The sequence below is a fragment of the Lissotriton helveticus genome, chromosome 6, assembly GCF_964261635.1.
Source record: "Lissotriton helveticus chromosome 6, aLisHel1.1, whole genome shotgun sequence".
Classification (NCBI taxonomy): Eukaryota; Metazoa; Chordata; class Amphibia; order Caudata; family Salamandridae; genus Lissotriton; species Lissotriton helveticus.
The window spans coordinates 249,615,568-249,687,656 of NC_136067.1; positions in this window are offsets into that span (position 1 = coordinate 249,615,568).

The window sequence follows — 72,089 nt, forward strand, 5'->3', positions numbered from 1 at the left end:
TCCCAGGCTGGCCACACGGAGCATGACAGGTGCCCTAACCAACCAACCTACGACATCAACCAACAGGAGAGGGACCTAGTGGTAAACCTGACCCCTGACCCGCTCACTGACATACAGAAGGAGGTACTGAACAAAGGCTTGGGTTTTGTCCCAACTAACAAACCAGACATATTCAAACTCAATACCGAAGTGCAAGAATTCATCAGGAAAGTGAAACTACAAGTCTTTTTCCAAGACAAACAGACTCCGGAAGTAACAACGGATACTGGCTTGAGACCAAGATCAACATTCACTCCTCCTGACTCAATGCTACCTATCGAAGTACTAACTTTTGAAAAGGCAATCATGAGCGAATTAAGAAAAATAGCACCCTCAAATCCTAGTACATTTCACAATACAAGTACAATGGAGCAAATAGCAATTAAGGAGTTGGCAAACAATCAGGATATCATAATAAAACCAGCCGACAAAGGGGGTGCGATAGTGCTACAGACTGCCACTGCCTATGATACAGAATGTATGAGACTCCTAGCTGACAGAAGGAATTATACTATTTTGCCCACTGACCCCACAGAATCCATCCGCATCAAAATAGGCGGAATGATTGAGGAAGGTCTAGCACATGATTGGCTCAGCAAAAAAGAAGCGGAGTTCCTGGTACAAAAAACACCACGAATCCCATATTTCTATTTTATCCCCAAGATACACAAAAACATAGAACAACCACCAGGACGACCTATCGTCTCTGGGATTGGCTCAATCCTAGAGCCCCTCTCGAAGTTCGCAGATGCCTTCCTACGTCCCCTGGTGCAGGCAACTAACACTTACCTAAAAGACACCAAAGCGGTCCTCCAATTGTTGAGAGACCTACCATTTGACCCCACAACTCAGCTACTGCTCAGTCTAGACGTGGAGAGTCTTTATACGAGTCTGCCACATGATGAGACACTTGCCATCATTGAAGAGATACTATTTACCATGCCATGGCAATACCAAACACCTAGAGGTTTGGTTCTTGAGTGCATTTCAATAGCACTTCAGCTGAACTTCTTCAAATACAATTCCACCATATACCTACAGAGCCATGGGACCAGCATGGGCAGTACTTTTGCCCCGAGCTTAGCTGGTCTCTACGTTCACCACTTGGAGTCGAACAAAATTCTAAATGAACACAATCCCTTCAGACAAAACATCAATATTTGGAGGCGATACATAGACGACATCCTAGTCGTATGGCAAGAAGACCTACAGTCAGTGACATATTTTGTGGACTGGTTGAATACTCAGAATCCTTTTCTAAAATTCACAAGTTCCGTGTCAAATAAATCATTGATATTCCTTGACTTTAATATTCACGCTGAGGGAGGTCTGTTAAAAACAACCACTCATTTTAAACCAACAGCCAGGAAGTGTTTGCTCAGATTTGACAGCTTTCACCCAAGACATCTAAGGGAGAACCTACCGTATGGTCAATTTTTACATCTCCGACGCAACTGCAGTGAAGTGACCGACTATAAGATACAAGCACAGGACCTAAAGAACAAACTCAAGCAGAGATGTTACCCAGAACGGATTATAAACTCAGCTATGAAGAGAGCAAAAAATAACTGCTGGGAAGCCCTACTGGAGGATAGAACCCCAAAAAACCCTGACAAAAGACGACCCGTATGTGTCACCACATACAACACCGTCTCTAATGAAGTAGCCAAAATAGTGAACAAAAATTGGGGTATCCTCACATGTGGTAACCTGGATTTGGAGAACACGATGTTTGCTCACAGAAGGGGCAAGAACCTAAAAGACATACTAGTCCACACACGCCCCCGTGAAACTCAGGAATTTACCAGACCCTATAGTGGTGTACAAGGCCACTTCCCATGTGGTACTTGCAGCAGTTGCCACTTGACAAATAAAAGCAAAAAACTGACATTCAGCAATGGAACGAGCTGGGAACAGAGAAGAATGATTAACTGCAATTCCAAGAATGTCATATACCTCATTACCTGCCCCTGTGGCTTGGAGTACGTGGGCATGACCACTAGGGCTATCAAAACATGCATGAACGAGCACAAGAGCAATGTACGCTGCAAAAAAACAACAACTAAAATGGCTATCCACTACCTGAATGCCCAACACTGTGTCAATGACCTACATTGGACCGTGAAAGAACAGTTGAAACCTGAAGGGGATTTGTTCTAAAAAGAACAACGTTGGGTGTTTCGCCTGGGAACAAATCTACATGGCCTAAACGATGATATACCGTGGGGCCAACTGTCCAACTAAACAGTATGGTCGAATGAGGGCCATTAGTACATTGACACACTAGAAACATGATAAACAATATGTACAGAGAACACCAAGGAGGTACCGAATCCTCTCAGAGTAACAATCGCTAACATACAAAATGATACACTCCATGGATATGTGTACACCATCCTGTCATTGTTTTTTATAAAAAAAACATAAAAGTGACCTTTCTCGTGAAATTAGACTTAATAAACAGCACTTCAGCGGGCACCATGTGCCAATGTGACAAACTCCCCCTTTTTTTCATTGGAGAAGAGAAGTTGCTTTTTTCAGTCTATAGCGCCCGGGATCCACGCATACGCACAGAGGTATTTGACCACCAAATAAAGTACAAGCCCCAAGAAATATACAAGCAAGCAGGAGGATTTCACTATTGAATTACACACCACAGCGGGCATGTTTTCACTGATTATTAGAGGGTTATGATAATAGCTGTCAGCGATTACAGTATTAACATCCAGATCGCTTAGAAAAGAGTAGTGTTTTAGCGTTACGTCCATTGTGCGCATGCGCGAAGGAAGCTACCGTTATGCTCAGAGGCAGCGCATGCCCAGTAAAAACCTCTCCACCAAATACAGGATAGCTTGAGAACTAACACAGTGTAGGCACTACAAGCGGCGGAAAACCCATACAAGGGCACGTAATTATTTCCGCTTCTAGCTACCTATTTAGTAATTAACTCACACTTAACCTAGCGTAGTGAGTATAAATACGAGGCACTCGGGACTCTTTTTCCCATACCAGCGGAGCCACGTCTGGGATGACATGGACTAGAACTCCCATTGAGTTCATGATTATTTCCGCAGAGTGCTTTAAACCTAAAACCTTAAGTAAGTAAAACAGGATTTTCTCTACAGCAATAGCTACAGCATATGTCTCTTTAGATTGCAGATTGGCAAATCCCCCACCTCAGACGTAAATGAGGCTCATGATGCTAAAAGCATAACAAAGACAAGTATGCCTACATTTATACCTATAATATGTGTTCTATCTTCCTTCCCATGTTCTCCCACGAAGCTTCACTAGAGTGTGTGTTTTATGTTATATGTCTGTGTGTCTAGTATGTTCTTTTTTTACAAGGGTATTTCTTCACTGTGAGTTTAACCCCAATAACATTTGTTCTAGGTGATTGCACCAGCTAACATTATTTTTCCTGAGGCCATCATTTGATTTTTCCTCATTTCTTCCCAGGTAGTGCGATTCGCCAAAACTTGAGCTATACCGCTGTAGGTACATTGTAGCCTATAGAACACACACATATATTTATTTTAGTGTTTCTTGATTTTGTAAATACAATACTATTTGCATAGAGATACGTGAGTAAGGTGGGGAAGTTGTGCACCCTGTCCTGAAGAAGGAGCTCTGCCTCCAAAACATGTCGACGCACACATGAGGTGATGTACATAATCACGACATCAACACCTCGCACTTCACTTCTTTTACTAGCACCAGCTCGGGGACCAAATAAAAAGTTTTTTCAGTGTCCCACGAGCCAGGTACTTTTTAATTTTTTCACGTAACCCACCATTCACTCACTTAAAGAAAAACTTCACATGCACCATACATAGTCTACGTAAAGTGCTCCCACGTAGTCGTAGGTCGCAGCACGCCGCATCCCGTAGAGGGGTGCAAAGACCCCGATGATGAAGCATGACACCAAGGGTCCTTTTGGTGTGTGAGGGGTATTTTAAATAACACATAGTGCTCCCCGCCATCGTGAGGAACACTTTCACTTACGCAACCAGGTGGATTCTTCTTGTTTTGAAAATTAGCATTGGGAGTACGAATCCAACCATTATGCTCTCTCTCCCTTCCTCTGTTTGTTTAGCATAAATACTTTACACATTGCCTCTAAAATCAGCCTGACTGTTTTTGTGCTATGCTACCATAAGGCTAAGCACAAGTAAATATAGTGACTTTTTGTGGTTCACCCAGACAAGGATTGTGGTTGTCGCTTGAGAAGGATTCTCACCCTCCTCAACTCATAACACAATTTCTTACACCTCATATCCCACCTTTGTTTTTTTAAATCAAAATCTTTCAAGTTCTCGCACCAGACACATTTCCTTTGCCACTGCTGTGGAAGAATCATTCTCGTCCACCACTTCATAAAGGTAATGCAATGGGTGTGCCTGGTTCGTCCAACGCTTAAAAGCAGTTAAACCATAGCCACGGTATACATTGATGACACCATCCCTGCCTCTTTATCAAAGAAAATCAGCCCAGTGAAGGATTCATGGTTAAACTTCATCACTGCCTCTCTAAAGCAAGGTGAGTTTCCACCTCTGTAAAAACAAATCACATAAATCCTTTCATAAAAAAATAAAACATGGAGCAACATGTCTGATCCAAATAAATCAAATCAAATCAAAATAGGCTTTATTCGATATTTACATTGAATATCATAAAAGCATTCAAAATATTGGTTAAAAGAAAATCTTCTTACATTTATAACGTTTATAACACTTAATTATCAAAGAAAAACAAAATATAAAATTTTTAAATATAAACATTTTCATGAGAATTAATCTTAAGAAGAACACAGTATTTAGAAACAGACCAATGTACAATAGGATCTTTAGCTGTTTACCGAATCAGGTTGTACATGCTAACGAATTTCTAAATTTAAGTAATAATTTAAAAAAATATTCCATTTTACATATGACATCCTTGTCCTCTAGCTCTTGTAGGCGTTCAAAGGCGTCTCTACAGGACCTTAGACCCCATTTTTTCAACAATGGTCTCAATAAAGATTTCCTAGGGGTGGTATAATAAGTACAAAATAATATGGAGTGAATGTTTGATTGAACAGAAGTATGATCACAAGGGCATAGGCTCAAATTTCGCGACCAATCGTTACATATCGGGAAAGTTATTAGGCGAAAAAAGGAACCCAACCTAAATCTTGTAAGCAACATTCTTGTGAAACAGGAATAGTCACTGGAAAGATATAGTTGTAACCCTTTATTCACAGTGATCCTTTGATAGGCCTGGATTGATTTATTTAATTTCTGGGTCGCCCACCTTTTGGCTTCTAGGTGGTCCAGTAGGGTCTTTCTCAGTTCTTTTCTTGAGATATTTTCCAGTGTCGTTGGGTCAGTATAATACTCAGGGCGATCTATCTCTTGGAACATCTTTTTAACATATGTTAGCCATTTCATATGTTTTACCCCCTCCAGATTAAGAATATCCATTATTATATCACGGTTTAGAGCAGTTTCGGTAGTGGTCCAAATTTTATGCCATAGAAGCGGTGGCTCAACTTTTACTAGATCAATGATAAACGGTAGGCCTAGCTCTATATGCATCATATAGACTGATGTGGCTTTCGACGTCGCTAACAGGTATCTTAGGAAGTTGTTTTCTGCCACTTGGATTGATGAGATGTCATTTTCAATACCCCAGAGGCCGGCCCCATAGATAGCTGTAGAAACACACTTGGCTTTATAGATCATGATGAGTTGTTTAACTGGCCTCCCTCCTATTTTACTTGCAAAGTCACGTATACCTCCAATTGCTCTGACAAAAGCAAGTTTCCTAGCTTTGACAGCGGGCTGCCATAATACCTTCCTGTTTATGTTTATACCAAGGTACGTGAAATTGTCAACTATCTCCAGTTTTTGATCCTTAATAAAAATAGGGCATGGAATTCTCTTTCTGCCCTTACTGCAAGCCATAGAAAAGGTCTTCCCAATGTTGACTTTCAAGCCCCTTTCCTGCATATAGTTGGTAAATGCAGCAACAGCACGTTGTAGCCCCAATCTTGTTTGTGAGATGATAGCCGCATCATCGGCATACAGCAAGATTGGGATGGCTTGGCCTCCCACCTTAGGGTAGTCACATTCAATGTTTTTTAAATGCTCACCGATGGCATTTATATAGAGTGAGAAAAGCAGGGGAGCTAAGATGCAACCCTGCCTAACCCCTCTATTGATGGTAAACCTTGGTGAGCATTCTCCCTTCAAGCCAAACCGCACCCTGGCACCAGCATCTTTATACAGTTTCATTATGAAGGCAAGAATTGATGTATCCATCCCTAAATGGTCAAGAGTTTCCCATAGTTGGTCATGGACCACACAGTCAAAAGCAGAGCTTAAATCTATGTATGTTATGTAGAGACTTCCCCTCTTAATCACCACATATTTCGACATAATGAGATGTAAGTTCAAGCTCTGCTCGACTGTACCCCTTCCCGTTCGGAAACCATATTGCAATCTTGAGAGTATGTTCTCCTCTTCTATCCACTTTTGCAAGCGTTTCAGGATGATTCGCCCCGCGATCTTCATGGTAGAATCGAGCAAGGAGATAGGCCGATAGCATGATGGTAGGTGCCTATCTCCTTTTTTATATATGGGTATCACTATTGCTTCAGCCCAGGTTGGAATTTGGCCAGATGCATTCGCTGAATTCAAAACAGCGGTTAATATTGGTGCCCACATATATATCTCGGTCTTAAAAACGTCTGCAGGGATGGCATCCGGACCAGGTGCCTTCCCGGATGGACACTACCTTATTGCTTCGATCACCTCTTCATGTGAAAACACAACGTTAGCAATACTTTTGCTCCTGGAGGGAAATGTTAAATGTGGAGACAGGATGGAATCCAATGGGGTGCCATTTACAAGACTAGGTTTACTGTATAATTCTTGAAAATGGGCAGCCCAGGTATCACCATCAATTGCAAGGTCCAGGTGTCTCTTAGGTGTTTTTATCCATGGGAGTGGGGTGTTTAAGAATTTCCAGAAAGCTGAAGAGTCCCTATTTTCACTTGTTAACAAGAGAGTCTGCCAAGCTTCCTTCTTCAGAGTATTTTTCCTGTTTTTGATGGCAAGATGGTATTGAAGTCTAGCTTGACGTATCTCCATAACTTGTTTAGGTGTTATATGGAGAACTTTCTTCAGAGATTTTAGGGCTCTTGTGCACTCGTTATCGAAGCACCCTTTTGGGGTAATAGGGCCTTGCTTGAACTGTCTTGTGAGGAGCATTTTGAGACTCTCTTGAATTTTCAAGAAGGCTTCCAGGATTGATTGAGGGTGTTCATTTATGGACAAGCAAGTGTGTATCTCCTCCCTTCGCAGCTTAAGTAAATTTTTAAGGAGATTAGCTGGATTAATTTTATCCCATTTGATGGTATAACCATTAAGTGTACCTAATCTAATGGGTTGTTCATAGTTAAGACCAGGATTTTCGTGGCTAGGGCTGGGAGAAGGTAACACAATAACTAAAGCAAGAGGATAGTGATCACCAAAAAGGTGGTCCAAAGTATCCCAACAAGATATGAAAGAGAGATGCATCTTCGAAAAGAGGATGAAATCGATGGTGGAATTTATTGCTCTTCCATGGAATGTCGGTTTAAATGGTTTCAAGGGGAATGATAAGACATTTGAAAAATCTAAGTTAAACGATGCCATGAAATTATTTAATAGTTCCCCTGTGTTTGTATGCACAAAGTGATCGGGCATTTTGTCCTCTGATTCCTTATCGTTTGGAGGAGAAAAATCACACACCCCCCTGGAATTGTTTTGGCAGATATGACAGTTAAAATCACCCATGAGTGCTGTCACACATTCCCCGCCCCGCATTTCTTTGATCGAAATAATAGAATGAGACAAATCATCTAATGTTTTCTCCAGACGATCTAAGGGGATGTTATTATACAAATTAATGATTAAGAGACTCAAAGCTAAGCCCAAGTCCATAACTATGATTTGGTAGAAATCCCCTAGTACACATTTCCGTATCCTGTGTCCCACGGCTACACTTACATATATACAGAGTCCCCCCCGGTGTCTGCCCTGGTTGCTCTCTATTGCTGCTGAATGAAAAGTTTGGAAGCCCAATAAATGTATCGGGGTAAGCACCCAAGTTTCCTGAAAGCACAGGACAGAATAGGAGTTAACTACCTCCAGCCATGCTGGTTGAGTAATTTTTGAAGATATCCCCGCCAAGTTCCAACTAAGAATGTGTAACTTGGAGGATAGATCTTGCGTTACCATACAAGTAGTCAAAGGTTTTACTTTAATACACTGGTCAATTGGGGGGAAACGATGTACTGGGGGCTGTATATTTATTCCATTTACCAGGTCTTCTGATATCTTGGTATTTTTCGGGCAGCTCTTCATGGATGGTGTATTTGTAAATGTAAATGTAAATGTATTGGACTTGTAAAGCGCACGGCTGCCCGTAAGCGTCCCGGCGCTTGCTTAGGGAACCCGTCCTGGTATTCCCCTTGTGAGAAACCCCGGCAGGGTGTCCACAAGTTGAAAGCCAGGCATCCCGCCGCGAGGGGCCGTAGTGGAGATTAAGCAAGCTATTGCCCAGAGTCGCAGAGTGTGACCCCATGAGTTGAGTAGGCACCAGAGCGAGAATTGTCGAGTCCGTGGAATTTTTGAGCCCGAGACCCGCCGAGGCGGGGAATCGAACCCTGGTCCACGGTCGATCTCAGCTTCCGGGTCTGCCGCCTCTAACCACTGAGCCACGCTTCTCCACATTTGAGAGTATACTAGCATTATCCTCCCCCTCCACCCTTTGGTTCTTCTCGAAAGGGAGTCAATCTATATCCTCCAAGGCATAGAGCGGTTCGTAGTAATTATTACAAGGGAAATTCCAAGTTGGAGTTATTGGCGGGAAAAAATTACCATAACAAGGTTGGTCATATCTAGGAGTTGAATAGGTTTTATTTCTCCACGACCTGCCATTTTGGAAGTGTGGATTGAAGGTGGTACAAATTTCACCCCTATTTCCCTGTCCTGGATTTTGGAAATTTCGCAGTGGTCTTTGATGGTATTGAGTTGTGCGGTTCTCGTAATGATGTATGGAGCGATATGGTTTTGGGGGCATTAAGGCTTCTGGGTAGAAATATAATAAGGATTTGGGTGAAATCGGGCCTTTATTGGTAACAGTGAACCAGTCCAATATGTGGTTTGTGACTCTAGGATCTTTAAAAGTAATTATAATTACATCGCCCTCAATGTCTTTGGGGCGTAAGCCCACCCAGCTAGTTCTCCTCACCATGATAATATCACCGTTTAGGTGTGATGGCAATGGCCTATTATTTTTTAGCCAATAAATGACCTTATTTTTGAGACTAACAGGGTCTTCATATCTTACTTCAGATGGTAAAGGTGGAACGCCTGTTAGAATAATAACATTGTGAGAAGCTGCTGGAGGTAGATCCACATGTCTCTCACCCAGTGATCTCTTATGTTTCTGGGCAAAGATTTTCGTATCCCGCGTGGATTTGGTATTCCCCATTCTTGCCGAATCCATGAGAGATTTAATTTGAGCTGACTGTGCTTGAGGATCTGCGGGCAATTTGGATGAAACCTTAGAAACTTTGTTTCTTCCGCGCAAAGCAGCTGTGGGAGTTGGTATGGTAGGGATTTTAGATACTTTTACAGTTATATCAGGGTTGGACGTTTTTACCTCTTTTGTAACGTTCTCTTTCTCTTTAAGAGTCGGTTGGGAATTTGCCATATCATTACTAATTAAAGTGTTTGGGGTAAGGCATCCTATGAGGGTATCCAATTCAGTTCCTAGTTTCCTTACTCTCTCCACTATTGGCATGAGTAAAGCTTTCATAAGGTGCTCCATCGCATCTACAAAGTCTTTCATAGTTGGAGGAACCTGAGCAATCAGTGTATTACTAAGGACATTGGGTGCGCCTTCAGCTATTTTATGTAGTTCTTTCATTAATAAGTCCTTTTGGGGCATAATTTTGTGGATAATTGTATCAACCTGGCATAAGCTTTTTTTCCTTCGCTTTTTTGGTGGAGATCTAAGTACGACCTTTTTCCTTTTCACCGAGTTAGTGCCTCTCAGCTTTTTAGGGGCTTTACTTTTAAAAGTAAATAAGTCACATTGTCCTCGCTGTCCCGCCTCTGAAGATTTAGGTGTCTCCATGATACATGAGCTTTCGTGAATGTTAGGAGGCTTAGGGGTATCAAGGTCAATGAGATCAATAATTAAATTACTGCTAGGAAGGGGTTGCTCCAGTTGGTGGCTGGTGGAAATCTGATCTTTGGGAGACGAGCTAGACTGAAAAATTAAAGGAACATTGTCCGTATTGAATAGGTCATCATCAGAAGTATCCCGAGTTAGGTGATCCAACTGGACAACTGGGATAGCTTTAATAACAGTATCCCAGGCTGTGTTTTTAAGATGCTCAATTGATAGCCGTCGAGCTGCACGGCGCTCTGCCAGAGCCAGCTCTCTATCAACTTCCACCTTGGCTTTTATAAAATATTTATCCAGTGGGCCCAGAATAGAAGAACCTACCCTGGAAGGTATACCGTCCTCAATGGGTGTAGACATACCCGGCTGGTAATCCCGATCTAACAATATGTTGAAATGAAATCTCGTAACTTACTGGTAAATGACAGGGGAGTGGCCAAGCCTAGCCTTGTCTGGCCGCTTCGCCCCGGGCTGCGACCCGGGCGCGTCCCACGGACCCAGCTGGTGATGGTGGATGCTGGTCCTCGCAGTCCCGGGGCCGCGCCTCTCGCCTCCTCTGCGGCCAGGCAGTTGGTCTCCTTCCCCCACTGAAAAGCAACAGGCTGGAATAAGTCTTGTCAGCTACTCCTGTAGCGACGTGGAAACAGCACAGGGCAAAAGAAACCTCACGGCGAGCGGCACCCGCGTAGCGGGGGCCGCGAGGAGTGAAGAACATTTTTGGTGGGGGCGTGGCACTGGGAGGGGGCGCGGCTCACACGGGAAGAGGACCCAGCTGGTGATGGTGGATGATGGTCCTCGCAGTCCCGGGGCCGCGCCTCTCGCCTCCTCTGCGGCCAGGCAGTTGGTCTCCTTCCCCCACTGAAATGCAACAGGCTGGAATAAGTCTTGTCAGCTACTCCTGTAGCGATGTGGAAACAGCACAGGGCAAAAGAAACCTCACGGCGAGCGGCACCCCAAATACCAACAGACCCTTCCCTAAGATAACATGGGCATTTGCTAAGCTCATGTTCAGCCCCTGGGCCATGTTGGTTCTCAATAACAAATGCTCACTGTTACCCAACCTAATGGTAGTGATGTTATCAACATCAGACAAATGAAAGTCTGAGTGGCCCTGCAAGGATTTAATCTTGTGACCATGAGGGTAAACACTGATCCCTGGTGTGGAGACCTCAGTCTATTGAGGCATCTAACCCGGAAATCCACCTTCCCGGAAATCCACCTACTCTAGACAAACTCCTAGAAACTGATGACTAAACAAAGGACAACAAACTCATCTCTAAAAACAAATTATTAGATACTACCAGTCAGGTTGTTGGGCCAGGCCACAGCCCAGAAATCACTATTCTTGAGTTAGAGGATGATACCCTCAACAGATCAGACAACAGAAAGTCATTGCTCCAAGTCCTACCTGATCTCTCTGCAGCATTTGACAACATTGATCATATTGTTGTCTTCGAGAAAAAGTGGAAAACAGATTGGGATTTGAGGATGCAACTCAAAAAATCTAAAATGAAAATCTGCATGGGAAATCATAGCTCTTCTCAATCACCATGCTGCAAGATGTACCTCAAGTGTCCATATTTGCTCGCTTGTTATTTATTTTGTACACTGAGCAATGGCAGGACCTCCTGATTAACCTTAGCATTAACTACCACCAGTTCGGTGGTGACACTCAGCTTTATTTTAGGAAATACTCTTTTACGATGCGTCTTTCCTCACAAAAGCTTCTTGAACAAATCAATGCCTAGATGACCCAACATAAACTCAGTGATAACCCCTCCAAAACTGAGTTTAGTACTACTTTTACGAATGAAAATTCTGGAGCTACATCTGGCTTTGCTCCTTCAATATGTTAGGAATAACACCTGCAATGGTTTAAAAGCCACAATCTCTGCCTTTCATACTAGACGTACAAAAGGGGGTGGTGATGGACGGAGCATCTGAACCAATCAAACACTCACACCCCGTCAAAAGATCTGGGTTTAATCCATCACCGTTCTTTAGCCCACTCTGCCACCCGAGTTCAGACATGGCCATATGCAAATCAGTCTGACCCTGTGCCTCATGAGAACAGTCCAGCCCGAACTGCCAAGCCATGCCTTCCCTGGACTGGAAACAAGCTTCCTAGGACCGGTTTCTGGCATTCCAGCCGTCTTCAGCCAGGCTTGCTTGAATCCAGTGGCAAAGTGAGCAAGGGACTCACATCTGAGCATACTTATGGCGAACAATGCGGTACAAAAGGGGTTGGTGTTGGACGGAGCATCTGAACCAATCAAACACTCACACCCAGTCAAAAGATCTGGGTTTAATCCATCACCGTTCTTTAGCCCATTCTGCCACCCCAGTTCAGACATGGCGATATGCAAATCAGTCTGACCCTGTGCCTCTTGGGAACAGTCCAGCCCGAACTGCCAAGCAATGCCTTCCCTGGACCGGAAACAAGCTTCCTAGGACCGGTTTCTGGCATTCCAGCCGTCTTCAGCCAGGCTTGCTTGAATCCAGTGGCAAAGTGAGCAAGGTACTCAGGTCTGAGCATACCCTGCCAAACTTATGACGAACAAAGCGGTACAAAAGGGGGTGGTGATGGACGGGGCATTTGAACCAATCAAACACTCACACCCAGTCAAAAGATCTGGGTTTAATCCATCACCGTTCTTTAGCCCACCGTTCTTTAGCCCACTCTGCCTCCCCAGTTCAGGCATGGCCATATGCAAATCAGTCTGACCCCAGCATGGATTCAGGAGGGAACATAGCACAGAGTCTGCCCTCACCATAGTACTGGATAATATCCGTATGTGTGTGGATGGGGGACAGACCTCCCTCCTGATCCTCTTAGATCTTACAGCCGCCTTTGATACCCTTTCTCCCTCAGTGCTAACATCTCGCCTGAGGGAGATTGGGGTTCAGGGGGAGGCACTAGCTCTACTCACCTCTTTCCTCGATAAACGAGAGCAAAGAGTGAAGCTGGGGAAATTTCTATCTCCATCCCTGTCTGTGCAATGTGGGGTCCCTCAGGGGTCGGCATTAATCCCGACCCTTTTTAACATCTATGTGACCCCCCTTGCCAGACTCATTAGATCTTTTGGGATGGAGGTAGTTTCCTATGCGGATGACACCCAGATCCTCGTCTCTCTCTCTCAGTCAGTTACTCCGACGGCCTCCAATTTTAGATCTTGTATGGAGGCTGTCGGACAGTGGATGATTCACAATTCGCTGAAACTGAATGGGGAGAAGACCGAGGTGATGGTGTTCGGAGGTAAGGAGGAGGTATGGTCAGCAGATTGGTGGCCAGATTCACTGGGAGCATGTCCTGTCCCTGCTGCATCTGCTAAAAATCTCGGGGTGGTGATCGATCCTACCCTCAGTATGTGTCAACAGGTAAACAGGACCATTTCCACCTGTTGTGGCGTCCTTCGCATACTGAGGAGGATCAGGCACTACCTTTCGCAGCAAGCTAGGAAACAACTGGCAGTGGCTCTAGTGGGCTCCCGCCTGGACAACTGCAATGCGCTGTATGCGGGATTGAATAAAAGCCTGCTGCAGCGCTTGCAGGTGGTCCAGAACGCAGCGGCCAGGTTTGCTTTGGACCTACCTCGGGGCACCTCGGCCACTCTGGCCAGAAAACGGCTTCATTGGCTCCCCATGGAGGATCGCATCCTGTTTAAAACCCTGTGCCTGATCTATAGGGCTCTAGCAAGAAACAGCCTTATAGGAATTGGATCCATCTTGTCCTGTTATAGTCCTTGTAGGAACTTACGTTCCTCTAACAAGGCTCTTCTATCAGTCCCGCGTATCCGAAGAGCCAGATGGGAAGGTAAAGCCTTTTCCAACCTGGCACCCAAGTGGTGGAATGTTCTTCCTGTGGAACTGAGGTCCCTCCCCACCCTGCAGTTATTTAGAAAGGCCCTGAAGACCCGTCTTTTTGCGCTCGCATACTTGTAGTTTGATCTGCCATCTTTTTTGATTTATTTTGCTAGGCGCCTTGATACCTTAGGGTTTTAGTTGCGCGATACAAATTATTTTCAAATCAAATCAAATCTGTGCCTCATGGGAACAGTCCAGCCCGAACTGCCAAGCCATGCCTTCCCTGGACCGGAAACAAGCTTCCTAGGACCGGTTTCTGGCATTCCAGCCGTCTTCAGCCAGGCTTGCTTGAATCCAGTGGCAAAGTGAGCAAGGGACTCACGTCTGAGCATACCCTGCCAAACTTATGGCGAACAAAGCGGTACAAAAGGGGGTGGTGATGGACGGAGCATCTGAACCAATCAAACACTCACATCCAGTCAAAAGACCTGGGTTTATTCCATCACCGTTCTTTAGCCCACTCTGCCACCCAAGTTCAGACATGGCCATATGCAAATAAGTCTGACCCTGTGCCTCATGGGAACAGTCCAGCCCGAACTGACAAACAAAGCCTTCCCTGGACCGGAAACAAACTTCCTATGACCGGTTTCTGACATTCCAGCCGTCTTCAGCCAGGCTTGCTTGAATCCAGTGGCAAAGTGAGCAAGGGACTCACGTCTGAGCATACCCTGCCAAACTTATGGCGAACAAAGCGGTACAAAAGGGGGTGGTGATGGATAAAGCATCTGAACCAATCAAACACTCAAACCCAGTCAAAAGATCTGGGTTTAATCCATCACCGTTCTTTAGCCCACTCTGCCACCCCAGTTCAGACATGGCCATATGCAAATCAGTCTGACCCTGTGCCTCATGGGAACAGTCCAGCCCGAACTGCCAAGCCATGCCTTCCCTGGACCGGAAACAAGCTTCCTAGGACCGGTTTCTGGCATTCCAGCCGTCTTCAGCCAGGCTTGCTTGAATCAAGTGCAAAGTGAGCAAGGGACTCACGTCTGAGCATACCTTGCCAAACTTATGGCGAACAAAGCGGTACATACTAGACAGCAGACTACACCCAGGTGACAACATAAAAACACTGTCAATGGAGCTCAATACCAAGATACTAAGGGAAATGAAACTGTTCCTTCAAAAGCTAGACCTAAGCGGAGTAGACTATGGCAAAGCCCTACTAGCAGGTGTTCCTAAGTCTAACCAAGTACCCTTAACCTCTTCAGTGCTGCGCGAATTTCGCTGCAGTGCTGAAGGGTTTAAAATCGTATTGGCTCATGACGGAAATGTTCCGTCATCAGCACCAGAGCACCGACGCTGATGACGGAACCGTTCCGTCATGAGCATGGAAGGGGTTAAAGCTCTCGCCCCGCAAAGAAATACCTGTCAATGGTTTACTCTTTAAACAAGAGGTCAATTCACACTTTTGTGTATCAGATAAAAACGGTCTATTTGAATGCACCAAAATATACTAGATTTTGTAAGGTTTATGGGTAGTTCCTGCTAGTTCAGAGAGTAGAACTGAATGTGCCAAGATTTAATAAGCACAAAATCCAGAAGCAAGCTAGTTCAGGAATGACCTCTGAAGTCTGAAACTCTCTGCCCATCTCCATCGGGGAGGTGCCCACTACCAACATTATCAACGTGGAAGTCAAATCTTTTTAACTATAGAACGTCTCGAGAAGATCACTGCCCCACTCTCACCCAGATCTCTGTTGTACCTGCTGCTCAGACAGTGTGAGTGTGGTTTGGAATGTTGGATGGATGATGCTGTGGAATGTTAGGTGAGTGAAGTTTGTCAGTTAGGAGAATGGGCTGAGCAGCAGAAGGCTGCTCCTGGTCAGGCTCTGTCTGTTACTTTATCTAGCTACTGTGCTGAGGAGCCACTTTTCCGTACGTCGGGTTGAAGCACCTGCAGTCTCTTTCTTTTGGGGCATGCAGCAAGGAGGAGTGTCTAGAGGGAGACGTAAGCCATCTGTCAAGATATGTACTCGTCTTCCTGTTTTGTGGTCTGAGGAGCCTTTTTATTCATTCCTTGAGGTGCTTCATCGGATGAGGGGCTCTGAGTTTTTTTATTGTGGTGCTCCTTGGCTTGAGTTCTCCATGCCCGAGTCAGAAACATGTGTAAGCAGTACTCGTGTCCCCGAGTCCAAGGCATGAGGTGTTCCCTCCCACCTCTATGTTTTACTTGTGTGGTGCACCATTTCTGACGGTTAAAATCCGTTGGCCCACCTGCTTTCAACTGTTGTCCCTGGTGCCAGCGTGAGCCTGGTCTTCTCCTCACGTAGCATCCAGCAGCATCTACGCTGTGCTGCACGGATGTGCTGGGAGCCACCCAGCTCTCTGTCATGCTGCGTACCGCCATCTTGATTCTAACAAGAGTGAAGGCGGACAGTGTTGGGGGCCTTTCGCCACTGTTGAGAGTGACTTCTAAAGACTTTCGTCGCTGTGAGTGTTTATGTGTGGAAGCAATAGTTTGGCTCAACGGTGAACTTTGTTATGAACGTTTATTGTGACATTTAGGCTTCATTATTTTTTAAGAGATTGTTATCGGCGGCATTTGTTCACCATCCTTGATGTTGCGTCAACATACACTGTCTACATTTTTGGTTGGTAACCGCTTCAATGCAGGTGATGGGGGTCATCGCACCCTGGGGACTCTGGCACTTTCCTGACTTTGCTCTGTATCCCTGGCTTATTGCTTGGTATTGAAAGTTTAATTCTTCTGGAAAAAGTAGTTTTTTTTTAACTGTCCTTTGTGAAGTCATCCTAACGTGTTTCAACTTCAGGGAAGGGGTGGATCTTTGCGCAGTGTGTGTGATCTCTTTTATTTTTAAGCCCTTGGGTATCACCCTGTGTGGTTGTGGGAGACCCGATTTCGACTACTAATTAGTGTATGTGTTGAGGTTACTTTTGCATGATTTCACACTGTTTTTCACCTGGTCGTTGCAGTGGGGGCATTTCACTCTTTGGGGGTGTGTGTGTGAGAAGGCTCTTGTTGCAGAGTCCCTCTAGCCTACCATTATTTTGTGGTTGTGGGTGACATTGGTGTGTCACCTTTGTGGGCTATGTTTGGTTGTTGACCCCGTGTGGTTTCTTGCCTACCATTATTTTAGTGGCTGTGGGTGACATTTTTCTGTTACCTTTGTGGGCAGCCTACCACTATTTTTGTGATTGTGGGTGACATTGGTGTGTTACCTTTGTGGGCTATGTTTGTATTTGACCCCTTGTGGTTGTTGTGGGAGTGTGTCTCACTGTTGGGGGATGTGTATGTGAGATGGCTCTACGTCGTGGATCCTCTCTGGCCTACCACTATTTATGTGATTGTGGTTTGGCCTAGGTTTGCCTCCCTTGTGGGCGTTGGTTGAAGTTGAGTGTGTTTTTAAGTCACTCATGTCTACCACTTTTGTGTGGTTGGTCGGTGAAGTTCGCTTCACCTGTAGCTTTGTGTTTTCGCTGAGCATTTTCTGTGCGTTTGTCCTCTCTTTCCTCCCTTTCTTTAAGCTTGGGCCTTTTTGGCCTGGTTGAGTTTGTGTGTCTTGTGGTGTGCTTTCCCCTGCACCATTGCGGTTTGTTCCCCTGGTGTCCACATTCATTTTCGGCCTGGCTAGCTGATATGTCTGTGTTTCAGGGGTAGGTTGGTTGTGTGTGGTGTAGGAGTTCGTAGGTTTGTTTGGTTTTGTGTGGAAAGGTTGTATTTCTGCCTAGATATTGTTTTTCTACTTTGTAGGTACGTGTATGGGCATTGACATTATACTGTTGTTTTGCCTTTTGTTCACATTCATTCAAATTTTTTTTTCTCCTGTGCTTTCTTGCATTTTTGGATGTTAACTTGCAAGCCTACTGTACTGTGTTTGCTCTCAACCATTCTCAGGTCTTTGCAATGGAATCTTTTTCAGGTTTATGAGCATGTTGTTTTATCTTTGATGTGCCTTTCATTTGTATCATTGTATTGTATTTTTGTTTAATATGAGGAAGGGAGAAGTGCTGTACCTGCTGCTCAGCCAGTGTGAGTGTGGTTTGGAATGTTAGATGGATGATGCTGTGGAATGTTGGGTGAGTGGAGTTTGTCAGTTGGGACAATGGGCTGAGCAGCAGAAGGCTGCCCTTGGTAGGCCTCTGTCTATAACTTTATCTTGAAGCATTTATCTTAATTAACACCATCTTAGTTTACCAAGGAACCGGACCGCGTCTTGATTACTATAATCCCCTTTTCATATCTCACCAAGGGCCAGATGTATCAAATGTTGTTCTGTTCGCAAATTGCGAACGGTAAAAAGCCTTTTGGGAAGTATCATCCCAAAAGGCATTTACAAAATAGGGAATTACAATTTTTGCAATTACCTATTTTGCGAATGCATTTCATGAATCGCAATTTGCGATCCCTTAAATGCAATGCTGGAAGCAAAAAAATATTGTGACCTGGCTTCAAGGAATCGCAAATTACCACCAACTTCAAGTCGTTGGTAATTTGCAAACTCATAGAAAAATGCACTTTTTTGCATTTTTCTAGGTGCTGTGTGGTGTACATACATGCCCTAGGGCACGTATGTGCGCCACATGTGCACACATGCAGATTTCAGGGGTGCAACAGGGTGTCCTTTTTTTCCCCTTGCACCCTTGAAATTGCATGCGCAATTTGCAGGGTACCTATTGGGTACTCGCAAATTGGGCATGCAATTACCATTCATTCCTATGGACCTCTAGGCCCATAGAAATGAATGGGAAGCCATTCCTTATTTGCGACCCGCAATTTGCGAGTCAAAAATAAGGAATGCATAGGAATCGCAATTTTATTTGCGAAACCTATATACATTGCATTTTGCGAGTCCATAATAGCGAATCGGTAAGATTCGCTATTAAGGACTCGCAAAATAAAATGTTGATACATCTGGCCCATAATCTCCACTTTACTGTCCTCACCATGTCAAAGAATCCCAGGAGGTCCCTCAATCTGGTTACTTGTTCTCCACATATTCTGAGATTATACACTTGTAGGTATTCTACTCGGTCAAAGTAGGATGAAAAACAGTGCAGATATCATTGCTGATAGTGTACCTACTGCAGCAATATAAAAGTTTTGGACATATTTGCTCAAATTGTATTCTTCTCTGGATATGTTCTTCCTATGCTTGCAGTGTTTTTTAAACCTACCTATATTGTGCAAGTTTGATTGCTCCTGTGCTATGGAGGCTAAACTGCACTCAGCCATTTACATGTGCTTGTTTCTTACAGTACCATGTATTTAGATGCCTGATGTATGCATCAAATCTGCACTTCTGTCCTACCACTGTTGTGCTCTGCTGCGACGCTCATGAGCCCGGGCTCGCAAATTGCGTATTTATATAAACACATAAATGGGTAATAAAACAAGCTTTTACACAGCATATAAAAGGCAGGAATATGAATGTTAGAAATTGGATGTTAAATATTGAATAGGCAATAAAAGGCTGCATTCCAATCATTTGGTTCCTAGAAACTAACAGGGTACAGTCTTATGCTACATAAATATGATAATACTTACCATTTACAAAGCGCACTCTGTAAAATAGTGAGGAGTTATTAGGACTTATCTACCGTAGTTCATTTTATTGTCTGAATTTAGGCCTGGGGGACCTTTCTGGTCAAACCATAACTCATTGACTGTGCGGGTGATTCGGGGATCAGGACGTTGTGGGGGGGCTTACTTACATCCTCTGTTTTTTTAATGTCTTGTGGGGGGTCTGTACCAACACAAGGCAGTGCTGCCTGTTTCTGAAGTCATGTGGATGAGGTGAGGTCCTCAAATATTTGTGTTTTTTAAATGAGCTGCATGGGAGGACAGGTATCCATCCTCAGTGCATAAATGCTCTAAGGGAACGCGTGACCCTTGCAGGGCTGTGGGATCTTTAGGGCAACTTCATAAAAATATTTCTCCCATCAGTTCTGGTCTAGCTGAGGAGTAAGCTCATCTTCTGCGTGCGTCAGTTGATAATGCGAAGCTGCAAATACACAAAATGTCTGCCAGTGAGGAATAGGTGATCTTTTAAAGCCCTACATGCAAGGGCTGGACTGTGACCAAAAGCAGCCCAAGCAAAAATTTTCAAACTAGAACCCACTAAATGATCAAACCAGCCTCTACACAATTCTTCTCTATCTTTCCTGTCTCTTTCTTTCATCCCTCTCTCTCCTCTCTGTGCCTTTCCTGTCTTCTCTCTCTCATTCTCTCTCTCTCTTTCTCTATCACTGCCACTGTCTTTTTGTTGGATGCCATAAACCCCAGGGAGCTGGAGACAGAAGCCTCCAATGGCTCAGAGGTTGGAATAAATTTGAAATCCTGGCCTATTAAATACCCCCCAAAAAATCTGCCCTCAATGTCAAGGCAAGAGGTAAGGTAGGTGAACGTCTTTCTGCTTTTATTTATCACAAAGGGTTGAAGTTAGATGTGTGCCTGTCAGACAACCCAGTCCCCTGCATTTGTCTTCCTTGCTTCAATGCTGGCACAGAGGACAGTGGAAAGCTGAGGTGAGACAAAAATGTTCCCTTATAGTATTGCATGCTTCATGGACTCCACTGCTCAGGTAAATAATGAGTGTTAATTCTCTCAAATTTATATTTTTCTTATAAATTATGGGTTAAGTGCAAGTTAATGCATTCTCATGTATGGGCCAATAAGGATCAGCAAGAATAAGGCCCTAGCTGAGCGCCTTCACAACAGCTCCAGCAGCAGCAAAGAAATATTCTCGACTGTCAAAGACTTAACGTCACCTGCCCCCACCACAAACAACATCATACTCTCAAAGTCACTGTGTAAGAAACTCTTGGACTTCATCAACAACAAGATCGAAGTAATCTACAATATTTTTGACCCTCAACTGGACAGCAATACCCTCACCCATGGCTTAGCCACAGGCAACCTCCGAGAGACCTTGACCACTTTGAAAACTCTCCCTTCGGAGGAAACAGCCAACATAATGGGACCATCCACTCTGGGGGACCTACTTATCTCTGCCCCCACCACATCTACAGCCTGGGAGCCTCCCCTACCAGCAAAGTCCTCCTCACCATCCTAAATAACTCCATCACCACCAACACATTCCCAGACAAATGGAAAGACAGTTTGGTGAATAGCTATAAGCCAAACTCAGAATAATAAAGCCCCTGGACCAGATGGGATCCCTAGCGATCTCTATAAGATGAACACAGACTTATGGGCCCCACTGTGCTCGCGTGTCTTGGGCGCTTGTTGTGCCGAAGGCTTCATTAAAACGTGGGCAGAATCAGTGATAAGTCCCATTTATAAAATGGGCGATAGGGAAAGCCACTCAAACTATAGACCTATATCTCTCTTAGATTCATTAATGAAAATCGCAGGGAGAGTGGTCTTGTCTAAAATACAGACGTGGGCCGAGGAACATGACATTTTAACTCCCGTACAATATGGGTTTCGCCCAGGGATGGGTACGGTTGAGCAGATTTTAAACTTTGTTTTACTACAGGGGAAGTACACCAGGGCCAAAGATGGTTGTTTATATGCAATATTCGTCGACCTCTCCTCGGCCTTTGATTGTGTAATACATACAAAACTGTGGGAAACACTGGAGGAGATGAAGCTTGACCCAGCTATAGTTCTCTTTTTAAGACAACTATACTCTAATTCAACTGCCAAAGTAAGGTTTGGATCGGGAGGGGAGTGCGCAGGGTCTTTTCGTATACAGAAGGGGGTGAGACAAGGCTGTGTGCTGGCCCCACTCCTTTTCTCACCATATACGAATAGTCTGGAGAAAGAACTGAGGGCAAATCATATAGATTCTCCGAGGTATGGCAATAGGGAGATAGTTTCCCTATTGTACGCGGACGACGCAGTCCTAATGGCTAGGACTAAGGTGGGTGGACAAAAGGCCTTAACCAAATATGTAGAATTTATGGAGGCCAGAGGACTTAAAGTTAACGCCAAACAGTCCTTTGTGATGTACAGTGGCAAAGGGAGTGCCAGGTGTAAACAGCTTACAGTGGCAGGCCTCCAAGTTGAACACACTAAAACATTCCCATATTTGGGGGTTGTAATCGAAAGATCTGGCACCTGGGGGCCAGAAGTAAAAAATAGGACCCTAGCCTTCAAGCGATCAGTCGCGGCTGTACTAAATTTCTCAAGTAAACTGGGTAAGCGACAGCCCGAAATCATGCTCAGTATCTACATAGCAAAATGCAGAAGCATTGCTCTGTATGGTGCAGGGGTTTGGGGGTATCATGATGTAACATCACTTCAAATTGTAGAAAATATTTTTTTTAGATCCCTTCTGTCTCTCCCGAAGGGTATATCTGTCTACAATTGCCACGCGGAATTAGGTATGGACTATCTAACTGACCTGATTAGAATTCAACCAATTTTGCTATGGCGCAGAGTTTGGGCGACACAAGAACTCGCCCTAAACTAAGAAATTATTAGAGACGTTATGGCCCTTGAAAATGCAAAGCGTATTAAATGGCTTGAGTACGTCAGGAGGGTTTTAAATGACATACAAAGGCCAGAATGGTATAGCAACCCTAAATTAATTGGGGAAATCCCAAAGAAAGTTCTAAAACAATTGTGTCTGGAGCACTTTAATATAAAAAGATTGGGAGGGGAGGTCACAAAGAAAACCGTGCTGGAGCACCAATCGTTGTTGATCTCCCACAAAATACAACCTTACCTAAACCTTGTGACTCTAGGGTTTGATCGTTTTATTTTGACCAGATTTAGGTTTAACCTGTTCCATCACTTAGTGACATTTCCAGCTAAGAATGACTGGCATAGAATTCTGTCTGTATGCCCATGTGACAATATGTCACCTCAAACCACATTCCATCTGGTCTTGTTTTGCAAGCTGTACAAAAAAGAACGCTGTAGATGGATCAAACAATACTTGAGAGATGGTGCCTGGCGGCAATGCAGGCCTGCGTATTTGAATCTGCAGCAACTGGGGAATCCTTTATGTATAATGACTATGACCATGTTTCTAAAAAGTGTTTTAAAATCACGGAACTTATTATGAATCTCAATTTATTCGATAGTCTCACTGTAATGATTTAATACATTTTTAAACTAAAATGTTATTTATTGTTGTTTAATTGTATGGATGTAGTTTTGTATGTACTTGCTTTTATGATTTTTCTAAATGGTGAAAATCGAATAAAGCTTATTGAAATGAAATGAATGCGGTACTAAAGAAATCGTCGGATGACCCTACCAACCTAGCACACTAAGGGCCACTCTCCCGCCTACCTTTTCCAGCCAAGATCATAGAGAAAGCAATGTACAGACAACTTGCCCACCATATTAATAACAACAGCTCTTAGACACCAATCAATCAGGCTTTTGAACCAATCACAATACTGAGACAGCCCTCATCACATCCACAGAAGACATCAGTATGATCCTAGACCATGGAGACACCGAGGCCCTCATACTACTCGACCTCTCAGCAGACTTCAACACGGGTTCCCACTCTACCCTGATCAAAAACTACACAAAATAGGCATCCAATGAGCCACCCTCAATTGGATCCGCTCATTTCTTGCAGGAAGAACCTGGAGAGACAACCTGCCTCCCTACCTCTGAACCCAAGAACTTCATCTGCAGAGTCCCCCATGGATCATCCTTGAGTCTGAAATTATTCAGCATCTACATGACCCTACTAGCAGATCCCACAACATCAACATACTCTCCTACATGGACAACACACAACCTATTCTCTCCCTGTAGGACAAGACGCCCATCACCAAAGCCACATGCTTGACTGCCACTCACCACATGGATGATGTCTAACTGCCTCAAACTGAACACAGACAAGACAAAAGTATTGATCATTGGAAGAGAAATATTGGCCTGGGATTCCACTTGGTGGCCTACCATCCTCGGACACACCCCAACCCCCCTCGCCCAATGCCAGAAATCTCAGAATCATCCTGGACAACAAACTGGATATGCCAGCCCAAGTCAACACAGTCACTTCCACCATATTCAACATTCCGCAAATACTACGTAAGATTTTCAAATGGCTTCCAGTAACCACCAGAAAAATGGTCACACAAGTCCTGATCACCGGCATGGTAAATAACGTTTACCACAAAACTTTTTCCCCGCAGGGAATTACAACGCGGTCGTTACAAAAACTGCGTTTTAATTCCGCATACCATTACTCCGCAAGTCGGAACAACGACTTGCGGAGGGGGGAGGTGTTGGATTTAAAATCCAACGCCTTCCCTACTGTCCGCACAGACTGGAGTTGGAATAGTAAATTTTACTATTCCAACATCCATCTCCCCCCCTCCGCAAGACGTTGTTACGACTTGCAGAGTAATGGTATGGGGAATTACAACGTGGTCGTTGTAACAACCGCATTATTATTCCCTGTGTTGAAAACGACTGTGTCATCAGAAGTTATATTCACGTCAGAGCCTCTTCTTCACTTCTCGAGTTCCACAAGAAGCTGAAAACCAGGCTCTTTGATTAATTCTATCCTAAGAGGCAGCTGCCTCCACCTGCAATGTGCCTGGATACCAGCACGGATGATTGGGGTGCTATACAAATAAAGTTAACATAACATTACATGTGGCAATGCCCTCATAAGGGTGATGTTGATGCAATGTTAAGACATGCAGATTTGTATAGTGCACTATCTACTGGGAGGGTTTCATGACGCTGATCAGGTGTGAGTTTAGGAACCACTAGGGCCTAGTGGGACTACTTGAAAAGCCACCTCTTCAACTTCTAGTGGAATTCAAGAGGAGAGGAGGAGACTCTTTTGTATAGCAGCATGTCGTTCCATGGTGGGAACATGCTGATACCCACAGGCTCTAGTCATGAAAGCTACATGGTTCCTCATGGCTCATGAGAGATAGTGCATATTAGGACTGTAGGTAGATACCACTGCTCATACATACCAGAAGGACTTGCTGTGGAATGTAAGACTAGGAACTGCGCACACAATTTGCTTTCCTCCACATCACTATTGTGAATGAAAACCAAAAAGGTCAGGAGTTGTATCTGCACATCAGCCACAAGCATATTTGCCTTAATTGATGTTGAGTGTAACAGTGCTTGCGCTGTCGCTTAACGACCTGTTGTAAATGGTTTGTGGAGTTAAACTCCACCCACTGCATACCAGTCCTTTAGAAATCCTTGCTTGCTACTGGGCAATTGTTCCTCTTTTCCCTCCTTTGTGTTTCTGCTTGACTGCCATGGAGCACAGGCCAAGTACTGTCTCCTTACTCTTTCAGTGTTTAGGTATTCCTGAGGACTACTTTTTTTTTCGTTTGACCAATTTCTATATCTATCTTTCACTTTACATATAGCTTCTTTGCGCTTTTGTTTGTTTCATGCATATCAGCGTAGCACAGTGCGCTTTCACTTTAATATGCCTGCCGCCCGCCTATGTTTACGCATATCAGCACACTTTCACTTTAGTATGGCATTGCGCTTTTACTTTATTATGCCTGCCGCCCGCCTTTATTTTTCTATGCATAGAGTGCGCTTTCACTTCGGTATGGCTGTCGCCCACTTTTGTTTGTTTATGCATACAGCATGCTTTCACTTTAGTAGGGCTGCCACCCTCTTTTGTTTGTTTATGCATACAGCGCACTTTCACTTTAGTAGAGGTGCCACCCGCTTTTGTTTGTTTATGCATAGAGTATGGCACGGCATACTTTATCTTCAAATAAGGCTTCGGACAGCTTTTGTTTCCTTCTGCACAGTGTGGCTGGCTCTGCACGCAAACTGGAGGATGGTCCAACCTGGTGTATTGCCCTTCGCAGCATCTGCTCCACAGCCGAGACCAAGGACTCAAGCAGTTTTCTGCTCGCAATATTTAGGACAGTGAGGGTATGTGTTTTACATTTCTCGCTGTTTCTGCTCTCAAGCCTGTGACGTGCAAGTGACGCCCTCTCTGGAGCTGCTGATCTGCGTAATATACGGTTTTCTATTCGAGCTTACCCTTCAACCTCCTACTGGGTTCAGACAAAGCTTCTGAGCTACACAATTTCCTTGTTGTTTGTGTCATTATCACATCATATTTCCTCACAACCGGCCTATTGGGCCAAGCCTGAAATGTCCAGTTAATGCTTGCATAGTAATAAGGAATAATGTAGGGTAAATAGATAAAATTTGAAAGCCTATTGATGATCCAGCAGCCCAAACATTTCTGCACTGGAAACAGCAATGCCCTATTGATTATATGTTTATTCAGGTACGTTTTTTTTTTTACCTCTGTATAGAATTCAAGGTGTTAAGATTAAGTGGAAGTGATCATTTGGGGGCAAAAATTGGTCATAGAGGCAGCACTAATATTGAGGGAGCGAGTTATTCCAAAAGCCTTCCCAACATGTTTAATAACAAGAATAGATGAAAAATACATTCACCAATTAATGCAGTATCAAATCCTTCATGAGATGGACTGTGATAGGATTGGAGGGCGGTCAAATGTTGTACGGTATGCAAAGACCATTGCAGAGGCGGTAAATCGACTGAGACCAGTAGTAAGCTCATGTAATAAGAAAGTAAACAAGCATTTGCAATGCAATAGGTCTCGCATTTTTGAGAGTTAGATCTAATGGCGTTGTAAATGACAATGTGTTTTACCTATGTGTTTTAGTTTGGAGTGTAGTGGATGTATGAACAGAGACGCAGCTGCAGCACTGTGTAGAGGATTAAGAACAAAGAAGTACCACAGGGACCAGAGAAGCAGCTAGCAGCACTGGTCTAGAGGACTAGCAATGAGGAATTACCAACGGGACCAAAGAAGCATGTAGCAGCACTACCTAGAGGACTAAGAATGAAGAATTACCACTGTGACCAGAGACAAAGCTGCAGTACTGTTTAGAGGACTTAGAATGAGTAATTACAGACAGGACCGGAGTAGCAGCAAGCAGCACTGTCTAGAGACTTAGAATGAGGAATTACCACTGGGACGAGAGAAGCAGCTAGCAGCACTGCCTAAAGGATTAAGAATGATGAATTATTAACGGGACCAGAGAAGCAGCTAGCAGCACTGTCTAGAGGACTAAGAACGGGGAATTACCACTGTGACCAGAGACAAATGCACATACCCCGAACACGGCTTGCGTCATAGGCTTGAAAAAAAAACGCCCTCTTTTATTTAGCTGCGCACATAACTTTTATTTCTTTGGACGCCGTGCTTTCTATTTAGTATGATGCCCTCTTTTATTTATTTATTTAGTTGCACAACTAGTGTCTGTTTTACTGTGAGGGTTTCCCCGATGATGGCATCAGTGTCAGAAAACCCTTTGTCTTCTCCCTCTAAACGAGGTGGGGAAACACAGAAAGGGTATACAGGGCATCCATCAATTCACTGCAGATGTCCCCTTACCTCATTACTCTGAACAAGGCCTTTAAACTCTTAGCACTGCAGGTGGTCAGGGAGTTTATTTATAGCTCCTTTAATGATGGGTCAGAAAAGGGCAAAAGTACAGAGGAAATGTATAAAGCTAATGTCATCCGTAATGAGTGTTTGACAATGAGCCAGTTCTTTTATCTGTCCAAACTGTTAGTCACCATTCTTCTTTCCCATTAACCTGCTTAACTTTATAGGCATTAACAGTGACAAAGGAAGTCAAAAGTATCTGTGATTTTCTTAGCTTCACTTGTGATCTTTACAATGGTTAATGCCATTTTCACTAATGATTGAAATTCTAAATCTGTATTCCTACATATACGGTTCCGAGTCTGTCCATGATTCGGCATGCTCGGAATAATCCTAGTGAGAAAGAGATAATGCACAAGACAGATGGACAAAGTAAACCCAGTGCTACAGCTAAGATTAGTGCACTGGGCTCTCTTCGGTTTAAAAAGTCTTTAGAGAAGTAAGGTGTAAAGTAGTATGGCATTTCTATAGAGTCCATCACTAGACTGTTCCACTAAGATTTTGTTTTCTGCTTTAGAAGGATTAAGGAACGCGATCCATAAATATCAAAGCAATGCCATAGAAAAACACACTCATGGGAAAGTTTAATGACATGCAAGTGTCTATGGTGTCCCCAGGGTATTTTGTAGATAATGTATAGGAATAAATGAGGTACAAGAAAAATAGCATCAACTAGAAGCCAAAATATTGTATTTGTCAGAGAACGATTTAGGAAAGTAGGAATTTCAGTAACAAATGTGTTCATTTTGCATTTTGAGCTAGGTAGCAATAAACATTCTTTCTTCAGTCTCAAGATGCTCCGTGAGGTGAACATGCCTTTTCAAAACACATGTTTTATGTTAATATACTCAGGGAACACATTGTCAATGAGTCCTTATCTAACCTTACTGAAAACCTTGAAAGGACAAAGCATGCAAATAGCTTCATTACAATACTATTACAGAACATTTGATAAACAGATCTGTAGCTAAAAGTAGAAGGAACAGCTTGCAAATACTATTCATTATGCCTTAGCAAAAAAAGCGTAAATTCTGTTCCTTCTTTTTGAATATCTCCATGAGTTTGTGTTGATACTTGTCTTTCTATTTATGTGAAGTGATATGACGCTCAAGCTGAGAGTAATGATGACAAAAAATAAATATATAATAGCTAATGCTTCAAAAACAGTCAGTTCACAGCTTAAATAACATGCAAAGTACCCACACGCAAATCTTTTAAACACAGCAGAAGTGGAACCAGAAACGCATCACGGATATAAGCGAGCACAGCATTTTTGTATGAAATTCTACACAAATATAACTCCCACGCATGCACGCAACAAACGAGAATGCATACACAGTCATACACATATAGAACACATCTGACATGTCAAGCACAAACATACACATTGTGTTGGCAAACCACCATCAATGCCTGTTGCTCACAAAAACAGTATTGACACACATTCTGACCAGAATACACACACCTTCCCCATGTACAGCAAAGACCCTTACAAGTACACAACATAAACATTTACTCTAAAAGAAGCACATGCACACTGGACCGACCATTGCTGCGTCCACTTCTCCTTCCAGGAAGCCACCACGCACCACCGCACCCAACAGATGCCTTGTCACTGCTGGAGCAAAGTCACCGAGGACCAGCTAACCACCACCCTTGCCCGGAGCCCACCTGCCGACCCCACCGACCCTGAAGCCGCCGCCCGCAACCCCAGACAATGGATCGACGACTGCGCCAACACCCTCGCCCCGCTCAAGAAACCCTCCAACAGCCACACCAGCAAGAAAGCCAGATGGTTCACTGAAGAACTCCAGGTCTCCAAGAAAACCTGCCGAAAGCTAGAGAAGAACAGGCACCATGGACGAACACCGGACAGCTACACAGCCCACAAGAACGCCACCCGCAGACACCATCACCTCATCAGATCCACCAAAAGGGCCTCCTTCAAAGACCGCTTAGACAACAACGCACACAACAGTAAAGAGCTCTTCCACATCGTGAAGGAACTCTCCAACACTAACGATATCCCACCTTCACAAGACCTGTGCAACTCGCTTGCCACCTCTTTCCATCGCAAGATCACAGACATCCACGACAGCTTCAACACCACGCCCGCCATGACAACCACTGAGACCTCCGCCCCACACGACCACCATCCGCACCAACCGCCTGCTCTCCTGGACCAACATAAACGACAATGACACTATCAAGATCATGAACACCATCCACTCTGGATCTCCGTCAGACCCATGCCCACACCACATCTTCAGCAAAGACAGCACCGCCATCGCACCCCGCCTCCGGAAAGCCATCAACATTTCCTTTGAGACAGCAACCTTTTCAGAAAGCTGGAAGCATGCTGAGATCAACGCCTTACTCAAGAAACCCAAGGCAAACCCCAAGGACCTCAAGAACTTTCAGCCCATCTCCCTGCTCCCGTTCCCGGTAAAGGTCATCGAGAAGACCGTCAACAAATAACTGACCCTTCTACCTCGAGGAGAACAGCATCTTGGACCCGTTCCAGTCCGGGTTTCGCAGCAACCACAGCACCGAAACTGCCCTCATCACCACCACCGATGACATCAGGATCCTGCTAGACAACGGAGAGACCGCGGCCCTCATCCTCCTGGACCTGTCTGCCGCCTTTGACACAGTATGCCACCACACACTATGCACACGCCTCCACGACGCCGGGATCCAAGAGAATGCCCTGGACTGGACCACCTCCTTCCGCTGTGGCAGAACACAGAGCGTTCGCCTCCCCCCCTTCTGCTCCGAACCCACCGAGATCATCTGCGGAGTACCCCAGGGCTCAACGCTCAGCCCAACGTTGTTTAACATCTACATGGCACCGCTTGCCCACGTCGCCCGATTGCAGGACCTCATCATCATCTCTTACGCCGATGACACCCAGCTGATCCTCTCCCTCACCAAGAACCCCCACACTGCCAAAACCATCCTCCACAAAGGAATGAAGGCCGTCGCCAAATGGATGAGGAACAGCTGACTGAAGCTGAACTCGGACAAGACGGAGGTCTTCATCCTCGGATCCACCCCCTCGGCCTCAGATGACTCCTGGTGGCTGACCGCAGTGGGAACAGCTCCAACACCCACCAACCATGCACGCAACCTAGGGGGAATCCACGACACCACCCTCTCCATGACTAAGCAGGTCAATGCCGGCTCTTCCTCCTGCTTCAACACCCTCCGCATGCTCTGCAAGATCTACAAGTGAATCCCCACCAAAACGAGATCACCCAGGCCCTCGTCAGCAGCAGGCTGGACTACGGAAACACCCTCTACGCTTGAGCCTCGGCCAAACTCCTGAACGGCATCAATGCATCCAGAACGCCTCTGCATGCCTGATCCTTGACATCCCTCACCGCAACCACATCACACCCCACATGAGAGACCTGCACTGGCTCCCCGTCAACAAGAGGATAACCTTCAAGCTCCTCACCCCCACACAAGGCACTCCACAACACTGGACCTGCGTACCTCAACAGATCACTCAGCTTCTACACCCCCACCCGCCAGCTCTGCTCCGCCGACCTCGCCCTCGCAACTGTCCCCCGCATCCAAAAAGCGACCTCCGGTGCCAGATCCTTCTCCCACCTCACCGCCAAGACCTGGAACACTTTCCCCATCCACCTACGGCAGACCCAAGACCTGCTGACCTTCAGAAGATGCCTCAAGACCTGGCTCTTCGAGCAGTATTGTCACTCCCACCGCCCCCAGCGCCTTGAGACACTCACAGGTATGTAGTGCACTTTACAAATGCTATGATTGATTGATTGATTGATTGCACACAAATAACACTCAGCACCAGCACAAGAATTTTCTTCGGTCAGCTCTTCTTCAACTCTGGCAACTCGTGTTCTGTGAACATCTGGGCTTGTGGGGATGGCAGATGCACTTCCCTAACTGAGCACGCCATTACTTGTGCCATTCACTTCCCTCCTGCAGGAGATGGCAGTGGTTAGCACAGTGCAAGGCTAAGTTTCTCTTTAAAACATTTTGGTTCAAGGAAAGACAAGCGAGAGTGAAAGGAGGAGCCCCATTGAAAAACAAATGTTGGTGTCATTTTTAAAACTGAAATGAAAGAGAATCACTTTAAAATGTAGCATTTGATCTGTCGGAGTCTTGGTATGCTGAGGTGTGGTTGGAGGCCAGCACCGCTGCTGTAGGCTGCATGTGGAGAGTAAAGCACAGGGACACCAAGGAAGACGTGCAGTGACAGGAAGTGGATCGTCTGTGGTGCTTTTTTTAAGGTAGACCGCAAAAGATCCGGCACCAAGCAGCAGCTGCCAAATACACAGTAAGCTTCTCCCTTCTGACTACCCAAAGATACCATGGGAATGTTGGGATGCCATAATGAACGTAATAGTTTATTACCCAGAACACTCAACCAGCGTGCTGGAAGATAGGCATACTGGTATTGTTTTGAACTGAAAGCGGGGGCCATGCTGAAAGAAAGCGCAGCGCTCATGTACATAAAACAAATGTTCATGGTTGTGACTGAAGCGGGAGCCATTGGAATAAATAGGTAGTTGGCACCAGTGTATAGAAAATGTATGTACATGGCTTGTTCATTCCTGCGAGTTAAGCCAGTGTCATGCTGATAAAAAAGAAGTCTTCCCAAGCATACATGAAGACCTACAGTGTAAGGAAGCCGTAGTTGGCGGGTGCTCCTGCCCTAAAAACAGAAGTGATCTATCGGGAGCATCAACCAGTAAGCAGACAGGAAATTAAAGTGACACAGGAGTAAACAAATGGCAAGCAGCAGGCGCGATTACATTCAGTATGAGTAATTACAGAAGGTCTTGCAGACAACGCATGCATGCTGATGCTCGACCTAAAAAGGATCTGCCTTGCCACCATCCTAAGCAGCAGTGGTTAGACAAAGAGTGTACTCACTAGGAAGGAGTTAAGGAAGGCAGGTGATCCGTTGGCTCTGTAAATGCGAATGAGGTTTAATAGCTGTAAGAAAAAGGAGTAAGAGGCCCTGTTTAGGAGAAAGAAGCATGCTTTCTTCCAGTCAATCTGGTACGTTACAAGGAAAGGGCATGACGAAGTTCTGGAAGTTGGTTTACTAGGGATGCAGTATTACGACCCAACCGGCAAGATGCATGGTGTCAGAAACTGACTGGGTAGCTTATTTAAGTAATATTTACAAGCACAGGGAAATAGTTGTAAGGAAGAGCTGGCTACATTGGGGGGAGAAAGCTTTGGAGTCTTCCTCCATCCAAACTAGTGCCAAATTGATAACCACTCTAAATTTAACTAAGGCAGCAGTAACAGACAATTTGCCAGCAATTGTAACTAAGTCAAACACATTGAGGTGGTGAGGAATCTTCTCAAACGTTTTTATATCTGTAACCATAATTTGTTTAATTTCTCCAGGCTGGAAGGGCGCAATAATTAAATCCATACACAAAAAAGGAGCAATGAATGTTCCATGCAATTATCGTTTGATGTAGGTGCAACATTGCATTTTAAGGTTTAAAGAATTGGATTGAGGGCAATGGAATTATCCCTGTGGAGCAGGGAGGCTATATAGCCAGGCACTCAACAATAGAACATTGATTCAGCTTATCGGCCTTGGGGCAGAAAGCGTAGGAAACAACTGGAAGTTTATTCTGGTGTTTTGTTGATTTTAGTTCAGCTTTTGATTTGGTAGACCGTAGTATACTCTGGGCTAAATTGAGACACTAGGGTATTCCAAAATGCTTAATAGCAATATTGCATAATGCGAACTGAGACCAAGTGGAGTTTGATTTAGATGGGGCCCTTTCAGGGAGAATTTCTTTGGGAAATGGGTTAAGGCAGGACTGTGTCCTGGCCCCTACATTATTCTCCTTGTTCCTTGCTGACCTGCCAGGAGAATTGGCAGCACCTCATTCTTTTTCTCCACAAATGGACATGTGGTGCCTACTCTGTGCAGATGATTTGGCAATTTTGGGCGTGACCAAAGTAGACTTGCAGAGGAAGTTGGCCAGATTCAATAATTATTGTGAGGCAGATACATTGAAGGTGAATCTGTAAAAAACTAAAATAATCCCTTTTGGGGAAAAAGCGAAGCCGTATAAGTGGCTGTTAGGTAATAACAGGGTTGAGATAGTGTCATCATATAAGTACTTGGGTATGACATTTACAAATCATTCGAGTTGGGTCTTGCATAAAGAGTTGGTGGAGACGAGGGCAGTAGCAATGACAGAGGCCCTTGTTTGGTTTAAATACACTTTTGGTGGCCCTTACTGGTCTCCCCTTTTGACAGCTTACAGTGCAATGGTCCCCACTCAATGCCTCTATGGGGCTGAGTTACTTTCCCTAAGTATGGAGGGAAGCTGGGATCGATGTGAGAGTAAGTTTTTTAAAACATTGTTGGCTCTCCCAAAAGGTGCAATGACCCAGGCAATATGCATGGTAGGAAACCTGCTGCTTGGAATTTGTTTGCCTATAAAGTAACCTTGTGATTTTGGGATGACCTTTGGGTCTCAGAGACACAGAAGATATCAGCCTTAAGTGTGTGCTGCTGAAATAGGAAAGAGTGAATTAAAGTGGGTGTTGAAGGTCAGGAAAAGGCCAGAAGTGAGTATGAGTGGAGAAGTGTGGCTCACCGATTAGAGCGGCAGACCCTGAGGCAGAGGTCTGGCCCGGGACCAGGGTTCAATTCCCGACGCGGCAGGGTCTTGGGCTCAATGTCCACGGACTCGATAATTCTCGCCTTGGTGCCTACTCTAATCATGGGTCCCACTCTGCAACTCTGGGCAATAGCTTGCTTAATCTCCACAACGGCCTTGAAAACGCTGGGATGCCTGGCTTCACCTTGGGGGTGTCCAGTAGAGGGCATCTCACAGGGAAAGCCAGGAAGGGTTCCACAGTGGTATACAGCGCCAGGATGCCTGAAAGGTGATAGTGCGCTTTACAAGTATACATACATTTACATTTACAGAAGCAATCACACAAGCCTTAAAAATGGAATTAAAAATAACCGAGGCCTCACATCTTTCAAAAGTAGAATTAAAAATTGCCTGTAGAGAAGTGTCCATGTTGGCTGATATGGAGTATGTGAGGAACAGACCCTCTGCAAAGTGAATGGTAAATTCTTGGGAAAATAGGTAAGCATTCCTGTACTTATCAGTACTTCCTGATGCCCCGTTACGCTTAGCACTATTAAAATTTCGGGTAGCATTAAATGTGCAATATATAAGAGCTGAAAAATGTGACGTTTTCTTAGATGCAAAGAATAACTGCACTTGTGGACTACACTTTCAAAATGTTAATGTCCATTTATTAATTGACTGCTTCATTTTAATAGGCTTTGTTGTTTGATTTTAAAACCGCTTTTTAAAAGATATTGCATAAATGATGCACTTGTACTTTTGTTAAATATAGAATTTTTTGACTTGGCATGAGCCCAGGCAAAATTAAAAAAATATATGTTTGGACTAGTGATGCAATAGGTTCAGTTAATTAACGATGGGGGACTGGAGATTTTATGTATTGAATTGCGGTGTATTGGGTAGTAGCCTGGTTTACAAGCAGGGTAGAGAGGTGGGGGTTCTTCTTTTTTTCTTCTTCTCCTTATTTAAAAACAAGATTTTATCTAATATGTTTTAAAGACAGGTATCTAAACATTAAAAGAGTGACTGGGCTTGACTTGAAAGCCAATGCCTGATAAACTTAATTAATCTATGGATCTGTGGCTGTGGAATCTATGTTAAGGTTTAGCATAACAGCAGGCAGCTATGTATGTCAGAGTTTATTACAAAAGCTAACATTTAACTGCAAAGGACTCCTGCGTCCCATGTGCACTTGAGAATGTGTTCAAGAAAGTGCTTTAACAGTATTTGGTACCACATATCTTATTATGCATTGATTTCGGTTTGCAAAGTTGTGTTGCGGCGTGGAGAGACTAGGAGCAGCTGAGCATAAACTCAGGGATTGTCTCTGGTTGGCCACCTGCTTGGTGTACACTAGCAGCACACCCACAACAGGACCAGCAGCCGCAGCCTTCTTGAGGACTATCCGTTCAAGGCATTACCTCAGCTCTGTCAATGGACTGCTGCACATAAAGGCTGACCAGCATTTCCTAAGTGTTCCAAATATACTACTGTTTAACAGATTCTTTTTAAGTGTTTGTCACTATAAAAAACGTTTTCAATTATGCTCAGTTGGGCATGTTTCTTTTGGAGATTTTACAGTCCGCTATTCACATTGGACTTGAATTAATGACCTTAATGTTTAGTTGGGAGGGATGGGCACAGGCGCTGCTAAATACCACGCGTGTTCTGTTTTCACTTTAGCCATAAACAAAGACCCCTTAATTTGGAAAGCACTATGGCAGCAGTGTTCCACATTCAAAATTAGCAGGCTGCTGGCTACGTCACACAGACGGCCTGGGACTATTTTGCTTTTTGAAGGAGGAGGGAGTTATTGTTATAAAAAATTACCGAAAACCAATGCTGTGTGAGGTAGAGACCACTGAAAGAAACTCTGGGGGCATATCAACAACAGCCGGCGATAATTATGGCTAAGCGCCCATAACGTGAGGATAATTATCACCGGCTATCGCAGAGATAGCACGCTATCAACAACGCTTATCTCCAATGGAATATAAATTCAAGCGATGGCTGCGAAATGTGCAATTATCGCTGGAAATCCAGCAATAATCGCACAACCACAGGCAAAACCTTGTTGATAGGGCAGGGTGGTCTCAAGGTTATAATCCACCAGCCATAGGCTAATATGGCTTATTCAGATGAAAAGCAGGCTTAAGGAAACTGACGATAAGCACGGTTAGCGCTACTTTTATCGTCGCTGCACAGGTTAGCATGCAGATTGATAATAGGAGTAATGTCGCTTAGCGACATTTTCCTGGTAATTTCTGTGTGTTACGCCCACTTTGCATCTCATTAGCGATGTAAAGCTGGGCGTTGAGGAAACGGGCGCATAGGCATAAAAGCACATAATAGCGTGTCTTTGCAGATAGGCCAATAAAATTATCGCCGCTTTTTGCCCAAAAACGGATGCTAAAGCGGCAATAATTTTATCGCGGGCCTTGATGATATGCCCCTCTGTGCTTTTTAACCCTGATCTGAAGGTAGAGCAGAAGAGCATAGGCACAGCCGTTTGCTGACAAAGTAATCGCTTACTCTGGCAGTTCCCTTTCACCACTTTGTTTGGATTTCCCTTGAAGGGCTCTGCTCAAACAGACCCTATTGTTTAGAAATTTTAAACACTTTCCCTTCCTAATTGACTTGATACTGTGTAGTTTATTTATTTTTCATTATTAACTGTGATGCTACGGGCCCGTGAATAGGACTTGTAATCCTTGGGTCCTCCAACTTCTTTAATTATAGCTGGCTCTGGTCTGTATGTGGTGACGCCTTCATCAGGTGAAATCTGTGTCACTGAAGCTCAAGCATAAAATCTCTAATGTGGTTGCAGGTACTTGAGATGAAATATTTCTGCTGCTATGTGATACTTACATTGACTTTTTAATTTTCCGGCAGAGCTGTGAAGGTTGCTGAGCGTTCCTTCTCCGCATTGAGTTGTAATCACAAGCACCTGAAGCTTGAGATGCTATTCGAACCTTTTGATCCTTGCACTCCTCCTGATCAGTGTTAAGTGACCTGTGCTAGTTGTGATGTCACAATTGTGTTGTAAAATCTATATAATGCTTACTTCCCCTAAGTGAGGAGCTGAATCTCTTGCATCCTGTGCTAAGTGGGGTAAACAGTTAGAAGGGTTTTGACCTTATCCTAGGGTGGAACACTTTCCATTTCACTGATCCCAGATGCAGTTACTGAGTTATGGGATGCAGCGCTTAGCGATTGGATGATTATGTTGTGTGAGAAAGTAGAGTTTAACATATGTGAGGTGAGAGAGTAGAATTTAACATTGAAATACAGCAAGGAACTACTGAGAGGTGACCACTCAACCTTTGGGAAGGGCCTTCCCATGTTGCTGCATTTGTTAGTGAATTTTGATCTGTTTGCAAGAGAAGCATTTTTTATAACATCTGCAAATAAAGCAGTAGCTGATAAATTATGTGGCAAGAGTAGAAAATCCATAGTTACGTCAAAAAGCTACAAAATTGCATAATTTCACTTGTCCTTTTGCCGCCTCACACACATACTCTCCTTTCGGGCAACCCTGTAATTTTTTATTCCTCCTGTCCTGCCTGTAACCCCTGACCTTCTGCCTCTATTCTCTGCCCATCCCTCTTCTCTCTGCCCTTCCAGCTCCCTCCCTTGCGCTCTACATTTTCTCATCCCACGTCTTTATTTTGTGATTTCTCTCCCGGAGAAATACTTGTGCATGGTGTGGTCAGGCTTGTCCTTGAGGGAGGAGGAGCCTCAGCCTGCTAGAATTTGTGTATCCAGCAATTTTCAGGTAATTTAAGGTTAAAGCCCTGGCAAGTGCCTAGCCATAACGGATTAAAAAAATGCATTCCAGTGCATGTTCCCACATCACCACACTGAAAGGCAAAGTCACGGAAGTGGAGATACTCAGGGCCTGCTTTTACTCAAGGTTCTGCACCAACAAGAGCTGTCCCACTGCAGTAATACTCAGAGTGCAGGCAGTGACTGTCCCCCAGATGCATCAAGCACCCACTCTGTGAATTCTAAATAGCGAAAAATACCGAATCGCTATCTAGAATTCGCAGAATGGGATGCATCATCAAAATCGCTAATCAAGTTCGAATCGCAATCGCCCGCAATCGCCGTATGGGAATTTCCCAAAATCGCTATTAAAATGCAGAATCGTCTGTTTCTCAACCCCAAATTGCGATTTCGCAAATACCGAAATCGCAAATAGCGATCTTGCAGATTGCGAGATCGCAAAAATGGTAAGTCGCATTTTGAGCACAATGATGACATCACAACCAGGAAGTAGGCAGCTCCATGCACATTTGGAATACAGAGCTGGATAGGGGAGGAGGCACAGCACTGACCTCCAGGAGACACACCCTGCAGTCCCAAGACAAGGGCACACATTGAAACCACAATGTCCCAGGATGCAGCAGTCTCCAGTGAAACTGGCAGGAAGCGGAAAATCAAGTTCTCCAAACAAGAGCTGGAGTACTTGATCGAGAGAGTCAGCAGGGACCATGACAAGCTTTTTGGAAAGCTTTCCAGGAAGGTGCCCGAGGCTGACAAAAGGCGCATCTGGCTGTGCATCAGGGCAAAGGTCAACGCCGTAGGAGTGACACAGCGGTCAATCGATGACCTCAAGAAGAGGTGGTACGACCTCAGAGGCCGTGCCAAGGAGCACATTGCGGAGAGGCTGGGGGAGAGACTGGCCACGGGAGGAGGAGACTCCACAGTTCCCGAAAACACACCACTGTAGGACTTGGTTGAGGACACCATCAACCCTGCAGCCTGCATGGGGGTCACTCAGATGGACACCTCCCGAGCCACACACCAATCACAAGTTAAGAGCCATGCAACCGCGACCCTGTCCCCTAACAATGTCCATGCCCCCAGAGCTAGCCATTTGGTAACCCCAATAATACAGTCCCTGCCCATCAGAAATGCCCAATTGCATTGTGGGACCTGTAGTGTGACAATGTGCCCTGATAGCCACACACAGCCAGAACAGTCAAGTGAAACATACCCCTAAAGCCAGTCAGGGAATGCAAGCCTGCATGCATGTTGCTACATCCCAGGTGCCAGAATCTTATAATTAATCATGCACTCATTCACATCACAGGTGCTACAGATGCTGAGACCTCACATAGCGAGGCACTCCATATCGTGGAGACTCCAGATGAGACGGAGGGAGAGAGCCATATAGCCCCAGAACCTGGACCGTCACATGCACCTGCACCTGCACCAGTACCAGCACCTTCCCAAATGCACAGGACCACCCCTGCAGCCATAGGAGGAGTTCAACCTCCCCAGGGGTCACGCATGGCAGTGGATCAGACCCCACCACCACCCAGGAGGGAGACACGCTGCACAGCCACTGTGCCTTCCCAGGCAAGCGGCCGGTTGAGGCAGCAGCGCTCCGTGGCCACACGACCAGACAGGGAGCAACAGGCCCAAGATCTAGGGCTAGGAATTGAAGCCCGGATACTAGCTGTGTACCGCAAGCAGGCACAGCACATGGCAGCCATGCAGCTGCAGCTGTACAAAACTGCACGCAATATCAACCTAGCTGACAGGAAGTGTGCAGGAGCTAACGGCTGCAGTGAAAGAAAACAACCAACTGATGGTGGCACAGCAGGACATCACTCGCCGACGCCACCGCCAGCTGCTGACCCGGCTATCTGCTTACATCCGGTCGAATCACATGATTGGGAACGCCACATCACAACTGTTGCGCAGGTCACTGGCCATGCAGCTACAAATGGTACAATGCTGCCAAGATGTAGCAAGGGCCCTGGAGCAGGTTACCACCGTAGTTGAGAATCAACAGGTGTGCGGCCATGGCCATGCAAGGAGGGGTTGATGATGCCAGTGAGGGCACATCGAGCCTGAGCAGCCTGTCTGTGCCGGTGCCACCAGAAAGGAGCCGCAGTTCCAGGCCCAGTGCTGCATCACGGACTGACACTCCCAACGTGGAGTTGGAGAGGCGGCAGGGTGCATCCGGCAGGAGGCGCCAGTGACTGACTAAACATTACCGGCAGTGCCATGGTGATGTAACCACACACGCCAGCTCTGGATACAAGGGCCTGTATGACGCAATACAGTTGTAATAGTTTTTGATGATTTCAAGCACATCTAGAGTTTGTTGAACATAAAAATAAGAATTTATTTTTAAACACAAATCTTCTTCATGTCATTAATTCATGTGGCATGCATGAGTGCAGTGTTGTGTGAGGGGTCTGGATGCACTAGAAATAGTTCAGTGTGATGTTGTTACGGCACCTGTGTCCTTCGGCAGGATTCTCCACGCGTGCATGATGGACATGTGCAGGTGGCAGGTTGTCCCCCTCCGACTCACTACCAGACACCTTCACAGGTATCCTCCGCTTGGTGGCAATATTGTGGAGTATGGCACACATGGCCACGATGCGGCAGCAGACCTCAGGCTGGTATTTGAGGACACCGCCAGTCTTGTGGAGGATGCGGAATCGACCCTTTAACATGCCAAATGTCATCTCAATTACATTTCTTGTGTGTATGTGTGCAGCATTGTAACGCCGTTCCTGTGGTGTAGTAGGGTTGAGGTATGGTGTGAGGAGGTATTCACGGAGGCCGTAGGCGCTGTCACCTGAAGGATAGGAGCAGAGGGTCAGTGCCTGTCATGCGCATCTACATGGTCTTGACATACTGTATGTGGGCATGTGTAGTTACCTAGGAGATGTCCTTCGCCAAAGTCACCCCTGGCCAAGCGGGTGTGTATGCCGCTGTGCCGGAAGATGAAAGAATCATGCGTGCTCCCCGGGTATTGTGCCACAATGTCTGTGATGATGGTTTTCGCATTGCAGACCATCTGGATGTTGAGGGAGTGGTATGACTTGCGGTTCCGGTACATGAATTCGGTCTCAGCGGGTGGACAGATGTGAATGTGGGTGCAGTCAATGCAAACAATTACATGGGGGAAATGGGCGGTGTGATATAAGTCCAGTTTAGTTTGCGTTAAGTCCTGTTGGGTGGTTGGGAAAGTGATGTAGTGGTGGATCCGGCTCAGCATGGCGTCCAGGAAACTCTGTAGGCAGCGTGACAGGGTACTCTGTGATATACCCCCTGCATATGCAACTATCTCCTGGAAGCTTCCGGAGGCCAGGAGGTGCAGGCAGCACAGGACCTGGACATGGATGGGCACGGCATTGGTCCTCCGTGTTGGGTGCTGCATCAGGGGGTCAAGGTCTCTGAAGAGCTTCTTTATCATTGCCCCATTGAGCCTGTATTTTGAGTAGATCTCCTCTTCAGTCTGTTCCATGAGTGTAATTCGCAGCCCCGAAGATGCGCTCCTGGATGCTGCGTCAGCTCTGGGCAGCAGCCTGGAGCCTCAGCCGCCTTGCCACGATGTAGAGACCTGGCATTGTGAATTTCCTCATGCTCCTACTGAGTCTCCTTAAGTGTGTTTGGTTTACCCTACACCTGCTTCTTGTTTGCAATTTTTTTTTCACAATTGGACGAATTCGGGTATTTTCGCAAATTGCGATATATGATGAATTTGATTTGCGAATTTGCAATATAATTGCGAATTCGCAATATATTTGCGAATTCGCAATATTTTTCGCAGAAAATGTGGGTAATCGCTGTCAACCCAAATTGTGATTCCTTATCGCAATTTGGGTTGACAAATTGTTTTGTGATTGTTTGTTTTGCGAATTCGCTATTTGCTACTTTTGTAGTTGATGAATTGCGGGAGCGGAAATTGCAATCGCAATCACTGCTTCGCAGCTATTGCGATCGCTATTTCGCTTGATAAATATATGCCTATGAGTCCAAGATTCGAACAGTGGTAAGGTTGTTTTAGATTCCACCACACTTAGGCTTCTTCTGATGACATGGTTGCATGTGATTAGCACCCATTATCACCCTCTGATGTGACCTGAAGTTGCGGCCCGGTGCTCATCTCACATCAGATCCCCACCCATTCAGAGCTCCTATTGACTATCTTATTTTTTTTAGTTAAAATCCAGAAACTGTGTGCTCTGGTTTTGTACAGCAGATTTCTGAAAGATCACTGATCTGCTTCTGTGCACAATGATGATCATGCTTTTAAGTAATTTTCTTTTTTTCTTATTTAAGGACGTTCTTGAGATCACACCTAGTGATTCTGACCTCGCGGTACCCGTCTGTAATAGCGGGGCCGCAGCGTGTTCCAGGTCAGCGCTCTAGTGTTTCAGTCAGGGGATAAAAGGCACGTTGCCACGATGGGGCAGATGGCGCGCGCAGTATGCGTGGCGCTGGCGCACCGAAGACGCACCAAAGGCAAGCTCGTCTGAGCCCGTCGGCAACGGGCGCGCGTCCAGCGCCAGAACCCCTGGTCGTTTTGGGTCCCAATTCCCTAATAGAACGCAGATCATGGCGCTCAGATGAGGGGAGTGCTGCAGACCAAAAATCTTTCTTATAGAGGAGGGATGGGATAAGTTCACGTGCACTGGCTGGGGTTTTCGTCTTGCGACACTTTTAGACAGTAACACTGATAAGGAGGGCGGACCACTGAGGGGAAAAGGATCGATGACAAGGCTGGGGCAGACATCCTTTCTTCTGAAAGGAGCAATGCAGCCAATAGTGATTATCTTGCAGGCTGCAATGTGGGATTAAGGCAGGAACCACAGTTAAAATGCCTACTGCTCAACATTAGATCTTTGGGCAAGCATAAGTACTATCTTGAATGCCTGCTCCAGGTCTCTGCACCGGTCTTAGTTTTCCTCACATAGACTTGGACTAGTCAGGCCTCTGACCCGGATTGGAACAGCGCTCTTCCGGCAGGATATTCTGTGGTTAGTCAGGACAGGATAGGGAGTAAAGGGGGGGATAGCAATAATACACCGCGACCACCTGAAGGTGCATATTGAGCCCATAACTCAATTGCCTGTGGAGGCAATGAGCTCTGCACTGAAAATTAACAATATTTCCACATTACATGGAATACTTCTCTATAGAACGCCGGGCCCCAGAACCCCTTTTTCTCTGGCTTTACAGACCCTGCTTGAATCTTGTACAGATTCCAATTCACTCATCATCTTGGGTGACTTTAATTACCTTCTGGAATTCAACAACAACCCCGATCCCAGCCAGCTCGTTGACAATTTAGCAGGCTATGGTCTTCATCAAAAGGTGGTGTGTCCCACACATTCTGCTGGTCATGCAATTGATTCAGAAAAGGGGGTGGTGATGAACAGAGTGCCTGAATTAAGCAGACCACTCTTACCCAGTCCAAAGATCAGGGCTTGATCCATCACCGTTTTTTAGCTCACTGCACCATCCCAGCTCAGAACTTGGCTATATGCAAATTAGTCTGTTCCTGTCCCAGTGCATGATGGGAACAGGGCAAACCAAACTACCAAGCCAATTCTTGTACTGGGAAGGAAACAAGCTTCCGGGGACCAGTTTCTGCCATTTCAGGCGTCTTCGGCCCGGCTTGCTTGAATCCTGATGGTGCAATGAGCAAGGGACTCACATCTGAGTATACCCTTCCACGCTTATGGTGGACAAAATGATTCAGAAAAGGGGGTGGTGATGAACAGAGTGCCTGAATTAAGCAGACCACTCTTACCCAGTCCAAAGATCAGGGCTTGATCCATCACCGTTTTTTAGCTCACTGCACCATCCCAGCTCAGAACTTGGCTATATGCAAATTAGTCTGTTCCTGTCCCAGTGCATGATGGGAACAGGGCAAACCAAACTACCAAGCCAATTCTTGTACTGGGAAGGAAACAAGCTTCCGGGGACCGGTTTCTGCCATTTCAGGCGTCTTCGGCCCGGCTTGCTTGAATCCTGATGGTGCAATGAGCAAGGGACTCACATCTGAGTATACCCTTCCACGCTTATGGTGGACAAAATGATTCAGAAAAGGGGGTGGTGATGAACAGAGTGCCTGAATTAAGCAGACCACTCTTACCCAGTCCAAAGATCAGGGCTTGATCCATCACCGTTTTTTAGCTCACTGCACCATCCCAGCTCAGAACTTGGCTATATGCAAATTAGTCTGTTCCTGTCCCAGTGCATGATGGGAACAGGGCAAACCAAACTACCAAGCCAATTCTTGTACTGGGAAGGAAACAAGCTTCCGGGGACCGGTTTCTGCCATTTCAGGTGTCTTCGGCCCGGCTTGCTTGAATCCTGATGGTGCAATGAGCAAGGGACTCACATCTGAGTATACCCTTCCACGCTTATGGTGGACAAAATGATTCAGAAAAGGGGGTGGTGATGAACAGAGTGCCTGAATTAAGCAGACCACTCTTACCCAGTCCAAAGATCAGGGCTTGATCCATCACCGTTTTTTAGCTCACTGCACCATCCCAGCTCAGAACTTGGCTATATGCAAATTAGTCTGTTCCTGTCCCAGTGCATGATGGGAACAGGGCAAACCAAACTACCAAGCCAATTCTTGTACTGGGAAGGAAACAAGCTTCCGGGGACCGGTTTCTGCCATTTCAGGCGTCTTCGGCCCGGCTTGCTTGAATCCTGATGGTGCAATGAGCAAGGGACTCACATCTGAGTATACCCTTCCACGCTTATGGTGGACAAAATGATTCAGAAAAGGGGGTGGTGATGAACAGAGTGCCTGAATTAAGCAGACCACTCTTACCCAGTCCAAAGATCAGGGCTTGATCCATCACCGTTTTTTAGCTCACTGCACCATCCCAGCTCAGAACTTGGCTATATGCAAATTAGTCTGTTCCTGTCCCAGTGCATGATGGGAACAGGGCAAACCAAACTACCAAGCCAATTCTTGTACTGGGAAGGAAACAAGCTTCCGGGGACCGGTTTCTGCCATTTCAGGCGTCTTCGGCCCGGCTTGCTTGAATCCTGATGGTGCAATGAGCAAGAGACTCACATCTGAGTATACCCTTCCACGCTTATGGTGGACAAAATGATTCAGAAAAGGGGGTGGTGATGAACAGAGTGCCTGAATTAAGCAGACCACTCTTACCCAGTCCAAAGATCAGGGCTTGATCCATCACCGTTTTTTAGCTCACTGCACCATCCCAGCTCAGAACTTGGCTATATGCAAATTAGTCTGTTCCTGTCCCAGTGCATGATGGGAACAGGGCAAACCAAACTACCAAGCCAATTCTTGTACTGGGAAGGAAACAAGCTTCCGGGGACCGGTTTCTGCCATTTCAGGCATCTTCGGCCCGGCTTGCTTGAATCCTGATGGTGCAATGAGCAAGGGACTCACATCTGAGTATACCCTTCCACGCTTATGGTGGACAAAATGATTCAGAAAAGGGGGTGGTGATGAACAGAGTGCCTGAATTAAGCAGACCACTCTTACCCAGTCCAAAGATCAGGGCTTGATCCATCACCGTTTTTTAGCTCACTGCACCATCCCAGCTCAGAACTTGGCTATATGCAAATTAGTCTGTTCCTGTCCCAGTGCATGATGGGAACAGGGCAAACCAAACTACCAAGCCAATTCTTGTACTGGGAAGGAAACAAGCTTCCGGGGACCGGTTTCTGCCATTTCAGGCGTCTTCGGCCCGGCTTGCTTGAATCCTGATGGTGCAATGAGCAAGGGACTCACATCTGAGTATACCCTTCCACGCTTATGGTGGACAAAATGATTCAGAAAAGGGGGTGGTGATGAACAGAGTGCCTGAATTAAGCAGACCACTCTTACCCAGTCCAAAGATCAGGGCTTGATCCATCACCGTTTTTTAGCTCACTGCATCATCCCAGCTCAGAACTTGGCTACATGCAAATTAGTCTGTTCCTGTCCCAGTGCATGATGGGAACAGGGCAAACCAAACTACCAAGCCAATTCTTGTACTTGGAAGGAAACAAGCTTCCGGGGACCGGTTTCTGCCATTTCAGGCGTCTTCGGCCCGGCTTGCTTGAATCCTGATGGTGCAATGAGCAAGGGACTCACATCTGAGTATACCCTTCCACGCTTATGGTGGACAAAATGAATCAGAAAAGGGGGTGGTGATGAACAGAGTGCCTGAATTAAGCAGACCACTCTTACCCAGTCCAAAGATCAGGGCTTGATCCATCACCGTTTTTTAGCTCACTGCACCATCCCAGCTCAGAACTTGGCTACATGCAAATTAGTCTGTTCCTGTCCCAGTGCATGATGGGAACAGGGTAAACCAAACTACCAAGCCAATTCTTGTACTGGGAAGGAAACAAGCTTCCGGGGACCGGTTTCTGCCATTTCAGGCGTCTTCGGCCCGGCTTGCTTGAATCCTGATGGTGCAATGAGCAAGGGACTCACATCTGAGTATACCCTTCCACGCTTATGGTGGACAAAATGATTCAGAAAAGGGGGTGGTGATGAACAGAGTGCCTGAATTAAGCAGACCACTCTTACCCAGTCCAAAGATCAGGGCTTGATCCATCACCGTTTTTTAGCTCACTGCACCATCCCAGCTCAGAACTTGGCTATATGCAAATTAGTCTGTTCCTGTCCCAGTGCATGATGGGAACAGGGCAAACCAAACTACCAAGCCAATTCTTGTACTGGGAAGGAAACAAGCTTCCGGGGACCAGTTTCTGCCATTTCAGGCGTCTTCGGCCCGGCTTGCTTGAATCCTGATGGTGCAATGAGCAAGGGACTCACATCTGAGTATACCCTTCCACGCTTATGGTGGACAAAATGATTCAGAAAAGGGGGTGGTGATGAACAGAGTGCCTGAATTAAGCAGACCACTCTTACCCAGTCCAAAGATCAGGGCTTGATCCATCACCGTTTTTTAGCTCACTGCACCATCCCAGCTCAGAACTTGGCTATATGCAAATTAGTCTGTTCCTGTCCCAGTGCATGATGGGAACAGGGCAAACCAAACTACCAAGCCAATTCTTGTACTGGGAAGGAAACAAGCTTCCGGGGACCGGTTTCTGCCATTTCAGGCGTCTTCGGCCCGGCTTGCTTGAATCCTGATGGTGCAATGAGCAAGGGACTCACATCTGAGTATACCCTTCCACGCTTATGGTGGACAAAATGATTCAGAAAAGGGGGTGGTGATGAACAGAGTGCCTGAATTAAGCAGACCACTCTTACCCAGTCCAAAGATCAGGGCTTGATCCATCACCGTTTTTTAGCTCACTGCACCATCCCAGCTCAGAACTTGGCTATATGCAAATTAGTCTGTTCCTGTCCCAGTGCATGATGGGAACAGGGCAAACCAAACTACCAAGCCAATTCTTGTACTGGGAAGGAAACAAGCTTCCGGGGACCGGTTTCTGCCATTTCAGGTGTCTTCGGCCCGGCTTGCTTGAATCCTGATGGTGCAATGAGCAAGGGACTCACATCTGAGTATACCCTTCCACGCTTATGGTGGACAAAATGATTCAGAAAAGGGGGTGGTGATGAACAGAGTGCCTGAATTAAGCAGACCACTCTTACCCAGTCCAAAGATCAGGGCTTGATCCATCACCGTTTTTTAGCTCACTGCACCATCCCAGCTCAGAACTTGGCTATATGCAAATTAGTCTGTTCCTGTCCCAGTGCATGATGGGAACAGGGCAAACCAAACTACCAAGCCAATTCTTGTACTGGGAAGGAAACAAGCTTCCGGGGACCGGTTTCTGCCATTTCAGGCGTCTTCGGCCCGGCTTGCTTGAATCCTGATGGTGCAATGAGCAAGGGACTCACATCTGAGTATACCCTTCTACGCTTATGGTGGACAAACTGATTCAGAAAAGGGGGTGGTGATGAACAGAGTGCCTGAATTAAGCAGACCACTCTTACCCAGTCCAAAGATCAGGGCTTGATCCATCACCGTTTTTTAGCTCACTGCACCATCCCAGCTCAGAACTTGGCTATATGCAAATTAGTCTGTTCCTGTCCCAGTGCATGATGGGAACAGGGCAAACCAAACTACCAAGCCAATTCTTGTACTGGGAAGGAAACAAGCTTCCGGGGACCGGTTTCTGCCATTTCAGGCGTCTTCGGCCCGGCTTGCTTGAATCCTGATGGTGCAATGAGCAAGAGACTCACATCTGAGTATACCCTTCCACGCTTATGGTGGACAAAATGATTCAGAAAAGGGGGTGGTGATGAACAGAGTGCCTGAATTAAGCAGACCACTCTTACCCAGTCCAAAGATCAGGGCTTGATCCATCACCGTTTTTTAGCTCACTGCACCATCCCAGCTCAGAACTTGGCTATATGCAAATTAGTCTGTTCCTGTCCCAGTGCATGATGGGAACAGGGCAAACCAAACTACCAAGCCAATTCTTGTACTGGGAAGGAAACAAGCTTCCGGGGACCGGTTTCTGCCATTTCAGGCATCTTCGGCCCGGCTTGCTTGAATCCTGATGGTGCAATGAGCAAGGGACTCACATCTGAGTATACCCTTCCACGCTTATGGTGGACAAAATGATTCAGAAAAGGGGGTGGTGATGAACAGAGTGCCTGAATTAAGCAGACCACTCTTACCCAGTCCAAAGATCAGGGCTTGATCCATCACCGTTTTTTAGCTCACTGCACCATCCCAGCTCAGAACTTGGCTATATGCAAATTAGTCTGTTCCTGTCCCAGTGCATGATGGGAACAGGGCAAACCAAACTACCAAGCCAATTCTTGTACTGGGAAGGAAACAAGCTTCCGGGGACCGGTTTCTGCCATTTCAGGCGTCTTCGGCCCGGCTTGCTTGAATCCTGATGGTGCAATGAGCAAGGGACTCACATCTGAGTATACCCTTCCACGCTTATGGTGGACAAAATGATTCAGAAAAGGGGGTGGTGATGAACAGAGTGCCTGAATTAAGCAGACCACTCTTACCCAGTCCAAAGATCAGGGCTTGATCCATCACCGTTTTTTAGCTCACTGCATCATCCCAGCTCAGAACTTGGCTACATGCAAATTAGTCTGTTCCTGTCCCAGTGCATGATGGGAACAGGGCAAACCAAACTACCAAGCCAATTCTTGTACTTGGAAGGAAACAAGCTTCCGGGGACCGGTTTCTGCCATTTCAGGCGTCTTCGGCCCGGCTTGCTTGAATCCTGATGGTGCAATGAGCAAGGGACTCACATCTGAGTATACCCTTCCACGCTTATGGTGGACAAAATGAATCAGAAAAGGGGGTGGTGATGAACAGAGTGCCTGAATTAAGCAGACCACTCTTACCCAGTCCAAAGATCAGGGCTTGATCCATCACCGTTTTTTAGCTCACTGCACCATCCCAGCTCAGAACTTGGCTACATGCAAATTAGTCTGTTCCTGTCCCAGTGCATGATGGGAACAGGGTAAACCAAACTACCAAGCCAATTCTTGTACTGGGAAGGAAACAAGCTTCCGGGGACCGGTTTCTGCCATTTCAGGCGTCTTCGGCCCGGCTTGCTTGAATCCTGATGGTGCAATGAGCAAGGGACTCACATCTGAGTATACCCTTCCACGCTTATGGTGGACAAAATGATTCAGAAAAGGGGGTGGTGATGAACAGAGTGCCTGAATTAAGCAGACCACTCTTACCCAGTCCAAAGATCAGGGCTTGATCCATCACCGTTTTTTAGCTCACTGCACCATCCCAGCTCAGAACTTGGCTATATGCAAATTAGTCTGTTCCTGTCCCAGTGCATGATGGGAACAGGGCAAACCAAACTACCAAGCCAATTCTTGTACTGGGAAGGAAACAAGCTTCCGGGGACCGGTTTCTGCCATTTCAGGCGTCTTCGGCCCGGCTTGCTTGAATCCTGATGGTGCAATGAGCAAGGGACTCACATCTGAGTATACCCTTCCACGCTTATGGTGGACAAAATGATTCAGAAAAGGGGGTGGTGATGAACAGAGTGCCTGAATTAAGCAGACCACTCTTACCCAGTCCAAAGATCAGGGCTTGATCCATCACCGTTTTTTAGCTCACTGCGCCATCCCAGCTCAGAACTTGGCTATATGCAAAATAGTCTGTTCCTGTCCCAGTGCATGATGGGAACAGGGCAAACCAAACTACCAAGCCAATTCTTGTACTGGGAAGGAAACAAGCTTCCGGGGACCGGTTTCTGCCATTTCAGCCCGGCTTGCTTGAATCCTGATGGTGCAATGAGCAAGGGACTCACATCTGAGTATACCCTTCCACGCTTATGGTGGACAAAATGATTCAGAAAAGGGGGTGGTGATGAACAGAGTGCCTGAATTAAGCAGACCACTCTTACCCAGTCCAAAGATCAGGGCTTGATCCATCACCGTTTTTTAGCTCACTGCACCATCCCAGCTCAGAACTTGGCTATATGCAAATTAGTCTGTTCCTGTCCCAGTGCATGATGGGAACAGGGCAAACCAAACAACCAAGCCAATTCTTGTACTGGGAAGGAAACAAGCTTCCGGGGACCGGTTTCTGCCATTTCAGGCGTCTTCGGCCCGGCTTGCTTGAATCCTGATGGTGCAATGAGCAAGGGACTCACATCTGAGTATACCCTTCTACGCTTATGGTGGACAAACTGATTCAGAAAAGGGGGTGGTGATGAACAGAGTGCCTGAATTAAGCAGACCACTCTTACCCAGTCCAAAGATCAGGGCTTGATCCATCACCGTTTTTTAGCTCACTGCACCATCCCAGCTCAGAACTTGGCTATATGCAAATTAGTCTGTTCCTGTCCCAGTGCATGATGGGAACAGGGCAAACCAAACTACCAAGCCAATTCTTGTACTGGGAAGGAAACAAGCTTCCGGGGACCGGTTTCTGCCATTTCAGGCGTCTTCGGCCCGGCTTGCTTGAATCCTGATGGTGCAATGAGCAAGGGACTCACATCTGAGTATACCCTTCCACGCTTATGGTGGACAAAATGATTCAGAAAAGGGGGTGGTGATGAACAGAGTGCCTGAATTAAGCAGACCACTCTTACCCAGTCCAAAGATCAGGGCTTGATCCATCACCGTTTTTTAGCTCACTGCACCATCCCAGCTCAGAACTTGGCTATATGCAAATTAGTCTGTTCCTGTCCCAGTGCATGATGGGAACAGGGCAAACCAAACTACCAAGCCAATTCTTGTACTGGGAAGGAAACAAGCTTCCGGGGACCGGTTTCTGCCATTTCAGGCGTCTTCGGCCCGGCTTGCTTGAATCCTGATGGTGCAATGAGCAAGGGACTCACATCTGAGTATACCCTTCCACGCTTATGGTGGACAAAATGATTCAGAAAAGGGGGTGGTGATGAACAGAGTGCCTGAATTAAGCAGACCACTCTTACCCAGTCCAAAGATCAGGGCTTGATCCATCACCGTTTTTTAGCTCACTGCATCATCCCAGCTCAGAACTTGGCTACATGCAAATTAGTCTGTTCCTGTCCCAGTGCATGATGGGAACAGGGCAAACCAAACTACCAAGCCAATTCTTGTACTTGGAAGGAAACAAGCTTCCGGGGACCGGTTTCTGCCATTTCAGGCGTCTTCGGCCCGGCTTGCTTGAATCCTGATGGTGCAATGAGCAAGGGACTCACATCTGAGTATACCCTTCCACGCTTATGGTGGACAAAATGAATCAGAAAAGGGGGTGGTGATGAACAGAGTGCCTGAATTAAGCAGACCACTCTTACCCAGTCCAAAGATCAGGGCTTGATCCATCACCGTTTTTTAGCTCACTGCACCATCCCAGCTCAGAACTTGGCTACATGCAAATTAGTCTGTTCCTGTCCCAGTGCATGATGGGAACAGGGTAAACCAAACTACCAAGCCAATTCTTGTACTGGGAAGGAAACAAGCTTCCGGGGACCGGTTTCTGCCATTTCAGGCGTCTTCGGCCCGGCTTGCTTGAATCCTGATGGTGCAATGAGCAAGGGACTCACATCTGAGTATACCCTTCCACGCTTATGGTGGACAAAATGATTCAGAAAAGGGGGTGGTGATGAACAGAGTGCCTGAATTAAGCAGACCACTCTTACCCAGTCCAAAGATCAGGGCTTGATCCATCACCGTTTTTTAGCTCACTGCACCATCCCAGCTCAGAACTTGGCTATATGCAAATTAGTCTGTTCCTGTCCCAGTGCATGATGGGAACAGGGCAAACCAAACTACCAAGCCAATTCTTGTACTGGGAAGGAAACAAGCTTCCGGGGACCGGTTTCTGCCATTTCAGGCGTCTTCGGCCCGGCTTGCTTGAATCCTGATGGTGCAATGAGCAAGGGACTCACATCTGAGTATACCCTTCCACGCTTATGGTGGACAAAATGATTCAGAAAAGGGGGTGGTGATGAACAGAGTGCCTGAATTAAGCAGACCACTCTTACCCAGTCCAAAGATCAGGGCTTGATCCATCACCGTTTTTTAGCTCACTGCGCCATCCCAGCTCAGAACTTGGCTATATGCAAATTAGTCTGTTCCTGTCCCAGTGCATGATGGGAACAGGGCAAACCAAACTACCAAGCCAATTCTTGTACTGGGAAGGAAACAAGCTTCCGGGGACCGGTTTCTGCCATTTCAGCCCGGCTTGCTTGAATCCTGATGGTGCAATGAGCAAGGGACTCACATCTGAGTATACCCTTCCACGCTTATGGTGGACAAAATGATTCAGAAAAGGGGGTGGTGATGAACAGAGTGCCTGAATTAAGCAGACCACTCTTACCCAGTCCAAAGATCAGGGCTTGATCCATCACCGTTTTTTAGCTCACTGCACCATCCCAGCTCAGAACTTGGCTATATGCAAATTAGTCTGTTCCTGTCCCAGTGCATGATGGGAACAGGGCAAACCAAACAACCAAGCCAATTCTTGTACTGGGAAGGAAACAAGCTTCCGGGGACCGGTTTCTGCCATTTCAGGCGTCTTCGGCCCGGCTTGCTTGAATCCTGATGGTGCAATGAGCAAGGGACTCACATCTGAGTATACCCTTCTACGCTTATGGTGGACAAACTGATTCAGAAAAGGGGGTGGTGATGAACAGAGTGCCTGAATTAAGCAGACCACTCTTACCCAGTCCAAAGATCAGGGCTTGATCCATCACCGTTTTTTAGCTCACTGCACCATCCCAGCTCAGAACTTGGCTATATGCAAATTAGTCTGTTCCTGTCCCAGTGCATGATGGGAACAGGGCAAACCAAACTACCAAGCCAATTCTTGTACTGGGAAGGAAACAAGCTTCCGGGGACCGGTTTCTGCCATTTCAGGCGTCTTCGGCCCGGCTTGCTTGAATCCTGATGGTGCAATGAGCGAGAGACTCACATCTGAGTATACCCTTCCACGCTTATGGTGGACAAAATGATTCAGAAAAGGGGGTGGTGATGAACAGAGTGCCTGAATTAAGCAGACCACTCTTACCCAGTCCAAAGATCAGGGCTTGATCCATCACCGTTTTTTAGCTCACTGCACCATCCCAGCTCAGAACTTGGCTATATGCAAATTAGTCTGTTCCTGTCCCAGTGCATGGTGGGAACAGGGCAAACCAAACTACCAAGCCAATTCTTGTACTGGGAAGGAAACAAGCTTCCGGGGACCGGTTTCTGCCATTTCAGGCGTCTTCGGCCCGGCTTGCTTGAATCCTGATGGTGCAATGAGCAAGGGACTCACATCTGAGTATACCCTTCCATGCTTATGGTGGACAAAATGATTCAGAAAAGGGGGTGGTGATGAACAGAGTGCCTGAATTAAGCAGACCACTCTTACCCAGTCCAAAGATCAGGGCTTGATCCATCACCGTTTTTTAGCTCACTGCACCATCCCAGCTCAGAACTTGGCTATATGCAAATTAGTCTGTTCCTGTCCCAGTGCATGATGGGAACAGGGCAAACCAAACTACCAAGCCAATTCTTGTACTGGGAAGGAAACAAGCTTCCGGGGACCGGTTTCTGCCATTTCAGGCGTCTTCGGCCCGGCTTGCTTGAATCCTGATGGTGCAATGAGCAAGGGACTCACATCTGAGTATACCCTTCCACGCTTATGGTGGACAAAATGATTCAGAAAAGGGGGTGGTGATGAACAGAGTGCCTGAATTAAGCAGACCACTCTTACCCAGTCCAAAGATCAGGGCTTGATCCATCACCGTTTTTTAGCTCACTGCACCATCCCAGCTCAGAACTTGGCTATATGCAAATTAGTCTGTTCCTGTCCCAGTGCATGATGGGAACAGGGCAAACCAAACTACCAAGCCAATTCTTGTACTGGGAAGGAAACAAGCTTCCGGGGACCGGTTTCTGCCATTTCAGGCGTCTTCGGCCCGGCTTGCTTGAATCCTGATGGTGCAATGAGCAAGGGACTCACATCTGAGTATACCCTTCCACGCTTATGGTGGACAAAATGATTCAGAAAAGGGGGTGGTGATGAACAGAGTGCCTGAATTAAGCAGACCACTCTTACCCAGTCCAAAGATCAGGGCTTGATCCATCACCGTTTTTTAGCTCACTGCACCATCCCAGCTCAGAACTTGGCTACATGCAAATTAGTCTGTTCCTGTCCCAGTGCATGATGGGAACAGGGTAAACCAAACTACCAAGCCAATTCTTGTACTGGGAAGGAAACAAGCTTCCGGGGACCGGTTTCTGCCATTTCAGGCGTCTTCGGCCCGGCTTGCTTGAATCCTGATGGTGCAATGAGCAAGGGACTCACATCTGAGTATACCCTTCCACGCTTATGGTGGGCAAAATGTTTCAGAAAAGGGGGTGGTGATGAACAGAGTGCCTGAATTAAGCAGACCACTCTTACCCAGTCCAAAGATCAGGGCTTGATCCATCACCGTTTTTTAGCTCACTGCACCATCCCAGCTCAGAACTTGGCTATATGCAAATTAGTCTGTTCCTGTCCCAGTGCATGATGGGAACAGGGCAAACCAAACTACCAAGCCAATTCTTGTACTGGGAAGGAAACAAGCTTCCGGGGACCGGTTTCTGCCATTTCAGGCGTCTTCGGCCCGGCTTGCTTGAATCCTGATGGTGCAATGAGCAAGGGACTCACATCTGAGTATACCCTTCCACGCTTATGGTGGACAAAATGATTCAGAAAAGGGGGTGGTGATGAACAGAGTGCCTGAATTAAGCAGACCACTCTTACCCAGTCCAAAGATCAGGGCTTGATCCATCACCGTTTTTTAGCTCACTGCGCCATCCCAGCTCAGAACTTGGCTATATGCAAATTAGTCTGTTCCTGTCCCAGTGCATGATGGGAACAGGGCAAACCAAACTACCAAGCCAATTCTTGTACTGGGAAGGAAACAAGCTTCCGGAGACCGGTTTCTGCCATTTCAGGCGTCTTCGGCCCGGCTTGCTTGAATCCTGATGGTGCAATGAGCAAGGGACTCACATCTGAGTATACCCTTCCACGCTTATGGTGGACAAAATGATTCAGAAAAGGGGGTGGTGATGAAAAGAGTGCCTGAATTAAGCAGACCACTCTTACCCAGTCCAAAGATCAGGGCTTGATCCATCACCGTTTTTTAGCTCACTGCACCATCCCAGCTCAGATCTTGGCTATATGCAAATTATTCTGTTCCTGTCCCAGTGCATGATGGGAACAGGGCAAACCAAACTACCAAGCCAATTCTTGTACTGGGAAGGAAACAAGCTTCCGGGGACCGGTTTCTGCCATTTCAGGCGTCTTCGGCCCGGCTTGCTTGAATCCTGATGGTGCAATGAGCAAGGGACTCACATCTGAGTATACCCTTCCACGCTTATGGTGGACAAAATGATTCAGAAAAGGGGGTGGTGATGAACAGAGTGCCTGAATTAAGCAGACCACTCTTACCCAGTCCAAAGATCAGGGCTTGATCAATCACCGTTTTTTAGCTCACTGCACCATCCCAGCTCAGAACTTGGCTATATGCAAATTAGTCTGTTCCTGTCCCAGTGCATGATGGGAACAGGGCAAACCAAACTACCAAGCCAATTCTTGTACTGGGAAGGAAACAAGCTTCCGGGGACCGGTTTCTGCCATTTCAGGCGTCTTCGGCCCGGCTTGCTTGAATCCTGATGGTGCAATGAGCAAGGGACTCACATCTGAGTATACCCTTCTACGCTTATGGTGGACAAACTGATTCAGAAAAGGGGGTGGTGATGAACAGAGTGCCTGAATTAAGCAGACCACTCTTACCCAGTCCAAAGATCAGGGCTTGATCCATCACCGTTTTTTAGCTCACTGCACCATCCCAGCTCAGAACTTGGCTATATGCAAATTAGTCTGTTCCTGTCCCAGTGCATGATGGGAACAGGGCAAACCAAACTACCAAGCCAATTCTTGTACTGGGAAGGAAACAAGCTTCCGGGGACCGGTTTCTGCCATTTCAGGCAACTTCGGCCCGGCTTGCTTGAATCCTGATGGTGCAATGAGCAAGGGACTCACATCTGAGTATACCCTTCCACGCTTATGGTGGACAAAATGATTCAGAAAAGGGGGTGGTGATGAACAGAGTGCCTGAATTAAGCAGACCACTCTTACCCAGTCCAAAGATCAGGGCTTGATCCATCACCGTTTTTTAGCTCACTGCACCATCCCAGCTCAGAACTTGGCTACATGCAAATTAGTCTGTTCCTGTCCCAGTGCATGATGGGAACAGGGTAAACCAAACTACCAAGCCAATTCTTGTACTGGGAAGGAAACAAGCTTCCGGGGACCGGTTTCTGCCATTTCAGGCGTCTTCGGCCCGGCTTGCTTGAATCCTGATGGTGCAATGAGCAAGGGACTCACATCTGAGTATACCCTTCCACGCTTATGGTGGACAAAATGATTCAGAAAAGGGGGTGGTGATGAACAGAGTGCCTGAATTAAGCAGACCACTCTTACCCAGTCCAAAGATCAGGGCTTGATCCATCACCGTTTTTTAGCTCACTGCACCATCCCAGCTCAGAACTTGGCTATATGCAAATTAGTCTGTTCCTGTCCCAGTGCATGATGGGAACAGGGCAAACCAAACTACCAAGCCAATTCTTGTACTGGGAAGGAAACAAGCTTCCGGGGACCGGTTTCTGCCATTTCAGGCGTCTTCGGCCCGGCTTGCTTGAATCCTGATGGTGCAATGAGCAAGGGACTCACATCTGAGTATACCCTTCCACGCTTATGGTGGACAAAATGATTCAGAAAAGGGGGTGGTGATGAACAGAGTGCCTGAATTAAGCAGACCACTCTTACCCAGTCCAAAGATCAGGGCTTGATCCATCACCGTTTTTTAGCTCACTGCGCCATCCCAGCTCAGAACTTGGCTATATGCAAATTAGTCTGTTCCTGTCCCAGTGCATGATGGGAACAGGGCAAACCAAACTACCAAGCCAATTCTTGTACTGGGAAGGAAACAAGCTTCCGGAGACCGGTTTCTGCCATTTCAGGCGTCTTCGGCCCGGCTTGCTTGAATCCTGATGGTGCAATGAGCAAGGGACTCACATCTGAGTATACCCTTCCACGCTTATGGTGGACAAAATGATTCAGAAAAGGGGGTGGTGATGAAAAGAGTGCCTGAATTAAGCAGACCACTCTTACCCAGTCCAAAGATCAGGGCTTGATCCATCACCGTTTTTTAGCTCACTGCACCATCCCAGCTCAGATCTTGGCTATATGCAAATTATTCTGTTCCTGTCCCAGTGCATGATGGGAACAGGGCAAACCAAACTACCAAGCCAATTCTTGTACTGGGAAGGAAACAAGCTTCCGGGGACCGGTTTCTGCCATTTCAGGCGTCTTCGGCCCGGCTTGCTTGAATCCTGATGGTGCAATGAGCAAGGGACTCACATCTGAGTATACCCTTCCACGCTTATGGTGGACAAAATGATTCAGAAAAGGGGGTGGTGATGAACAGAGTGCCTGAATTAAGCAGACCACTCTTACCCAGTCCAAAGATCAGGGCTTGATCAATCACCGTTTTTTAGCTCACATGCACCATCCCAGCTCAGAACTTGGCTATATGCAAATTAGTCTGTTCCTGTCCCAGTGCATGATGGGAACAGGGCAAACCAAACTACCAAGCCAATTCTTGTACTGGGAAGGAAACAAGCTTCCGGGGACCGGTTTCTGCCATTTCAGGCGTCTTCTGCCCGGCTTGCTTGAATCCTGATGGTGCAATGAGCAAGGGACTCACATCTGAGTATACCCTTCTACGCTTACGGTGGACAAACTGATTCAGAAAAGGGGGTGGTGATGAACAGAGTGCCTGAATTAAGCAGACCACTCTTACCCAGTCCAAAGATCAGGGCTTGATCCATCACCGTTTTTTAGCTCACTGCACCATCCCAGCTCAGAACTTGGCTATATGCAAATTAGTCTGTTCCTGTCCCAGTGCATGATGGGAACAGGGCAAACCAAACTACCAAGCCAATTCTTGTACTGGGAAGGAAACAAGCTTCCGGGGACCGGTTTCTGCCATTTCAGGCGTCTTCGGCCCGGCTTGCTTGAATCCTGATGGTGCAATGAGCAAGGGACTCACTTCTGAGTATACCCTTCCACGCTTATGGTGGACAAAATGATTCAGAAAAGGGGGTGGTGATGAACAGAGTGCCTGAATTAAGCAGACCACTCTTACCCAGTCCAAAGATCAGGGCTTGATCCATCACCGTTTTTTAGCTCACTGCACCATCCCAGCTCAGAACTTGGCTATATGCAAATTAGTCTGTTCCTGTCCCAGTGCATGATGGGAACAGGGCAAACCAAACTACCAAGCCAATTCTTGTACTGGGAAGGAAACAAGTTTCCGGGGACCGGTTTCTGCCATTTCAGGCGTCTTCGGCCCGGCTTGCTTGAATCCTGATGGTGCAATGAGCAAGGGACTCACATCTGAGTATACCCTTCCACGCTTATGGTGGACAAAATGATTCAGAAAAGGGGGTGGTGATGAACAGAGTGCCTGAATTAAGCAGACCACTCTTACCCAGTCCAAAGATCAGGGCTTGATCAATCACCGTTTTTTAGCTCACTGCACCATCCCAGCTCAGAACTTGGCTATATGCAAATTAGTCTGTTCCTGTCCCAGTGCATGATGGGAACAGGGCAAACCAAACTACCAAGCCAATTCTTGTACTGGGAAGGAAACAAGCTTCCGGGGACCGGTTTCTGCCATTTCAGGCGTCTTCGGCCCGGCTTGCTTGAATCCTGATGGTGCAATGAGCAAGGGACTCACATCTGAGTATACCCTTCTACGCTTATGGTGGACAAACTGATTCAGAAAAGGGGGTGGTGATGAACAGAGTGCCTGAATTAAGCAGACCACTCTTACCCAGTCCAAAGATCAGGGCTTGATCCATCACCGTTTTTTAGCTCACTGCACCATCCCAGCTCAGAACTTGGCTATATGCAAATTAGTCTGTTCCTGTCCCAGTGCATGATGGGAACAGGGCAAACCAAACTACCAAGCCAATTCTTGTACTGGGAAGGAAACAAGCTTCCGGGGACCGGTTTCTGCCATTTCAGGCGTCTTCGGCCCGGCTTGCTTGAATCCTGATGGTGCAATGAGCAAGGGACTCACATCTGAGTATACCCTTCCACGCTTATGGTGGACAAAATGATTCAGAAAAGGGGGTGGTGATGAACAGAGTGCCTGAATTAAGTAGACCACTCTTACCCAGTCCAAAGATCAGGGCTTGATCCATCACCGTTTTTTAGCTCACTGCACCATCCCAGCTCAGAACTTGGCTATATGCAAATTAGTCTGTTCCTGTCCCAGTGCATGATGGGAACAGGGCAAACCAAACTACCAAGCCAATTCTTGTACTGGGAAGGAAACAAGCTTCCGGGGACCGGTTTCTGCCATTTCAGGCGTCTTCGGCCCGGCTTGCTTGAATCCTGATGGTGCAATGAGCAAGGGACTCACATCTGAGTATACCCTTCCACGCTTATGGTGGACAAAATGATTCAGAAAAGGGGGTGGTGATGAACAGAGTGCCTGAATTAAGCAGACCACTCTTACCCAGTCCAAAGATCAGGGCTTGATCCATCACCGTTTTTTAGCTCACTGCACCATCCCAGCTCAGAACTTGGCTATATGCAAATTAGTCTGTTCCTGTCCCAGTGCATGATGGGAACAGGGCAAACCAAACTACCAAGCCAATTCAAGTAATGGGAAGGAAACAAGCTTCCGGGGACCGGTTTCTGCCATTTCAGGCGTCTTCGGCCCGGCTTGCTTGAATCCTGATGGTGCAATGAGCAAGGGACTCACATCTGAGTATACCCTTCCACGCTTATGGTGGACAAAATGATTCAGAAAAGGGGGTGGTGATGAACAGAGTGCCTGAATTAAGCAGACCACTCTTACCCAGTCCAAAGATCAGGGCTTGATCCATCACCGTTTTTTAGCTCACTGCACCATCCCAGCTCAGAACTTGGCTATATGCAAATTAGTCTGTTCCTGTCCCAGCGCATGATGGGAACAGGGCAAACCAAACTACCAAGCCAATTCTTGTACTGGGAAGGAAACAAGCTTCCGGGGACCGGTTTCTGCCATTTCAGGCGTCTTCGGCCCGGCTTGCTTGAATCCTGATGGTGCAATGAGCAAGGGACTCACATCTGAGTATACCCTTCCACGCTTATGGTGGACAAACTGATTCAGAAAAGGGGGTGGTGATGAACAGAGTGCCTGAATTAAGCAGACCACTCTTACCCAGTCCAAAGATCAGGGCTTGATCCATCACCGTTTTTTAGCTCACTGCACCATCCCAGCTCAGAACTTGGCTATATGCAAATTAGTCTGTTCCTGTCCCAGTGCATGATGGGAACAGGGCAAACCAAACTACCAAGCCAATTCAAGTAATGGGAAGGAAACAAGCTTCCGGGGACCGGTTTCTGCCATTTCAGGCGTCTTCGGCCCGGCTTGCTTGAATCCTGATGGTGCAATGAGCAAGGGACTCACATCTGAGTATACCCTTCCACGCTTATGGTGGACAAAATGATTCAGAAAAGGGGGTGGTGATGAACAGAGTGCCTGAATTAAGCAGACCACTCTTACCCAGTCCAAAGATCAGGGCTTGATCCATCACCGTTTTTTAGCTCACTGCACCATCCCAGCTCAGAACTTGGCTATATGCAAATTAGTCTGTTCCTGTCCCAGTGCATGATGGGAACAGGGCAAACCAAACTACCAAGCCAATTCTTGTACTGGGAAGGAAACAAGCTTCCGGGGACCGGTTTCTGCCATTTCAGGCGTCTTCGGCCCGGCTTGCTTGAATCCTGATGGTGCAATGAGCAAGGGACTCACATCTGAGTATACCCTTCCACGCTTATGGTGGACAAACTGATTCAGAAAAGGGGGTGGTGATGAACAGAGTGCCTGAATTAAGCAGACCACTCTTACCCAGTCCAAAGATCAGGGCTTGATCCATCACCGTTTTTTAGCTCACTGCACCATCCCAGCTCAGAACTTGGCTACATGCAAATTAGTCTGTTCCTGTCCCAGTGCATGATGGGAACAGGGCAAACCAAACTACCAAGCCAATTCTTGTACTGGGAAGGAAACAAGCTTCCGGGGACCGGTTTCTGCCATTTCAGGCATCTTCGGCCCGGCTTGCTTGAATCCTGATGGTGCAATGAGCAAGGGACTCACATCTGAGTATACCCTTCCACGCTTATGGTGGACAAAATGATTCAGAAAAGGGGGTGGTGATGAACAGAGTGCCTGAATTAAGCAGACCACTCTTACCCAGTCCAAAGATCAGGGCTTGATCCATCACCGTTTTTTAGCTCACTGCGCCATCCCAGCTCAGAACTTGGCTATATGCAAATTAGTCTGTTCCTGTCCCAGTGCATGATGGGAACAGGGCAAACCAAACTACCAAGCCAATTCTTGTACTGGGAAGGAAACAAGCTTTCGGAGACCGGTTTCTGCCATTTCAGGCGTCTTCGGCCCGGCTTGCTTGAATCCTGATGGTGCAATGAGCAAGGGACTCACATCTGAGTATACCCTTCCACGCTTATGGTGGACAAAATGATTCAGAAAAGGGGGTGGTGATGAAAAGAGTGCCTGAATTAAGCAGACCACTCTTACCCAGTCCAAAGATCAGGGCTTGATCCATCACCGTTTTTTAGCTCACTGCACCATCCCAGCTCAGATCTTGGCTATATGCAAATTATTCTGTTCCTGTCCCAGTGCATGATGGGAACAGGGCAAACCAAACTACCAAGCCAATTCTTGTACTGGGAAGGAAACAAGCTTCCGGGGACCGGTTTCTGCCATTTCAGGCGTCTTCGGCCCGGCTTGCTTGAATCCTGATGGTGCAATGAGCAAGGGACTCACATCTGAGTATACCCTTCCACGCTTATGGTGGACAAAATGATTCAGAAAAGGGGGTGGTGATGAACAGAGTGCCTGAATTAAGCAGACCACTCTTACCCAGTCCAAAGATCAGGGCTTGATCAATCACCGTTTTTTAGCTCACATGCACCATCCCAGCTCAGAACTTGGCTATATGCAAATTAGACTGTTCCTGTCCCAGTGCATGATGGGAACAGGGCAAACCAAACTACCAAGCCAATTCTTGTACTGGGAAGGAAACAAGCTTCCGGGGACCGGTTTCTGCCATTTCAGGCGTCTTCGGCCCGGCTTGCTTGAATCCTGATGGTGCAATGAGCAAGGGACTCACATCTGAGTATACCCTTCTACGCTTACGGTGGACAAACTGATTCAGAAAAGGGGGTGGTGATGAACAGAGTACCTGAATTAAGCAGACCACTCTTACCCAGTCCAAAGATCAGGGCTTGATCCATCACCGTTTTTTAGCTCACTGCACCATCCCAGCTCAGAACTTGGCTATATGCAAATTAGTCTGTTCCTGTCCCAGTGCATGATGGGAACAGGGCAAACCAAACTACCAAGCCAATTCTTGTACTGGGAAGGAAACAAGCTTCCGGGGACCGGTTTCTGCCATTTCAGGCGTCTTCGGCCCGGCTTGCTTGAATCCTGATGGTGCAATGAGCAAGGGACTCACTTCTGAGTATACCCTTCCACGCTTATGGTGGACAAAATGATTCAGAAAAGGGGGTGGTGATGAACAGAGTGCCTGAATTAAGCAGACCACTCTTACCCAGTCCAAAGATCAGGGCTTGATCCATCACCGTTTTTTAGCTCACTGCACCATCCCAGCTCAGAACTTGGCTATATGCAAATTAGTCTGTTCCTGTCCCAGTGCATGATGGGAACAGGGCAAACCAAACTACCAAGCCAATTCTTGTACTGGGAAGGAAACAAGTTTCCGGGGACCGGTTTCTGCCATTTCAGGCGTCTTCGGCACGGCTTGCTTGAATCCTGATGGTGCAATGAGCAAGGGACTCACATCTGAGTATACCCTTCCACGCTTATGGTGGACAAAATGATTCAGAAAAGGGGGTGGTGATGAACAGAGTGCCTGAATTAAGCAGACCACTCTTACCCAGTCCAAAGATCAGGGCTTGATCAATCACCGTTTTTTAGCTCACTGCACCATCCCAGCTCAGAACTTGGCTATATGCAAATTAGTCTGTTCCTGTCCCAGTGCATGATGGGAACAGGGCAAACCAAACTACCAAGCCAATTCTTGTACTGGGAAGGAAACAAGCTTCCGGGGACCGGTTTCTGCCATTTCAGGCGTCTTCGGCCCGGCTTGCTTGAATCCTGATGGTGCAATGAGCAAGGGACTCACATCTGAGTATACCCTTCTACGCTTATGGTGGACAAACTGATTCAGAAAAGGGGGTGGTGATGAACAGAGTGCCTGAATTAAGCAGACCACTCTTACCCAGTCCAAAGATCAGGGCTTGATCCATCACCGTTTTTTAGCTCACTGCACCATCCCAGCTCAGAACTTGGCTATATGCAAATTAGTCTGTTCCTGTCCCAGTGCATGATGGGAACAGGGCAAACCAAACTACCAAGCCAATTCTTGTACTGGGAAGGAAACAAGCTTCCGGGGACCGGTTTCTGCCATTTCAGGCGTCTTCGGCCCGGCTTGCTTGAATCCTGATGGTGCAATGAGCAAGGGACTCACATCTGAGTATACCCTTCCACGCTTATGGTGGACAAAATGATTCAGAAAAGGGGGTGGTGATGAACAGAGTGCCTGAATTAAGCAGACCACTCTTACCCAGTCCAAAGATCAGGGCTTGATCCATCACCGTTTTTTAGCTCACTGCACCATCCCAGCTCAGAACTTGGCTATATGCAAATTAGTCTGTTCCTGTCCCAGTGCATGATGGGAACAGGGCAAACCAAACTACCAAGCCAATTCTTGTACTGGGAAGGAAACAAGCTTCCGGGGACCGGTTTCTGCCATTTCAGGCGTCTTCGGCCCGGCTTGCTTGAATCCTGATGGTGCAATGAGCAAGGGACTCACATCTGAGTATACCCTTCCACGCTTATGGTGGACAAAATGATTCAGAAAAGGGGGTGGTGATGAACAGAGTGCCTGAATTAAGCAGACCACTCTTACCCAGTCCAAAGATCAGGGCTTGATCCATCACCGTTTTTTAGCTCACTGCACCATCCCAGCTCAGAACTTGGCTATATGCAAATTAGTCTGTTCCTGTCCCAGCGCATGATGGGAACAGGGCAAACCAAACTACCAAGCCAATTCTTGTACTGGGAAGGAAACAAGCTTCCGGGGACCGGTTTCTGCCATTTCAGGCGTCTTCGGCCCGGCTTGCTTGAATCCTGATGGTGCAATGAGCAAGGGACTCACATCTGAGTATACCCTTCCACGCTTATGGTGGACAAACTGATTCAGAAAAGGGGGTGGTGATGAACAGAGTGCCTGAATTAAGCAGACCACTCTTACCCAGTCCAAAGATCAGGGCTTGATCCATCACCGTTTTTTAGCTCACTGCACCATCCCAGCTCAGAACTTGGCTATATGCAAATTAGTCTGTTCCTGTCCCAGTGCATGATGGGAACAGGGCAAACCAAACTACCAAGCCAATTCTTGTACTGGGAAGGAAACAAGCTTCCGGGGACCGGTTTCTGCCATTTCAGGCGTCTTCGGCCCGGCTTGCTTGAATCCTGATGGTGCAATGAGCAAGGGACTCACATCTGAGTATACCCTTCCACGCTTATGGTGGACAAACTGATTCAGAAAAGGGGGTGGTGATGAACAGAGTGCCTGAATTAAGCAGACCACTCTTACCCAGTCCAAAGATCAGGGCTTGATCCATCACCGTTTTTTAGCTCACTGCACCATCCCAGCTCAGAACTTGGCTATATGCAAATTAGTCTGTTCCTGTCCCAGTGCATGATGGGAACAGGGCAAACCAAACTACCAAGCCAATTCAAGTAATGGGAAGGAAACAAGCTTCCGGGGACCGGTTTCTGCCATTTCAGGCGTCTTCGGCCCGGCTTGCTTGAATCCTGATGGTGCAATGAGCAAGGGACTCACATCTGAGTATACCCTTCCACGCTTATGGTGGACAAAATGATTCAGAAAAGGGGGTGGTGATGAACAGAGTGCCTGAATTAAGCAGACCACTCTTACCCAGTCCAAAGATCAGGGCTTGATCCATCACCGTTTTTTAGCTCACTGCACCATCCCAGCTCAGAACTTGGCTATATGCAAATTAGTCTGTTCCTGTCCCAGTGCATGATGGGAACAGGGCAAACCAAACTACCAAGCCAATTCTTGTACTGGGAAGGAAACAAGCTTCCGGGGACCGGTTTCTGCCATTTCAGGCGTCTTCGGCCCGGCTTGCTTGAATCCTGATGGTGCAATGAGCAAGGGACTCACATCTGAGTATACCCTTCCACGCTTATGGTGGACAAACTGATTCAGAAAAGGGGGTGGTGATGAACAGAGTGCCTGAATTAAGCAGACCACTCTTACCCAGTCCAAAGATCAGGGCTTGATCCATCACCGTTTTTTAGCTCACTGCACCATCCCAGCTCAGAACTTGGCTACATGCAAATTAGTCTGTTCCTGTCCCAGTGCATGATGGGAACAGGGCAAACCAAACTACCAAGCCAATTCTTGTACTGGGAAGGAAACAAGCTTCCGGGGACCGGTTTCTGCCATTTCAGGCATCTTCGGCCCGGCTTGCTTGAATCCTGATGGTGCAATGAGCAAGGGACTCACATCTGAGTATACCCTTCCACGCTTATGGTGGACAAAATGATTCAGAAAAGGGGGTGGTGATGAACAGAGTGCCTGAATTAAGCAGACCACTCTTACCCAGTCCAAAGATCAGGGCTTGATCCATCACCGTTTTTTAGCTCACTGCACCATCCCAGCTCAGAACTTGGCTATATGCAAATTAGTCTGTTCCTGTCCCAGTGCATGATGGGAACAGGGCAAACCAAACTACCAAGCCAATTCTTGTACTGGGAAGGAAACAAGCTTCCGGGGACCGGTTTCTGCCATTTCAGGTGTCTTCGGCCCGGCTTGCTTGAATCCTGATGGTGCAATGAGCAAGGGACTCACATCTGAGTATACCCTTCCACGCTTATGGTGGACAAAATGATTCAGAAAAGGGGGTGGTGATGAACAGAGTGCCTGAATTAAGCAGACCACTCTTACCCAGTCCAAAGATCAGGGCTTGATCCATCACCGTTTTTTAGCTCACTGCGCCATCCCAGCTCAGAACTTGGCTATATGCAAATTAGTCTGTTCCTGTCCCAGTGCATGATGGGAACAGGGCAAACCAAACTACCAAGCCAATTCTTGTACTGGGAAGGAAACAAGCTTCCAGGGACCGGTTTCTGCCATTTCAGGCGTCTTCGGCCCGGCTTGCTTGAATCCTGATGGTGCAATGAGCAAGGGACTCACATCTGAGTATACCCTTCCACGCTTATGGTGGACAAAATGATTCAGAAAAGGGGGTGGTGATGAACAGAGTGCCTGAATTAAGCAGACCACTCTTACCCAGTCCAAAGATCAGGGCTTGATCCATCACCGTTTTTTAGCTCACTGCACCATCCCAGCTCAGATCTTGGCTATATGCAAATTAGTCTGTTCCTGTCCCAGTGCATGATGGGAACAGGGCAAACCAAACTACCAAGCCAATTCTTGTACTGGGAAGGAAACAAGCTTCCGGGGACCGGTTTCTGCCATTTCAGGTGTCTTCGGCCCGGCTTGCTTGAATCCTGATGGTGCAATGAGCAAGGGACTCACATCTGAGTATACCCTTCCACGCTTATGGTGGACAAAATGATTCAGAAAAGGGGGTGGTGATGAACAGAGTGCCTGAATTAAGCAGACCACTCTTACCCAGTCCAAAGATCAGGGCTTGATCAATCACCGTTTTTTAGCTCACTGCACCATCCCAGCTCAGAACTTGGCTATATGCAAATTAGTCTGTTCCTGTCCCAGTGCATGATGGGAACAGGGCAAACCAAACTACCAAGCCAATTCTTGTACTGGGAAGGAAACAAGCTTCCGGGGACCGGTTTCTGCCATTTCAGGCGTCTTCGGCCCGGCTTGCTTGAATCCTGATGGTGCAATGAGCAAGGGACTCACATCTGAGTATACCCTTCCACGCTTATGGTGGACAAAATGATTCAGAAAAGGGGGTGGTGATGAACAGAGTGCCTGAATTAAGCAGACCACTCTTACCCAGTCCAAAGATCAGGGCTTGATCCATCACCGTTTTTTAGCTCACTGCACCATCCCAGCTCAGAACTTGGCTATATGCAAATTAGTCTGTTCCTGTCCCAGTGCATGATAGGAACAGGGCAAACCAAACTACCAAGCCATTTCTTGTACTGGGAAGGAAGCAAGCTTCCGGGGACCGGTTTCTGCCATTTCAGGCGTCTTCGGCCCGGCTTGCTTGAATCCTGATGGTGCAATGAGCAAGGGACTCACATCTGAGTATACCCTTCCACGCTTATGGTGGACAAAATGATTCAGAAAAAGGGGTGGTGATGAACAGAGTGCCTGAATTAAGCAGACCACTCTTACCCAGTCCAAAGATCAGGGCTTGATCCATCACCGTTTTTTAGCTCACTGCACCATCCCAGCTCAGAACTTGGCTATATGCAAATTAGTCTGTTCCTGTCCCAGTGCATGATGGGAACAGGGCAAACCAAACTACCAAGCCAATTCTTGTACTGGGAAGGAAACAAGCTTCCGGGGACCGGTTTCTGCCATTTCAGGCGTCTTCGGCCCGGCTTGCTTGAATCCTGATGGTGCAATGAGCAAGGGACTCACATCTGAGTATACCCTTCCACGCTTATGGTGGACAAAATGATTCAGAAAAGGGGGTGGTGATGAACAGAGTGCCTGAATTAAGCAGACCACTCTTACCCAGTCCAAAGATCAGGGCTTGATCCATCACCGTTTTTTAGCTCACTGCACCATCCCAGCTCAGAACTTGGCTATATGCAAATTAGTCTGTTCCTGTCCCAGTGCATGATGGGAACAGGGCAAACCAAACTACCAAGCCAATTCTTGTACTGGGAAGGAAACAAGCTTCCGGGGACCGGTTTCTGCCATTTCAGGCGTCTTCGGCCCGGCTTGCTTGAATCCTGATGGTGCAATGAGCAAGGGACTCACATCTGAGTACACCCTTCCACGCTTATGGTGGACAAAATGATTCAGAAAAGGGGGTGGTGATGAACAGAGTGCCTGAATTAAGCAGACCACTCTTACCCAGTCCAAAGATCAGGGCTTGATCCATCACCGTTTTTTAGCTCACTGCACCATCCCAGCTCAGAACTTGGCTATATGCAAATTAGTCTGTTCCTGTCCCAGTGCATGATGGGAACAGGGCAAACCAAACTACCAAGCCAATTCTTGTACTGGGAAGGAAACAAGCTTCCGGGGACCGGTTTCTGCCATTTCAGGCGTCTTCGGCCCGGCTTGCTTGAATCCTGATGGTGCAATGAGCAAGGGACTCACATCGGAGTATACCCTTCCACGCTTATGGTGGACAAAATGATTCAGAAAAGGGGGTGGTGATGAACAGAGTGCCTGAATTAAGCAGACCACTCTTACCCAGTCCAAAGATCAGGGCTTGATCCCTCACCGTTTTTTAGCTCACTGCACCATCCCAGCTCAGAACTTGGCTATATGCAAATTAGTCTGTTCCTGTCCCAGTGCATGATGGGAACAGGGCAAACCAAACTACCAAGCCAATTCTTGTACTGGGAAGGAAACAAGCTTCCGGGGACCGGTTTCTGCCATTTCAGGCGTCTTCGGCCCGGCTTGCTTGAATCCTGATGGTGCAATGAGCAAGGGACTCACATCTGAGTATACCCTTCCACGCTTATGGTGGACAAAATGATTCAGAAAAGGGGGTGGTGATGAACAGAGTGCCTGAATTAAGCAGACCACTCTTACCCAGTCCAAAGATCAGGGCTTGATCCATCACCGTTTTTTAGCTCACTGCACCATCCCAGCTCAGAACTTGGCTATATGCAAATTAGTCTGTTCCTGTCCCAGTGCATGATGGGAACAGGGCAAACCAAACTACCAAGCCAATTCTGGTACTGGGAAGGAAACAAGCTTCCGGGGACCGGTTTCTGCCATTTCAGGCGTCTTCGGCCCGGCTTGCTTGAATCCTGATGGTGCAATGAGCAAGGGACTCACATCTGAGTATACCCTTCCACGCTTATGGTGGACAAAATGATTCAGAAAAGGGGGTGGTGATGAACAGAGTGCCTGAATTAAGCAGACCACTCTTACCCAGTCCAAAGATCAGGGCTTGATCCATCACCGTTTTTTAGCTCACTGCACCATCCCAGCTCAGAACTTGGCTATATGCAAATTAGTCTGTTCCTGTCCCAGTGCATGATGGGAACAGGGCAAACCAAACTACCAAGCCAATTCTTGTACTTGGAAGGAAACAAGCTTCCGGGGACCGGTTTCTGCCATTTCAGGCGTCTTCGGCCCGGCTTGCTTGAATCCTGATGGTGCAATGAGCAAGGGACTCACATCTGAGTATACCCTTCCACGCTTATGGTGGACAAAATGAATCAGAAAAGGGGGTGGTGATGAACAGAGTGCCTGAATTAAGCAGACCACTCTTACCCAGTCCAAAGATCAGGGCTTGATCCATCACCGTTTTTTAGCTCACTGCACCATCCCAGCTCAGAACTTGGCTACATGCAAATTAGTCTGTTCCTGTCCCAGTGCATGATGGGAACAGGGTAAACCAAACTACCAAGCCAATTCTTGTACTGGGAAGGAAACAAGCTTCCGGGGACCGGTTTCTGCCATTTCAGGCGTCTTCGGCCCGGCTTGCTTGAATCCTGATGGTGCAATGAGCAAGGGACTCACATCTGAGTATACCCTTCCACGCTTATGGTGGACAAAATGATTCAGAAAAGGGGGTGGTGATGAACAGAGTGCCTGAATTAAGCAGACCACTCTTACCCAGTCCAAAGATCAGGGCTTGATCCATCACCGTTTTTTAGCTCACTGCACCATCCCAGCTCAGAACTTGGCTATATGCAAATTAGTCTGTTCCTGTCCCAGTGCATGATGGGAACAGGGCAAACCAAACTACCAAGCCAATTCTTGTACTGGGAAGGAAACAAGCTTCCGGGGACCGGTTTCTGCCATTTCAGGCGTCTTCGGCCCGGCTTGCTTGAATCCTGATGCTGCAATGAGCAAGGGACTCACATCTGAGTATACCCTTCCACGCTTATGGTGGACAAAATGATTCAGAAAAGGGGGTGGTGATGAACAGAGTGCCTGAATTAATCAGACCACTCTTACCCAGTCCAAAGATCAGGGCTTGATCCATCACCGTTTTTTAGCTCACTGCGCCATCCCAGCTCAGAACTTGGCTATATGCAAATTAGTCTGTTCCTGTCCCAGTGCATGATGGGAACAGGGCAAACCAAACTACCAAGCCAATTCTTGTACTGGGAAGGAAACAAGCTTCCGGGGACCGGTTTCTGCCATTTCAGCCCGGCTTGCTTGAATCCTGATGGTGCAATGAGCAAGGGACTCACATCTGAGTATACCCTTCCATGCTTATGGTGGACAAAATGATTCAGAAAAGGGGGTGGTGATGAACAGAGTGCCTGAATTAAGCAGACAACTCTTACCCAGTCCAAAGATCAGGGCTTGATCCATCACCGTTTTTTAGCTCACTGCACCATCCCAGCTCAGAACTTGGCTATATGCAAATTAGTCTGTTCCTGTCCCAGTGCATGATGGGAACAGGGCAAACCAAACAACCAAGCCAATTCTTGTACTGGGAAGGAAACAAGCTTCCGGGGACCGGTTTATGCCATTTCAGGCGTCTTCGGCCCGGCTTGCTTGAATCCTGATGGTGCAATGAGCAAGGGACTCACATCTGAGTATACCCTTCTACGCTTATGGTGGACAAACTGATTCAGAAAAGGGGGTGGTGATGAACAGAGTGCCTGAATTAAGCAGACCACTCTTACCCAGTCCAAAGATCAGGGCTTGATCCATCACCGTTTTTTAGCTCACTGCACCATCCCAGCTCAGAACTTGGCTATATGCAAATTAGTCTGTTCCTGTCCCAGTGCATGATGGGAACAGGGCAAACCAAACTACCAAGCCAATTCTTGTACTGGGAAGGAAACAAGCTTCCGGGGACCGGTTTCTGCCATTTCAGGCGTCTTCGGCCCGGCTTGCTTGAATCCTGATGGTGCAATGAGCAAGAGACTCACATCTGAGTATACCCTTCCACGCTTATGGTGGACAAAATGATTCAGAAAAGGGGGTGGTGATGAACAGAGTGCCTGAATTAAGCAGACCACTCTTACCCAGTCCAAAGATCAGGGCTTGATCCATCACCGTTTTTTAGCTCACTGCACCATCCCAGCTCAGAACTTGGCTATATGCAAATTAGTCTGTTCCTGTCCCAGTGCATGATGGGAACAGGGCAAACCAAACTACCAAGCCAATTCTTGTACTGGGAAGGAAACAAGCTTCCGGGGACCGGTTTCTGCCATTTCAGGCGTCTTCGGCCCGGCTTGCTTGAATCCTGATGGTGCAATGAGCAAGGGACTCACATCTGAGTATACCCTTCCACGCTTATGGTGGACAAAATGATTCAGAAAAGGGGGTGGTGATGAACAGAGTGCCTGAATTAAGCAGACCACTCTTACCCAGTCCAAAGATCAGGGCTTGATCCATCACCGTTTTTTAGCTCACTGCACCATCCCAGCTCAGAACTTGGCTATATGCAAATTAGTCTGTTCCTGTCCCAGTGCATGATGGGAACAGGGCAAACCA